Source organism: Rana temporaria, chromosome 8 (genome assembly GCF_905171775.1).
Source record: "Rana temporaria chromosome 8, aRanTem1.1, whole genome shotgun sequence".
NCBI lineage: Eukaryota > Metazoa > Chordata > Amphibia > Anura > Ranidae > Rana > Rana temporaria.
The window spans coordinates 14,006,449-14,078,537 of NC_053496.1; the positions used below are offsets into that span (position 1 = coordinate 14,006,449).

Below are 72,089 nucleotides of genomic sequence, written 5' to 3' on the forward strand. Positions count from 1 at the left end.
CTAAAATAGATTAGCAGGGAGCTGGCCCTATTACAAAACACCTCTGAGGCCGCGTACACACGGTCAGTCCAAACCGATGAAAATTACCTTAAGTCCAGTTTCATCGGTCAAAACCGACCGCGTGTAAAGCCCATCCGTCCGTTGTCCTTCGGTCCAAAATTTTAAAACATGCTTTAAAATCGAACCGCTGGACCGCTGCCCGATCGGTCCAAACCGATGGTTAGTACAGAAAAGCATCGGTTCAAAACCTGCGCATGCTCAGAATCAAGTCGACGCATGCTTGGAAGCATTGAACTTCATTTTTTTCAGCACGTTGTGTGTTTTACGTCACCGCGTTCTGACCTGATCGTTTTTTGGAACGATGGTGTGTACGCACATCAAACCATCAGGCCACTTCAGCGGTGAACCGATGGAAATGGCCTGTCGGACCAGAATGGTTTGGAACGACCGTGTGTACGCGGCCTAAAAGTCTCTGCCTATGATAAGAGGGGGTGTGTGCCTTTCCTCCGATCAGCAATGTTGGCTAACTTGGCTGTATGCCCAGACATTAAACAGGAAGAGAAAATCTAACACGATCTCAACTTTCTAAACAGTATATAAATGTGAAGACAGCAGATATACATGTAAAACTTATGTAGGAAGATTTCGTTCATCTCTGTGTATCATCTGAGGCTGTTCACTTCACTGGATGTATAGAGGGTTTACATCCACTTTAAGTCTGTATTTTCTGCCAAAAATCTTCATTTCCATACATCTGTATTTGTCCTCTTTGATGGCTTATCCAGACAGATACATTTGCTTATATTCTCCTGACTAAATATGCTCCATAATATTTAAATAGACGTGGATGCATGTTAGAAAGTATATGAAACGTATAAAACAGTACATATATATAGATGTGTCAGTGCAGTCATATAAAGCAAAGGGTCAATATTTGTAGCTTATACACTGAAATTTGTACTTAAAACTGTAATTATTTTGGAAATGCCAGTAAAAACTTGGCTGTGCCATTACATTTTGGGTGTCATATCAGTAAATTTCAATATGGTAGGTTGGCAATACCAGTCAACGTGCCCCTGGCCACTCATGTCTCAGGCTGCAAACCCAGAAGGAAGACCGAGGGAAGATGTCAGCTGTCTCAGCAGTGGCATTGTGGCACTGCAGGGCTTGGTTCTAAGGTAAGTTTTTCATAATGTGCGTGTCAGAGAATGAACATGACCAGCCGCCGAATGGCGCACATGCGCGGTGGAAAGGCACTTCGGCGCATGCCCGTGCGCGAACGGTGCGCACGCATGCGTGGTCCGGCGGAATCAGAATCTTGACCAGCCTATTCAAACCAGCCCTAGTCCCATGACGGGTTGCTGGTTTGTTGTCAGCTCCTGCCTACCAGACTTTCTGTACCTGTGCCTGAACTAGTTTTGACCCGGATTGACTTGACGACTCTGCTCTCTCTCCTGAACCTGACCCTTGGCTCGCTTCTTTGGATTTGCTGCTGTCTCCAGTCCCTGACCTCTGGCTTGCACCTAGGACCTGCTACCTTCTCCAGCCCTTGACCTTCTGCTTGTATCCCGGATCCGTCTCCAGTCTTAGTCCCTGAACCTGCTCTCTGATTTACTGAACTGTCTCTGGTACCTGACCCACGGCCTGTCTTCAGCCACCTCCCACCAACTTGGTCCTCTGTCCAGTATCACCTGATTTGCTAGCAAGCTTCAGCTTTCCTGCTGGTAACCGGTACCTCTTTGCACCATCCTCCCTCTGTCTCACCTCCAGGGGGCGGAGTGCGAGAGTCGAAAAGGTGAGCCGCTCTCGGCATATCGGCCTTGGTGAATACATACCAGACAGTGCGTGTATGCAATGCATACCAGCAAATTATGTCATTGCCTTGCAGGATTTTTATTTATTTTTCTTAAGCACCAGTGGTTTACTACCTCTTTAATATTTAGACATTACTGTATACCTAAAACCATGATGGATTTAACCACTTAAGCCCCGGAGAGATTTGCCTCCATTTTTTGTGAAACGGCGCAGAGTCGCTTTAACTGACAATTGCGTGGTCGTGGGACGCTGTGCCCAAACAAAATCGACAACCTTTTTTCTCACATATAGAGCTTTCTTTTAGATGTATTTGATCACCTCTGCAACTTTTAGTTTTTGCACTATAAACAAAAATTTTTTTTTTCTATAATACATATCCCAAAAAAATGTAAATAAAAAAATGTCTTACTGAGTTTAGGCGGATATGTATTCTTCTACATGGTTTTGATTAAAAAAAATCACAATAAGCGTATATTGATTGGTTTGCGCAAATGTTATAGCGTCTACAAAATAGGCGATAGTTTTATGGCAATTTTATTATTATTATTTTTTTTTACTAGTAATTGCAGTGATCTGCAATTTTTATCAGGACTGCAACATTGCGGCGGTCAGTTCAGACACTTTTGACACTTTTTTGGGACCATTGACATTTATATAAGGATCGGTTCTAAAGAAACACTGATTACTGTATAAATGTCATTGGCAGGGAAGGATTTAACACTAGGGGGCGATCAAGGGGTTAAATGTGTTACCTAGGGAGTGTTTCTAACTGTGGGGGTATGGGACTGCCTGGGTGGGGAGACTGATTGTTGTTCCTAAGCATTAGGAACAACTGATCAGTCTCCTCACCCCTGACATAACAGGGATCTGTCGATTTACTTTGATAGACCTCTGTTCTGTCTCTCTCAGGAGCGATCGCGGGTGCCCAGCAGACATCGCGACCGCTGGGCACACGCATCGGCTCTGTCATCACGCACCTTAGTGCTCTTAAAGCGGCCGACGTACAGCTATGACGGCTTGCCCAGGGGAGCCAACATGCCGCAGTATAACTGCGGCGGCTGGTCGGGAACCAGTTAAAGGATAACTAAACCTAACAACAGCTTACCAGTCCTAATGCCGCATACACACAAACTGTTTTTCAGTCGGAATAAACTCTGACCGGTTTCTCCGACGGAATTCCGCTCAAGCTTGGCTTGTACACATGCACACACCAAATTCTGACAAAAATGCGGTGACGTTCAACACTACGACGAGCCTAGAAAAATGATGTTCAATGCTTCCGAGCATGCATCAAATTTTTTCGGAGCATGCGTTGTTTTTGGGAATTTCTCTTTCTAAGTTCGTCGGAATTTCCGACGAAAAAAGTCATACACACGGTCGGAATATTTGATGAAAAAATTACGTCTCACTTTTTCCATCGGAAATTCCGAACGTGTGTACGCGGCATTAGATGTGGTGGCTGCATTTGTTTTCATTTTCAGGCATCAGAACTGTAACGGAATGTCCCACACTCCGCTTGAGTGCTTCCGTTATATACCGCTTCCTATCAGTCTGAGTATAGATATCAGATATTCCAGCTGCTCTCAAGCACACAATGAGACGATACTAGTTTGTCTGCTGAACATATAGTGTTTAATATAACCAAGAATACAACCTTATATACAGTTAGAGGAGGTAACCAAAACATAAATTAACATGAGCTAATTAACTAATCATTTTCCCAGACTAGGCGACTCATAGATATGACCTTTCAGGGTAGACGTCAGGTCTCCTGCTATGCAACTCATAGATATGACCTTTCAGGGTAGAGGTCACGTCTCCTGCTATACAATACACATCATCATAAGTGTAAACACAGGACATCTTCACACAATAGAAGGGTCAATCAGCACAGAGGACAGACAGATGGCTGGAGGTGAGGACATTAGCATCTAACAGTATGTGTCCCAACATTATGAATGAGTCACTCTTACAATTAACCCGTTGAGTTCAGAATCAACAAACAGTAAATACTAGTTCTTTACAGATATCCTGGAATATATTGTGGATAATAATTACATAATAATCCCATCTCAGGTAGTCCAAGATATCATTTCTCAGTCATCCACGGAAATGATGTCATGTGTTTTAATGTATTTATATTGTATTTATATTGTATCTATATTGTATTTTCGGACGACAACTATACAGACTAAACGAAAATCGTACATTTTTGTGCTTGGGATGTGTGAGACATCTCCTCCTTTTTAGTTCTGTCCTCTTATCTACCCCCCTACCTCTACACAACCCTTCACTATACTCTAACTACAGGGACGTATCATGAAATCAGAGGGCCCGTGTGCAAGATAAAAAGTGGGCCCTAGGCGTTGATAAAAAGTGATATGCATAGCGCGGCGTGGCAAAATATGGGCGTGGCTTAAATGTTGCTAAATATTGGCATGAATTAAATGGGGTGTGGTTTAATAGAGTCTGAGATGACTTACATAGTGCAGAATGCAGTAATGTTAAATATGGAATGTACAGTGCTTTTAAAATTTACAAATGCATCAATTTAGAAATCAGATAAAAGGTTTAGCACTGGGAAACACTTTTTGAAAGATAAAAAGTGAATTTTATATACAACTATATAGATCAGACCAAAATGAGGGACAAATGAGGAGGGAAGAGGGACAGAGGGACATTGCTCCAAATCAGGGACAGTCCCTCGAAATCAGGAACAGTTGGGAGCTGTGCCTACAGTCATATACAAGGAGACTCTGGGTTCACACACCAAGTTAAAGTGTGCCATGTTGACATGCATCCATGTTTGTTTGTTATAATAACTATTTAGGGGTCAATTTATCAAAGAGTTGAGGGGAAATTTGTCCAACATTCGTCCAGAAGTCTTTAATCAACATCTACAATGTGTAAGAATTGCCCATTTACAATTATATTTAATCAATTATCTCTTGATGCATGTGTGGCAGGCTAGGCAATTTCTGTTGAATGTCACTTGGGTGAATAGCTTAACTACTTGCCGACCTGCCGCAGTCATTCTACGGCGGCAGATTGGCCCCCCATGCGCGAGAGCCCGTAGCTCTACGTCGGTTCTCTCGCAGGGAACTAGGGGCGCGCCCCCCGCTCGCCCCCGGCCTCCCGTGCGCGTGCCCTGCGGGCGCGATCGCCGCTGGGCACACGCGATCGATCGTTACAGACGAGCTCCCGGTCCTGTCAGGGGGGGGGGAAATGCTAATCCTCTGTTCATACAATGTATGAAAAGAAGATCAGTCATTTCCCCTAGTGAGGCCACCCCCCCTACAGTTAGAACACACCCAGGGACATACTTAACCCCTTCCCCGCCCCCTAGTGTTAACCCCTTCACTGCCAGTGGCATTTTTATAGTAATCCAATGCATTTTTATAGCACTGATCGCTATAAAAATGCCAATGGTCCCAAAAATGTGTCAAAAGTGTCCGCCATAATGTCGCAGTACCGATAAAAATCGCTGATCGCCGCCATTACTAGTAAAAAAAAAATATTAATAAAAATGCCATAAAAATACCCCCTACTTTGTAAACGCTATAACTTTTGCGCAAACCAATCAATAAATGCTTACTGCGATTTTTTTTACGAAAAATAGATAGAAGAATACGTATCGGCCTAAACTGAGGAAAAAAATGTTTTTTTAGATATTTTTGGGGGATATATATTATAGCAAAAAGTAAAAAATATTCATTTTTTTCAAATTGTCGCTCTATTTTTGTTTATAGCGCAAAAACTAAAAACTGCAGAGGTGATCAAAAAACACCAAAAGAAAGCTCTATTTGTGGGAAAAAAAAGGACGCCAATTTTGTTTGGGAGCCACGTCGCACGACCGCGCAATTGTCAGTTAAAGCGACGCAGTGCCGAATCGCAAAAAGTACTCTGGTCTTTGACCAGCAATATGGTCTGGGGGTTAAGTGGTTAAAGCAGAACTCCAGGTAGAAAAAAAATTATGCTAAAACATTCCAAGTTCATCAAAATAGGAGCCGTCCTTTAGCCTGTTTTACTTAACTGCTTCATTCCCGGAAGATTTTACCCCCTTTCCTGACCAGAGCAATTTTACAATTCGGCACTGCATCGCTTTAACTGACAATTGCGCTGTCCTGCCAGATTCACAGAGAATTGCCCAAGCGCAGCGTATCAGAGATACGCTACGCCGCCGTATCTTACCTGGCGGAATTTCGAATCCAGGAAGATTTTGCGCCGTAAGTTACGGCGGCGTAGTGTATTTCTCGGCGCGTATTTCAAATTGGGCTGGTAGGGGGCGTGATTCATTTAAATGAAGCGCGTCCCCGCTCCGATTGAACTGCGCATGCTCCGTTTTGAAATTTCCCGCCGTGCTTTGCGCGAAATGACGTCGCACCGACGTAATTTTTTTAACTTCGACGTGAGTTACGTCCTTTCCTATTCACGGACGACTTATGTAAAAAAAATAAAAATTTAAAATTCGACGCGGGAACGACGGCCATACTTTAACATGGCAAGTCTATCTATACGCCACAAAACAGCAGCTTTAACTATATGCCGGGAAAAGCCGACTAGCGACGACGTAAGAGAATGCGATGGCCGCGCGTACCTTCGTGGATCCACGGAAAAAGCTCATTAGCATACCCGACGCAGAAAACGACGCGAACTCCACCCAGCGTGCGCCGAAGTATTGCACCTACGATCCGAACGCGTACGAAGCCGTACACCTGTCGGATCGAAGCCAGAAGCCGTCGTATCTTGGTTTGAGGATTCAAACTAAAGATACGACGCGGCAAATTTGAAAGTACGCTGGTGTTTCAGTAGATACGCCGCCTTACTTCTTCTGTGAATCTGGCCCAAAGTGCTTCTGTCACATAATAAAAATCTGAAGAGAATGAATACTTACCTTTATTGCCACCCATACCCTTCAATGCTGCTCTGTTGCAGGAGCAAGACATCTTCCATTGTAAGTCCTGGGCCTTGCGCCCATCTCTGGTCCTAGTGTGCTGGCACCCCCATAGCTGGTGACTATTGCGGATTGCAGGCTGTGACACTTTAAAAGTGATGGAACTAACGAAATTGACACGTTTTTGGGGCCCATCCTTCCGCAAGTCTGTCGCAGGAGCTACTATTGCATCTGCGTAGCCTTGATATTCCTGGCCCTCCCTGGTGTGGTGGATTTCCAACCAGGCATAGGAAATGCTTCCCCCTAAAGGCATGGAAAGTTCTGAAAATGGATGCCCTCTTAGATGCCTTTACGAGACTTGCTCATAGGAGGGAACTCAACTTTCCATCAAGGTCCTTGAACACGGGGGGATTTGGTTGTCCCAGGTGTGCTACTCAAACACACTCAAATTCATTGCACACTCTCCATGGACTAGTCTGGATTTTTTAGGATTTTTAAGGAAAACCATCACTTAAGCCCTGTACACACGATCGGATATCTGATGGAATCTAATCTGACTTTCATCAGTCTTGCCTACACACCATCGGTCTAAAATCCAACCGTGTCCAAACGCAGTGACGTAAAACACTACAACGTGCTGAGAAAAATGAAGTTCAATGCTTCCGAGCATGCGTCGACTTGATTCTGAGCATGCGTGGATTTTTAACCGATGGACTTCCACACAGACGATAGTTTTTTTCTATCATTTTTTTATCTATAGGAAAATTTTAAAACATGTTCTATTTTTTTTCACCGATGGAAAACAAACCGATGGGGCCCACACACGATCGGTCTGTCCGATGAAAACGGTCCATCGGTCCGTTTTCATCAGACAAACCGATCGTGTGTACAGGGCTTTAGAGTTTATAGGGTGATAATCAAAAACTGGATGTGGTATGGCTTAAGACACAATAAAACAAGAACTTACTAATGAGTACGGTGGCAGAACGGCAGGGCCCAGTCGCAAGTGTGACTGCAGCGACCCCTATAGTTTCACCACTGTGTACAGTACAAAAAAAGCTGAACAGACATAGAAAGTTGTGCAGTGCAAACAAGAACAGATATAGGTAGATTCAGAGAGATTGCCGCAACTTTGCTGCGTCGTAGCTTAGCGTGTTTAGGCTACGCCGCCGTAAGTTAGCGAGGCAAGTACTTGATTCTCAAAGTACTTGCCTGCTAAGTTACGGCTGCGTAGCCTAAAGCAGGCGTGCGTAAGGGTGCCTAATTCAAATTTGTCTGAGGGGGCGTGTTTTATGGTAATGAGGCTTGATCCGACGTGATTGACGTTTTCTTTTAACCTCCCTGGCGGTATGATTCTGTCTGGAATTACGTACCAAAAGCGGTACAATTATTTTGCAAGGAAATTTGGCGTTTTATACTGTAGGCCTGTAATTTTTAGAAATAACTCACTTAAATCTGACCAAACAAGAGTCTTGTAGGCATCCCGGGTATGATTTTTTTTAAAAAACAAAATTATAAATTATAATATAATAAATAATTATAAATAATTATAACAAATAATAATATAATTATAATAAAAATTATTCAATAATGTAATCAACTCAAAATCACTGAAATTTGCTCAGTTGCAGAATTGTCGCTGTCATTATTTTTTTTTTTTATGACGAATTTCCCCACAAATCGCTATCGCACATTTCTGCAAGTGGTTATAATTTATTATCGCTGTTTTCTAGCTGATCTAAAACCATTTTTGACATAAAGGGACACTTTTGGACAATCTACAGTTTTTAGGCAGAAATTACATTTTTTATTTTTATAAAAGTACATGCAGGACACTGGACAGACCACTAGGGACAAGGGGTGTGTGTATTTTTTACATACAGTACTGTAATCTATAAGATTACAGTATACTGTATGTAAAGTGTTTGTTTACTTTTTTGAATTTGGCGCCGTTCTCCGCTCCCGTGCGTCGTAACGTCGCAGGGAACGGAGATCGGCGGCACACGGGGACTGTGAATCGAGCGAGGAGGTCCCGCTCACTCACACAGCGGGGTGGCATCGCTGGATCCAGGGACAAGGTGAGTAATTTGCCTGTGGATCCAGCGAAAGGTAAGCCGCGCCGCTGCACGTCCACCCCGAGCGTGACTCGGGGATACCGATTTTAGCATTGAAAACCAACCCCGAGTCACGCTCGGGTTTACCGCCAGGGAGGTTAACTGCGCATGCGCCTACATTTCCCAGTGTGCATTGCGGCTAAGTCCGCCGCACGGGCCTATCGATCTCGACGTGGACGTAAACTACGTAAATCCCTATTCACGGACCACTTACGCAAACAACGTAAAATTTTCGAATTTCGAAGCGGGAACGGCGGCCATACTTTAACATTGTCTACGCCACCTAGGGGGCAGCTTTAACTTTAGGCGGCCTATCTCTTACGTAAACGGCGTAAATGTACTGCGGCGGCCGGGCGTGCGTTCGTGAATAGGCGTATCTACTGATTTACATATTCTACGCCGACCGCAATGGAAGCGCCACCTAGCGGCCAGCCGAAATATTGCAACATAAGATAGGACGGCGCAAACCTTCGTATCTTAGATATGTTTAAGCGTATCTCTGTTTGAGAATACACTTAAACCTAGGTCGGCGCAGATTCTGAGTTAGGTCTGCGTATCTACTAATACACCGGCCTAACTCTACCTGAATCTACCTAATAGAAATCAGTTACAGGACTTAAAAGTAGTACCATGCAGTGTCCATGTAGACATAATACACCCAATATAAGTATTGTGCAGAGTCCATACATTGAGAATAAAAACAGATATTGACAATTACACCCAGACATAAGATATAAAGCAGTACTCACTTACAATGACATACAAAGATTAAATACAGAATTATATCCAGTATGTGGTAATATACAGGGAAGTTCTCTGGATTTTAGGTTGACACACAGGCTGGTTCATATCAGTTCCTGCACCCCATAGGAGCTAACAATATAATATACTGTACATGCACAGTCATAAAAACACATACATACTCTGAAAAAGAGGATGTTACGATCTTCACATTGTTCTTCATGGTTAGGCTGGACTGGGAAGATCTCAGCTTGGGTGACCACACAGGAACAGGGGGTGGCAGTGTAGTCACACCATGTATAGTGTATTACATGATATGTCATACATATATAGTCTTCTAGATTCGACATCACTGTACAGCAGCTCAAGACTTTCCTTGTATTTTCAGACATGGAGATAACAGGTAAGAGGTTATTCTGTCTTAGAATAATGTAGAAATGATTGATGGGATTTGGGCATCATTGCAGAACAGTGATCACCGATATTGGTAATCATCACTAAGAATCGCCAGTGTCACATAATTCAGGGAATTCAGACTCCAAGCTTCATTTTCCTGATTAAGGAAAATATGATGATATGTGGTTATTATGAGGAACCTACCTGTCTGTCCTTTGGTCCTGCTTCATAAATTAGACATTGAAAATGTTTTCTGATGGGGGGGTACCCATGTCGTTTTTCTCAATGATTTTCATCCATATTGCCGGGACCAGACATTACATTAAAGCCGCAAATAAATGACTTTTATTCCTTTAGTCATTTTGTGCAGGGACAGTTCTAAGCACTATAGACAACCCTCAGGTACGACATTTAAAGGAATATTTCACCTTTATTGTTTCCCTTTAACCGCTTCCATACCGGGCACTTACGCACCTTCCTGCCCAAGCCAATTTTCAGCTTTCAGCACTGTCGCACTTTGAATGACAATTGCGCGGTCGTGCTACACTGTACCCAAACAATTTTTTTATCATTTTGTTCCCACAAATAGAGCTTTCTTTTGGTGGTATTTGATCATCTCTGCGGTTTTTATTTTTTGCGCTATAAACAAAAGAAGAGCGACAATTTAAAAAAAACACACAATATTTTTTACTTTTAATTTAATAAATATCACAATTTTTAAAAAAAAATAAAAAATTTCCTCAGTTTAGGCCGATACGTATTCTTCTACATATTTTTGGTAAAAAAAATCGCAATAATCATATATTGATTGGTTTGCGCAAAAGTTATAGCGTCTACAAAATAGGTGATAGATTTATGTCATTTTTATTTTATTAATTTTTTTACTAGTATTGGCGGCGATTTGTGATTTTTTTACTGTCACCGTGACATTGCGGCGAACACATCGGACACTTTTGACACGTTTTTGGGACCATTCACATTTATACAGCGATTAGTGCTATAAATATGCATTGATTACTGTGTAAATGTGACTGGCAGGGAAGGGGTTAACCACTAGGGGGCAAGGAAGGGGTTAATATGTGTCCTAAGATGTGTTATAACTGTAGGGGGAGGGGACTCTCAAGGGGAGGAGACCGATGTGTGTTCCTCTGTACTGGGAACACACATTGGTCTCCTCACCGCTGACAGGAGGTGGATCCGTGTGTTTACACACACACGTCCACACTCCTGCCGTGATTACCGACAATCGCGGGCACCCGGCGGCAATCGCGCGCGCCCTAGATCGCCGGGAACGCAGGACGTCATATGACGTCCACCCGGATCGAGAAGGGGTCCCTGCCGCCGCCATTTCACAATGAGGCGGTAGGGAAGTGGTTAAAGTGGAGTTCCACCCATTTTTTTTTATCCCAAAAATCTAAAAAAAAAATATTTTTATACTCACCAGAAAGGGCGGTTGCTTTGCGAAACTAGCTCTTCTGCCTCTTCCTCCACCGCAGTTGTCTTCTTCCTCGTCCTCCATCGCAGTGTCTTCTGGTGAATGTAGAGCGCTGCCTTCTGGGAACTGTGTGTATCCCAGGAGGCAGCCGCTCATTTACAAAGTGCCGTGCGAGTCGAACATGCACAGTAAGGCTTCACTGCCTGTTTCCCTTAGTGAGGATGGAGGCGCCAGGGCCAAGAGATGGCCGTCGGGGGACCAACATCGCGGGCGCCTAGGACAGGTAAGTGTCCTTATTAACTGGTTGCCGACCAGCCGCCGTCGTTTTACAGCGGCAGGTCGGCTCCCCCTGAGCGAGAGCCCGTAGCTATACGTCGGCTCTCGCGCAGGCCACTAGAGGCGCGTGCGCGCCCCCCGCTCGCCCCCGACTCCCGTGCGTGTGCCAGGCGGGCGGGATCGCTGCCGGGCACACGCGATCGCTCGTTACAGAGCGAGGACCGGGAGCTGTGTGTGTAAACACACAGCTCCCGGTCCTGTCAGGGAGAGAAATGCTGATCTTCTGTTCATACAATGTATGAACAGAAGATCAGTAATTTCCCCATGTCAGTCCACCCCCCCTACAGTTAGAACACACACAGGGAACATACTTAACCCCTTCCCCACCCCCTAGTGTTAACCCCTTCACTGCCAGTGGCATTTTTATAGTAATCCAATGCATTTTTATAGCACTGATTGCTATAAAAATGCCAATGGTCCCAAAAATGTGTCAAAAGTGTCCGAAGTGTCCGCCATAATGTCGCAGTGTCGAAAAAAAATCTCTGATCGCCGCCATTACTAGTAAAAAAATAAATATTAATAAAAATGCCATAAAAATACCCCCTATTTTGTAAACGCTATAACATTTGCGCAAACCAATCAATAAACGCATATTGCGATTTTTTTTTACGAAAAATATGTAGAAGAATATGTATCGGCCTAAACTGAGGAAAATTGTATTTTTTTATATATATAGTTTTGGGAGATATTTATTATAGCAAAATGTAAAAAATATTATTTTTTTTCAAAATTGTTGTTATTTTTGTTTATAGCGCAAAAAATAAAAACCGCAGAGGTGATCAAATACCACCAAAAGAAAGCTCTATTTGTGGGGAAAAAAAGACGCCAATTTTGTTTGGGAGCCACGACGCACGACCGCGCAATTGTCAGTTAAAGTGACGCAGTGCCGGATCGCAAAAAGTGCTCTGGTCTTTGACCAGCAATATGGTCCGGGGGTTAAGTGGTTAAAAGTCAGCAGCTACAGTGTTAGTAGCTGCTGACTTTTTTTTTAAAAAAAATCGCAGGTGGAATCCCGCTTTAAGCATTAATACCATTTTTTTTTTTGCATTGATACATGTCCCCTGGGGCAGGACCCAGGTCCCCTGAGGCCGAGTACTCACGGCAGGACATGTCCGATGAAAACGGTCTGCAGACCGTTTCCATCGGACATGTCTGGCCGGGGACTGCCCGGGGACTTCTGTTCGATGGCTATACACACCATCGAACAGAAGACCGCGCGTAAACAATACGCGGGGCGTGTCCGCGGTGTCGACGCGTCGATGACGCGGTGTCGCCGCGACAATGACGCGCCGGCGTGGGCGGCCTGCCTTGAAAATGCTTCCACGCATGCGTCGAAGTCATTCGACGCATGCGAGGGATGGCGGGCGGCAGGACATGTACGGTAGGTCTGTACAGACGACCGTACATGTCCGGGCGGACAGGTTTCCAGCGGACTGTTTTAAAGCAAGTCCGGGAAACAGTTGTCTGCTCAGAAACGGTCTGTCAGACAATTGTTTGCTGGAATCCTGTCCGCTCGGATGTACACACGAGGGAACATGTCTGCTGAAATTGGTCTGCCGACCAGTTTCAGCAGACATGTTTGGTCGTGAGTACGGGGCCTAACACTTTTTATGACAATAACTAGATTTTCTCTGAATTCATTTTCGTCCAAATTTCGGGTATTTTCGTTATCATTTTAACAAACGAAAACGAACGCGCAGAATCCGAAATCTGAAAGATTCAACATAAAAAATGCTTTATTTTCATTTTCGTTGCTTCAACAGTTGGATATAGATAGGAGATTAGACATGACACTGACAATAGCGATCTGTGTCTATCGGGCCAGATTCACAGAAGAGATACGGCGGCGTATCTCCTGATACGCCGTCGTATCTCTGTGTTCCGGCCGTCCTAACTATGCGACTGATTCATAGAATCAGTTACGTATAGATAGCCCTAAGATCCGACAGGTGTAATTGAATTACACTGTCGGATCTTAAGGATGCAATTCTAGGCCGGCCGCTAGGTGGCGAGGCCATTGCGGTCGGCGTAGAACATGCAAATGACTAGTTACGGCGATCCACGAAGATCCGCGCGTTCTTCGCAACCCCGTACGTCGTCGCTAGTCATTTTTACCCGTCGCAAAGTTACACCTGCTTTAACATGGCTTATCTTTAGATTAGCCATGTTAAAGTATGGCCGTCGTTCCCGCGTCGAATTTCGTTTTTTTTTTTTGCGCAAGACGTCCGGGAATACGGAACGCCGTAACGCCGTAACGCACGTTGCATTTAAAAAAAAACTTCGGGGCGCCGTAATTTCGCGCAATGCTAGTCGGGAAATTCCCTAACGGAGCATGCGCAGAACGTTCGGGGCGGGAACGCGCCTAATTTAAATGGTGCCCGCCCCATTTAAATAAAATGGGGCGGGCTTGCACTGAGCGCATTTACGTTACACCGCCGCAAGTTTACAGGTAAGAGTTTTGAGAATCAGGCACTTACGCTGTAAACCTGCGTCGGTGTAACGTAAATCAGATACGTTATGCTGCCGTGGAGCAACGTAATTGTATCTGAATCTGGCCCATCGAACCTGCAGTCAAATGTGAAAAACCTTAACTTTATTAGTCCAAGATTATTTTACATAGAAGATTCCACGAAGCAGCGAAAAACATACAAACGTTGAATCTGTCATTGAAGGCTTATGGTTTCTGTCGAAAGTTCTAAGAAATTTCGACAAGCAGCTAAACTGTACGACGGTGCGATCCTACATTTCCGGTCAAATGCTCGGCCCATAGGCTATAGAAGAATTCTAATGTTGGTTGACTAGTAATAATAATTAATAAATATAATTATTACTAGTGTCATACAACATTAGAATTCCTCTATAGCTTGTGGGCGGAGCATTCGACCGGAAATGTACGATTGCGGCGTGGTACAGTTTAGCTGCTCCGTCTAATCTTCTTAGAACATTCGACAGACACCATAATCCTTTAGATGACAGATTCGACCTTAATTAATTCGGATTTTTGGACGAATGCATTTTATAACGAAACAAGATAAATAAAAACGAATTTATTTTTCGGGCGAAAACGAAATTCTAAAATGAAATATTTCAGTGCGCACATGTCTAACAATAACTTGCATATTAACCTTTAACCACTTGACCACTGGGCACGAAAACCCCCTTAATCACCAGACCAATTTTCAGCTTTCGGTGCTCTCACAATTTGAATGACAATTACTCAGTCATACAACATTGTACCCATCTGAAATTTTTGTCCTTTTTTTCCCACAAATAGAGCTTTCTTTTGGTGGTATTTGATCACCTCTGCGGTTTTTATTTTTTGCGCTATAAAAGAAAAAAGACTGAAAATTCTGTAAAAAAAAAAAAAAAAATCTAGTTTCTGTCATATTAGCAGGTTATTTCTCACACACAGCATATGCATACTACAAATTACACCCCAAAACACATTCTGCTATTCCTCCCGAGTATAGCGATACCACATGTGTGCGACTTTTACACAGCGTGGCCACATAGAGAGGCCCAACATGCAGGGAGCACCATCAGGCGTTCTGGAGCACCCAGGCCAATTCTGACATTTCTCTCCTACATGTAAAAATCATCATTTATTTGCTAAAAAAATTACATAGAAACCCAAAACATTATATATGCTTTTTTTTCAAAGACCCTAGAGAATACAATGGCGGTTGTTGCAACTTTTTATCTTGCACGGTATTTTCGCAGCAATTTTTTGAACGCGTGTTTTTAAAAAAAAAACAGTTTTGTGCTTAAAAAAAAAAAAAACAGTAAAGTTAGCCCAATGTTTTTGCATAATATGAAAGATGAAGTTACGCCGAGTAAATAGATACCCAACATGTCACCCTTCAAAATTGCACACGCTCGTGAAATTGCGCCAAACGTTGCTACTTAAAAATCCCCATAGGCGACGTATTGCAAGGTATTGGAGTATTGAGGGTATTGCGGAGTATTGGGGGGGTATTGCAGAGTATGGGGGGGTATTGCAGAGTATGGGGGGGGTATTGCAGAGTATGGGGGGGGGTATTGCAGAGGATGGGGGGGGTATTGCAGAGTATGGGGGGGGTATTGCAGAGTATGGGGGGGGGTATTGCAGAGTATGGGGGGGGGTATTGCAGAGTATGGGGGGGGGTATTGCAGAGTATGGGGGGGGTATTGCAGAGTATGGGGGGTGGGTATTGCAGAGTATGGGGGGATGGGTATTGCAGAGTATGGGTGGGTATTGCAGAGTATGGGTGGGTGGGTATTGCAGAGTATGGGGGGGTGGGTATTGCAGAGTAAAATAAAAAAAATGATGAGTGCAATACTCTGCAATACCCCACCCCATACTCTGCAATACCCCACCCCATACTCTGCAATACCCACCCCCCCAGGGTGGGTATTGCAGAGTATGGGGTGGGGTATTGCAGAGTATGGGGTGGGGTATTGCAGAGTATGGGGTGGGGTATTGCAGAGTATTGCACTCATCATTATTTTTATTTTGCAGAGTATTGCGCAGGGATGGCTGGATCTATGACTGCAATTGTCACAGATCCAGCCCACAGTGCGGCGGCTGCTGCTGCCGCCTGATCCCCCCCCCCCTCCCTCTCCTCTCACACTGTACCGAACGGTACAGAGAGGAGAGGGAGGAACCGGCGTCATTACATGACGCCGGTTTGTTTACAAGTGATCGCGCCGTCATTGGACGGCGCGATCACGTGGTAAGGAGCCGCTTCCATTGGCTCCTTACCGCGAGTGCTGTTGCTGCGGGTCCCGTAGACCCGGCGAGCACCGGCGATCGCGTGTGCGCGCCCGCTCGGGCGCGCACAACGCAGTCTCTGGGAGGACGTACATTGACGCCCTCCTAGAGTACAGGAACCGCTCTGTAGCCGTATTTTGGCTATAGGGCGGTTACCAACTGGTTAAAATCAACACTTTTGATTTTTCATTTTTGTGTCCCATATACTTTAACGGTGTTCGTGTGTTCAAACACATTTTTTGCCTGTTCGCATTTTCTGCTGCGAACCGAACCTGGGGATGTTCGACTCATCCCTAGTCATAACTGTAAATGAGCATTTTCAAGCACCAAATGGGACAGAACATAGGATTGTAGGAATATCAACTGTAGAGATTCCCACATTGACCTCCTGATATAGAAATGTCCAAACCACAAGATTCATCACAAATCAAGAGTTTATTAAAGATCCAGCAATAACAATGACGATGATTTCAGACATCCATTTCCTTTATCAGGCTGTATTCTCTATTATCCTGCCATATTACACATGGTGGTCACACTCCAAACCCAACCTTCACCCTCCTACATTTCTCTCCGATACCCTCTGGTAACTTTTCTCACGATCTTGCCAAAACTGCTGCATAAAGAATATGATAACCCGACTTTTAATATTCTTGATGTCTGCTGTAGCATTGACTTGTATGAAAAAAGTCTCCTGTTCTCTTTGTGTGAAATCTCTGGCGTTCCTGCCAGTTCCTACAACGCATGAATCAATCTATGGTGATATAGGGGTGGCAGGAGAGAGGGGGTGGCGCCCATGCGGCCCTTATGGACGCACCACCACTGTATGCAACATCCTTTTTTGTGTTCTGTTAAACCGCTCCATCAACCCATCAGTTTGTAGGTGATTCTCGGAGGTTCTTAAAGCGGAGTTCCACCCAAAAGTGGAACTTCTGCTTAATCCTCTCCTCGCACCCTTACATGCCACATTTGGCATGTAATTTTTTTGGGGGGGGGAGTGGGGGCTTCAGGAGGAGTGGGACTTCTTGTCCCACTTCCTCCTTCCGCCAAGGGGCTGCTAAGGCGAATAGTCTAATCGCCTTTCTGCAGCCCCTCCCTGTAGGCGATCGCCTGGGACACGTGACAGGTCCCAGGCGATCGCCTGTCCAATTAGATGGCGCAGCACCGCTCGCGCATGCGCAGTGACGCTCACGCATGCGCAGTGGGTGCCCCGGCCGTGAAGCCGAAAGCTGTCACGACCGGGAGCCCACACTTGGAATGAAGACCCCGGCCGGAGAGGGGGGGAGAGGAGCGGAGCCCCGGCCGGCGCCGCTGGAACATGGAGCAGGTGAGTGTATGTTTATTAAAAGCCAGCAGCTACACTTTTTGTAGCTGCTGACTTTTAATAAACATAAAAAATGACTGGAACACCCCTTTAACGATTTGATCTTTAGCAGTGTACATAAAACCAGGGCTTTTTTTCTCAGAAAATAGGTGCAGGAACTCAACCACGACCCCGTTCAGATTTCACAAACGGTAGAAGGGTCTTAAAGGGGCATTAAATACCAGGATTGCATTACATACAGAGTGCAGAGTTCAGGGGGTTACACACAGAGTGCAGAGCTGTCACTTGTAAACACAGAAACCAGACTTCTGTGTTTACAAGTGATTGTGGTGAGCAGGCACCAAAGGGTCTGAGCCAGACGTGGTGGAACTGAGTTCCCCCAAGTTCCCCCTGAAAAAAAGCCCTGCATAAAACCTTCATCATGTTTTATATAAAGGAAGTCCCTTGATCCATAAAGATCTCTTTTACTATTCCAGTGCGGGTTGTAACAGTTCTTTGGTGATGGTCTTTGCCAAGACATTCTCAAGGAATCATTTCTAGATAGCGGGTGGCATAATCTAAAACAAGAATATGCTGGTGGCCCCTAGTGGAATTCACAGATGGTCCGACCAAATATATTACAATCCTCTCAAATAGGTACTTCAATACTGGATGGGACTTATCCCTTCACCACCCATATAAAATGATGGGGCACCATAAATTGTTAAAATATTTCCCCATTTATTTTATCTAAGTGGTACAAAAGGTCTTTGATTACCACTATCCATGGAAACATGTCCACCGCCCCGGGACTTGGGGAACCCCATTTATCTCCTTAACACCCATGGTATTATTAGCCCTGCTATTAGTTCCACCCACCAAAACCTGCCCCTACTCTGCCCCCATTCTCAGGACTTTTTTTAACAAGTTCCCAGGTATGACCTTGGTTGTCACACAGGCTGGACTTCAGACTTGTCTGCCTTTGTTCATCTCAGTGACATGGTGGATTGATGGGACTATTGGTTTACAAAAGAGGCATACCATTGTTTGTGCTTTCTTATCAGCTCACAGGAAGTGGAAAGAATATTATATTTCTGGCAAGATCAACAGGAATTTTCTGTAGAGAGAGAAAATAACCGCTCAGTAGTCTTCAAAGAACCTCCTCACTGGAACCAAACCATGGGTTCCCGGCAATGCAATAGTGATGCAAAAAGACGGAGGAAACTTGGACAGCCGCACTCCAAAAATGTTCTTTTAATTAAAATCGATCACAAAATAAACATGCCACAGCAAAAAAATTGGAACAAAAGCTAACATGTTTATTTTGTGATCGATTTTACTTAAAAGAACATTTTTGGAGTGCGGCTGTCCAAGTTTCCTTCGTATTTTTGCAGGTATTTTCTGTACTTGCTGAAAATGTTCTTAGCTTGAAAAATGAAAGCTAATGCAGTCACCACGTCTAAGGACTGGTAAGCTGCAATATATTACATGTTTGTTTTTACAGTATATTTAGATACACTCTAATGGAGAAGAAGGACTTGTTACTATGAACATGTGATTGGCTTGAAGCTGGGAAGTTCCACAGCTCCAGTCTTCTTCCCGGAAGTGTAGCTCTGTAGAGGAGGAAGTTGCATCACAGTGACATCACTTCCTCCTCTATACAGTAAGATAGGATTGGCTCCTGTCCCTTCACCTGATGAGAAAACCGCCTTTGCACTTTATTCCTGTACTGAGTTCTAGAAATATAAAGTAGGGAGGATTCTATCTATCTATCTATCTATCTATCTATCTATCTATCTATCTATCTATCTATCTATCTATCTATCTATCTATCTATCTATCTATCTATCTATCTATCTATCTATCTATCTATCTCCATCTATCTATCTCTCTATCTATCTATCTATCTATCTATAAATATTATTATTATTATTATTATTATTATTATTATCAAATAATTTATTGATAATCTCTACAGATAACAAGGGGAAGAAACTCTGGCGACCTTCCTGGAAAGGGGTCCTTATAACCCTCCTTGTGGGATCCAATATCATCCTCATCCGTATGATTGAAGCTCTGGGTAAGTTATACAGTATGGTGAACACAACCCATAAGAAGGGAGAGTCTCTGGGTCTGATTTATCAAACTGTCTCATGAAATGTAGAATCTGATTGGTTGTTGAAGGGACACAAAGACCATCGGAAATAATTCTTCTCTCTGATTTGCACTGTGATAAATGATGACCTTCTAACAGGTAAGGCCTCGTACACACGACAGAGTTTCTCGGCAGAATTCAGCGAGAAACTCGGTCAAACCCGGATTCTGCCGAGAAACTCTGTTGTCTGTACACTTTTGGCCCGATGGAGCCGCCGAAGGAACTCGTCGAGAAAATAGAGAACATGTTCTCTATTTTCTCGTTGTTCTATGGGAGAAGGCGGCCCGCCGAGCTCCTCGGCGGCTTCATCCCTGAACTCGACGAGGAACTCGACGTGTTTGGCACGTCAAGTTCCTCGGCCGTGTGTACGGGGCCTCAGAGCTTCATTCCACCTATTATGTCTTCTGTCTTTGTATCTTCCAGTTCATAAAGGTCAGTCTCTGAACAATGAGATCATCCAGTGTAATGAGCTAAGGATGAACCTCACCCAGTCATCTACAGGTATTTATTTATTTTTTATTTGTTTAGGAAAAAAAAATCCCTATTTGTGTGATAAAAAAAATGGTGCTTTTCGATGTGCCTCCTGTTTTCCTTCATCCAGAGTGAGGGGGGGTGTGATCTAATAATGGAGGTGTGTTACTGGCCAGATCACAAGGTAAAAACAGATAGAAAAACGCCCCCAAAAAAAAAGAAAACAAATGCAACCTCCACATCTAATAATTGATTAGATGCAATATACGTATTCAATTTTTGGCTTGGGGTTTAACCCCCCTGGCGGTATTCCCGAGTCTGACTCGGGGTGAGATTTTTGGGCTTCGATCGTTAACCCTGAGTCAGACTCGGGCTCGCCTCGCTGAATCCACAGGCAGTGTTTACTTACCTTGTTCCTGGATCCAGCGATGCCACCGAGCTGTGTGAGCGAGCGGGACCTCGCTCGATTCACACAATGCCTCTTAGTGCCGCCGATCTCCGTTCCCTGCGACGTTACGACACACGGGAGCGGAGAACGGCGCCAAATTCAAAAAGGTAAACAAACACCTTACATACAGTGTACTGTAATCTTATAGATTACAGTATACTGTATGTAAAAAATACACACCCCCCTTGTCCCTAGTGGTCTGCCCAGTGTCCTGCATGTACTTTTATATAATAAAAACTGTTCTTTCTCCCTGCAAACTGTAGATTGTCCATAGCAACCAAAAGTGTCCCTTTATGTCAAAAGTGGTTTTAGAGCAGCTAGAAAACAGCTGCTCTAAAACCAATAAATTATAATCACTTGCAGAATTGTGCGATAGCGATTTGTGGGGAAATTCGTCATAAAAAAATAAAAGTAATGACAGCGACAATTCTGCAACTGAGCACATTTCAGTGATTTTGAGTTGATTACATTATTGAATTATTTTTATTATAATTATATTATTATTTGTTATAATTATTTATTATATTATAATTTATCATTTTGTTTTTAAAAAAAATGTCATACTCGGGATGCCTACTAGACTCTTGTTTGGTCAGATTTAAGTGAGTTATTCCTAAGAATTACAGGCCTACAATATAAAACGCCAAATTTCCATGCAAATAATGGTACCGCTTTCAGCACCTTTTTTCTGAAATAATCATACCGCCAGGGAGGTTAATACTGTTTTAAAGAATTAAAGACTCACATATTTTACTTTCTTGTAGATCTAGTAAATCTTGTTATACATTCATTAAAGATCCTACAATATTCTGTGTGTGTAAATAACAGAGGTGCGCATCTTCTCTGGTCTCACGATTCGATTGCGATTATCTTGTCAACAATTCGATTCTATTCCCGCGATGCATCACAATTAGTGACGAGCTCCCACTCCCGCTCCTAGGCGGCCCTTTCTCCCTGCAGTCTTCTGGGACACATCACAGGTCCCAGAAGATTGCCCGGCTATGCAGGACAGCGCAGTGAGAGATGCACAACCGGCTATGATGCTGCAAGTTGTCACAGCCAGATGCCTATACAGTAGTATTGCCAGCGCCGTGGACAGGAGAGAATGGAGGGTTCGGGTGGCCACGTCGCTGGATTGTGGGACAGATGAGTGTCTTTTTGCGCACACTCGTGGAATGGTGGCAAACTACGGTACCTATAAATCTCCATAGGCGACGCTTTAAAAAAAAATAACGGTTATCAGGTTAGAGTTACAGAGGAGGTCTAGTGCTAGAATTATTTCTCTCGCTCTGACAATCGCGGTGATACCTGATTTGACCACCGTTTATGTATGCGAGCGTGACTTACGTATGCGTTTTCTTTGCTGCGCGAGCTCGCAGGGACGGGGGCGCTTTACAAAATTATATATATATATATATATATATATTTTTTTTTTTTTATTATTATTATTATTTTTTTACATTGTGTTTAAAAAAAAAAATTTTGTACTTTTATTGTTGTCACAAGGAATGTAAATGTCCCTTGTGACAGTAATAGGTGGTGACAGGTACTCTTTATGGAGAGATAGGGGGTCAAAAAGACCCCAAATCCCTCCTTTGCACTTCAAAGTATTCAGATCGCTAAAAACGGCGATTCTGAATACTGTATTTTTTTTTAAACGGGCGCCATTGGCAGCCGAGTAAACCGGAAGTGACGTTGTGACGTTGCATCCGTGTTTACATACAGGAGACTGGAACAAAGCCGTTTCCGGCTTCCTGACAGTCTGTCTCCAGCCCTGGGAAGTGGCGGACCGAGGATCGGGTCTTCCGGTGGGACGGGAGGTCCGTTAAGAGCGGCGGAAGGTGGCGGGAGGGGGCATGTCCCCTCATACTCCTCTGATATAACAACCAATCGGCTTTTAGCCACATCGGTTGTTATCCTGGGAAAGCTGACCACCCGCTCTAAAAACGGTACCGGGATGATGCCTGCAGCTGCGGGCATCATCCCGGTATAACCCCCTAAAGCCGAGGCCGCATACGCTCGGCGCCAAGGGGTTAACAGTTATACGATTGGAGTTCTCGGGAAGACGTCACCCGGAAATCGTTTTTTCTGGTCACATGCATCGATGCCGCATCAGGCACACCCGAATCGCGATGCAGCGATTAATTTCAGCACCCCTAGGAAATAGTACCAAAATCTATGTTTATATTAGCTGTCTGTAACCCCCCCATCGAGCAGAACTATGAGGCCATCAGGCTCATGTACAGTGGTGTCAATCTAATATAGAAAGAGAGGAAGGGAGAGCAGAGAGTGGGCTGTGTCTTCTTCATTGTCCAATCACATGCTAAGGAGGCCCTAGACCGAGTCATATAGCTTTAACTGCTTTTGGGAAAAGTTAGGTCAGAGACTTCTTTGGCCGCGTGCACACGGTCGGACAAAACAGGTCAGAATGGACCAAGGTTCAGTTTCATCGGTCCAAACCGACCGTGTGTATAGCCCATCGGTCTGTTGTCCTTCAGTCCAAAATTGTAAAACATGCTTCAAAATCGAACCGATGGACCGCTGCCCGATAGGTCCAAACCGATGGTTAGTACAGAAAGCATCGGTTCAAAACCCGAGCATGCTCAGAACGATGGTGTGTACGCACATCAGACCATCAGGCCACTTCAGCGGTGAACCCATGGAAATGGCCCTTCGGACCATTCTCATCGGTTTGGAACGACCGTGTGTACGCGGCCTTTGTGTTGTCAGGGATTCCCAGGTTTCAAGACACACCCATTTCACACAATTAAAATAAATATGAATATTGAACACCTGAAAAAGTCTTGTGTTATTTTTCCATTGCTTTCCATGTTTATAGATCAGCTCCGTGATCGGGAGAACGGGATGATGGAAATAAGGAAGAAGCTCTGTGGAGACACCAGCGAGGAACTTGGCGGTACGTTCTGTTAGCTACTAGACATGTGCGATTCATTTTGTTACGAATCGAAATTCGGACAACATTTTCATTATTCATAGGTATCTGAATCTCAGAATTCAAAGATTAAAATTCTCATATTCAAAGAATCCAAAATAAGTTATAATAATAATAAAAAAAGGAATTGATATGTTTCATTCGGACCTTTTGTTAATGTTTGAAGCATCTTAACCACTTCTGGACCGCCCACTGTATATAACCCTGGTATCCATCTCTTCAGTGAGCGGTCCAGTTTACGATAATGGCGGTCTCTGCAGCGGATTCGCCGCAAGATCACCGTTAAAGGCGGCGGGAGAGGGCACCCCTCCCGCCGCTCTCCCGCGCCCTTTGTCGCTTACCGGAGCCATCGGCAGAGGTGATCGAGACCTTGCTGTGGCTGGTTATGGAGACGAGTGAGGGGAAGATGGCCCCCACCCGTCTCCATACCATAGCAGGGCGGAAGCGACGTCAAAACATCACTTCCGCCCATACCTCTTAAAGGGCCATTTTTTTTGTAATTTTTTCAAATGACTATTTATTAATTTTTTATTGCAGTTAAGTGTAAAGATGACATGTGAGGTCTTTTTGACTCCAGATCTCAAATTTAAGAGGACATGTCATGCTTTAGGAATAAAAGTGACCCAAAAAATAAAATAAAAACTGTGTAAAAATAAATAAAATAAGTAAAATAAATACGATTTTTTTTTTTAAAGCGCCCAAAGTGAACGCATATGTGAGCAGCGCCCGCACATGAAAACAGTGGCCCAGATTCAGGTAGAATTGTGCGATATTTGCAGGGGAGCAGGGCAACGATTTTGCCCTGCGCCCCCGCAAATATTTTGCGCTGCCCTCGATTCACGGAGCAGTAGCTCCGTGAATTGCGAGGGCGTGCCGGCAAATTTGCCCGGCGTAAGCGCGCGCAAGTTAAATGATTCCGCCGGGGGCGGGAATCATTTAAATTAGGCGCGCTCCCGCGCCGAGCGTACAGCGCATGCTCCGTCGGGAAACTTTCCCGACGTGCATTGCGGCAAATGACGTCGCAAGGACGTCATTTGCTTCTAAGTGAACGTGAATGGCGTCCAGCGCCATTCACGTTTCACTTACGCAAACGCTGTGAAATTCAAATTTCACGGCGCGGGAAGGCCGGCTATACTTTAGCATTGGCTTCCCCTACTATTAGAAGGGGCAGCCTTGCGCTAAAAGTAGCCGTACGGAAACTCCGTACCTGGCTTGCGCGGTGCCCGCGCAAGCTTGTGAATCAGTGGTAGTATGCAATTTGCATACTACACGCTGATACACAATGGGAGCGCCCCCTAGCGGCCCCCGCAAGAATGCAGCCTAAAATCTGCGAGGCATAAGAGCCTTATGCCGCACAGATTTTAGCCTGCAGTCGGTGTAACGAGGTTCCTGAATCAGGAGCACTCGTTACACCGGAGAAAGTAAGCACTTGCGCTGCGTAACCTATGGTTGCGCGGGCGCAAGTGCTTCTTGAATCTGGGCCAGTGTTAAAACCACACAAGTGAGGTATCACTGTGATCGTTAGAGAGAGGGCAATAATTGTAGCCCTCTATAGCTGGATTCAGAGACGCCGCCGCAACTTTAAGGCGGCGTAGCTTAACGTATTTACGCTACGCCGCCTTAAGTCAGAGAGGCAAGTACTGTATTCAGAAAGTACTTGCCTCCTAACGTACGGCGGCGTAGCGTAAATGGGGCCGGCGTAAGCGCGCCTAATTCAAATTAGGATGAGGGGCGTGTTTTATGCTAATGGAGGGTGACCTGACGTGATTGACGTTTTTTACGAACGGCGCATTCGCCGTCCGTGTACATATCCCAGTGTGCATTGCTCCAAAGTACGCCGCAAGGACGTATTGGTTTCGACGTGAACGTAAATGACGTCCAGCCCTATTCACGGACGACTTACGCAAACGACGTAAAATTTTCAAATTTCGACGCGGGAACGACGGCCATACTTAACATTGACTAGTCCAGCTATTTGATGAAATAACTTTACGCCTGGAAATGCCTTACGTAAATGGCGTATCTTTACTGCGACGGGCGCACGTACGTTCGTGAAGAGTCATTTACATATTCTACGCCGAACTCAATGGAAGCGCCACCTAGCGGCCAGCCTAAATATTGCACCCTAAAATACGACGGTGCAGGCTGCCGTATCTTAGCTAGGTTTAAGTGTATCTCAGTTTGAGAATACACTTAAACTTAGGACGGCGCAGATTCCGAGTTAGGTCGGCGTATCTACTGATACGCCAGCCTAACTCTCTCTGAATCTAGCTACTAGACCCCTCTGTAACTCAAAACATGCAACCTGTAGAATATTTTAAACGTCGCCTATGGAGATTTTTAAGTGTAAAAGTTTAATGGCGCAATTTTGAAGCATGACATGTTGGGTATCAATTTACTCAGCATACCATTATCTTTCACAATATCAAAAAAATTGTGCTAACTTTACTGTTGTCTTATTTTTTAATTCATAAAAGTATATTTTTTCCCAAAAAAGTGCGCTTGTAAGACCGCTGCGCAAATACGGCGTGACAAAAGGTATTGCAATGACCGCCATTTTATTCTCTATGGTGTTAGAATTTTTTTTTATAATGTTTGGGGATTCTGAGTAATTTTCTAGCAAAATAAATGTTTTTAACTTGTAAACAACAAATCTGAAAAAGAGGCTCAGTCCTTAAGTGGTTACCGTAAATAACGTTACAACATAACGATTGATCTAAATTGATTTGGATCTGTTTCATTTTTATGTTGCATTAACATTTTCATTATTATATAAAAAACGCACTATATATGAAATGGAAATTTCATATGCAATAAATATAGTAAGGTATAAAAGTGTAAAAAAAAAACTCACTAAAACGCACCTCTCCAGCCTCCACTCAACCACATGGAAATTGTGGCAAAAAGCATAAGAAACACAAAGCATGTGTGGGAAGTGCTTTGTCCAGTCACATGTCCAGGGGAAAAATGCAACGCAAATGTATAAAAAATCCCAATACACAGCAATAATGCTGCAATAGCGCAACAAAAATGCATATGTGATTTTTTTTCCCAACTGACCAATGGGAAAACAGGCTAAAAACTCAACTGAAACACAAAGGACCATAGGATTTAAAGGGATGCATTTTTCATGCATTTTTCTTCTATTTTTTTAATCTGAAAATCTAATCTGAGTGAAAGGGCCCTTATTGTGTTTGGGTTGGATGGAGCTGGATCCATCAGAATCATAACATAACGAAAATGAATGAATGAATCCAAAATTAGTTTTGTTTCATTCGTTATGCTATGATTCGGAGATTCTGAAGCATCCACCTCCATCCAATGCAAACACTGTGTATATTTAATCTCCCGAATAACGAATTCCCATGTTAAGATGAATACAGCCAATCTTCCGAAATACAAATCGATTCAGAACAACGAATATGTGAAATTAATCTGAATACTGTATTTTCCGGCGTATAAGACGACTTTTTGCATATAAAATCATGCCCCAAAAGTTGGGGGTCATCTTATACGCCGGGAACCTGTGTCAGACGTCGGCCATCCATTATTAAAAAAGCGCGCCTCCTCCTCTGACTGTAACGTGATAGGCAGAAAACGAATTTTCCCAGCAGAGCCTCTGTTTAGTGTAGTGGTAGGTAAGAGGGCTCCGTGTCTAGATTGGGCATAGCGAATAACAAAGACAGGTGCTAAACACCTGGGCCCCCGGGTGGTCTGTGACAAGTGTTACAGGGGTTGGTTATACCACCACCCCTTATACCCCTCGCATTCCACCCAACAATACTCCCCAGTATATCCATTGGGGAGTATCCTCTGATCATATCTTGTATTACCTCAACTATATCTAGCTTATGTTATTTTAGGTATGACTTTAGCACCTGTCTTTGTTATTCGCTATGCCCAATCTAGACACGAGAGGTGGTCTTTTCTCTCCGGTTCTTAGCTTGAGTTACCATCAGACTGGACCGGATAATCTCCATTTGTCCAGACTTCATACCTAGCTTGCCCAACGCAACTACCATTGCGAGGACAGTCTTAGTATTATCCATCTCCCTCAGTGTATGTCACCTGTTCCATCTGGGTGCTGTGATCCCCCGGCCCATTGTATCCGCAGTGGGATCCATGACTATGCCATTCTAGGTTATTTGTCCCTATTCTACACATGCCTCTAGCGTTGCCTAGCTGCTGTTTCAAAGTCTACCTTGATGCCCATTACCCATGGGGCACCTTATTACATGATTTAATGAGCTTTATTGTATTTACTCTATATGTATTCTATCTCTATTTACAATACCAGTTTATACATGATTTGTCATATATTTTATATTTTACTTTTGTAGACTCAGCTGCTCACCACTCCCACTCCCTGCGGGTTGGCTTGGCTAGCCCTGGGCGCTCCCCCCTGGTTATCCAGTGACCATCTCCATGGGGAAATCAGCCCCGCCCTTGGGTGGGTGCCCTCCAGGGAGATGTGTCTCTTTGGACTTCCGCCCCTACATCGCGGGACACCATTGCATGGCGCATGCGCAGACCACCACGCTGACGTCACGTACGCGCTCAGACCCGGTGACGCTTTCCATCAGCGTCTGCTGACGTTGTCAGCTGTTCAGCCAGGGGGTTTAAAAGCAGGCATCTGCCTGCTTTCTCTGCAATGGATGATGGACCCCGGGATTCCTGTGGCCCTACCCGGCTCACAGTAGGACATTAAACCTTTCACCTTAGCGAGCTTTGCAACCTGCTCTCAGCCCTCTTACCTACCACTCTACTTCCTCCACCCCAACACCATCTCCCTCTCCCCCCCTCCCTTTCCCTCCCATTTTCCACTCTCCCCCAAACCCCCCCCCCCGTCCTTATTCACCACCATCTTTAATTATTAATTTTTGTTTTCTCTATCTAGGTGTCACTGGTAGGCGTCACTACCCTGACGCAACCACAGGACCCTATGTGGTCCCCCTCCTTCTGGGGTCCATTACTATGGACTCACCCTCGTGGAGGTTACATGTGGCTCGAGAAATCTTAATCTGGGGCTCCCTACTTGTACACTTCCTTGTATTCAAGGTAACCTTTTCACTCTCTTTTTCTTCTCCATTTTCTGTCCTCCTCGTCCACCTCTCTATTTCACCTCAGCCCTGTCCACCTCACCCCTTTTTCCCTTTTCCTTACCTTTTTCTCTTTCCCCCACCTATCCCCCTTCCTCCCCTTTCTTCTCATCTGCCTTCCTATCACCACCCCATATCACCATTGAAACCTTCACACCACCGTTCATTTTGAATTTTTATCACTGGTTGACACCACGTGTGTTGCATCTACCTCCCCTATCCACAGCCTGGGCCTAATATACTAATTACTTTTCTTACCTTATATATCCGAGAAGTAGGTCCATTCGCCCATACACGTGCCCCCTGGTCGCTTTACAGGACCCTCTGTGGTGGTGGCCGCCCTCCCCGCTGGTTGTGTGTTTTTTTTTTAGGTGAGCAGCTGAGTCTTTTGTTCCCCAACTTATCCCTTGTAATTGTTGTTCATGTATTATTGTCTGACCCCTGTCATTTTAACTTTAGACACTCTTCTGATGAAGCGGCTGAAGCCGCGAAACTAGTAAAGATGTCCGATATGACTTTCAACCCACTATGGGGACTACTATACTGGTGCTATGTTGGTCATATATTGTTTAGTTTTTAATTTTGTACCCCCCTTGTGTCTTCACTGATACTGTATTCAATAAAAATGTTTTGTATTATTTACCTGTTTCTTTGAAAACTGTATACCTATGTTACTAATACCGTGATAGTCCAACAATGGCCAAAAACCCCCCCATATTTGGCTCTTTGGTTTGGGGACCTCAGAACCAATTTTTATACATCTTATAGACCTGAACACAAACTTGGTTGATGGCTCCCAGGGTGGTCACTTTTCTATTTAAAAGAAACAAAGCTTGGCTTATTAAGTTGTAGGCAAACATTCTCCTTTACAAGGATACACAGGAGGACGGGGGAAAAGGAAGGTGGTCCTGAAGCCGAAATGCTGAAAGGGCTCTCCTTGCCGCTGAGTGCTTGGTGTCCCTGGGTGTGGAAACAGGAAACACAAAGCCCAAAGAAGCCAGGATTGCCAGCTGTGCCGCAGATGAGCGATGTAGGTGTGGAGATTTCTATGAAGTTGAATACCAGATGAGGTGAGCACTGCAGTAGGACCCAGGAGAGCTGATGGTTGTGTGGGCTGCACACAGCAAGAAGCAGGCTGGATATATCAGGTAAGTACTGCAAGCTGGAGCAACAGGTGAGTACTGCAGGTATGTACAGCAGTTAGGCACCAAGACTAATCGCAACAGACAGGGTTAAGCATAAGGTATAGTCAGGGATGGTTGCAGAGATCAGGGAGCCAGTGGTCAGCAGACAGCAGATCAGCGACGTGGTCAGGCAAGCCAAGGTTATACACAGGCCAGGAGTCAAGAGCAGATCTATTGATAATCCGAGGTCAGAACCGGCAGAAAAACAAGAAGTATCCAAGGGCAAGCTGGTTCGGCAACGGGTAATCAAAAGCATAAGCAAAACAAGGGAATGGGAAGCAGGAAGCTGAAGACCAGTAAGCAATGTCCATGTGCAATAGTCGCTCTTTTAAAGGCCAGAGGGCACCGGGATCTGTCGTGCATTGTGTGCGCCATGGTGCATATGCATTCGCAAGTTCGATGTGCGTTTGCACATTCACCTCCACTCGGTGTGCGTGAATTTCTGCGCAAACGGGCACGGCCATTTCAGAAATTGCCCCCTGTGCCAGGCCCACACGGAAATTCTCCTCCGGCTAGTCGCCTGGAATCAACAAACATATGATTGCATATTTAATTCTCGTATCTGTGCTTCATATACAGTTCCAACCCCTCCTTTTTTTTTTTTTTTGCCATTATTTAAATTTAAGGCGGCCTAATGCCCCGTACACACGGTCGGAGTATTCTCCGGCCAAAAGCACATCGGAATTCCATCGGAGAAAAATAGAACATGTTCTATATTTAAACTCTGATGGAATTGATCGGAATTACTCCAATGGGGCAGTACACATGGTAGGAATTTCCAATGGAAAAAGTCCGTCTGACTTTTTCCATCAGAAATTCCTATCGTGCGTACAAGGCATTGGAAGTGAGAATGAGGAGAGGTTAAATGATGAAATCATCAAATTCATCTGTATGTGTCCAGAATACGTTTTATTTATCATTGTGCTCAACAAAATCAGTCAACACGTTTCAAGGTTTTAAAGGCTTTCATCAGGGCTGGAAAATTATAAATATGAAATTTAGACTGCAGTCATTTATAAATACAGAGGAGAACTCTGGTCAGGGCTGCCTTAATAGCATCATGGGCCCCTGGGCAAAGTAATGCACTGGGACCCCTACCAGCTTGCCCCAATTTACACACCTACTTTCAAGAAATAAAGTATAAATAGTTGATAGAATTAAACATATATTCATTAGTACTTTCAATAAAATCGATTTTACAAAAGGAAAACATTCCATAGATCAAAGACTAGTTCAACACAAAGTGCACAGTACAGGGGGAATGCAGAAGGGGACAGTACGGGGGGGGGGGGGGTCAGGAGGGCACAATACTGGGATCAGGAGGGCACAGTATAGGTTACAGGACACGACCATATCAGAACAGTTTAGTTAAAAGCATGACTGTCCCAGCAAATCCAGTACAGTTGGCAAGTATGATGTAATGCAAGATTATTGTGGGGCCCCCATGTACCTGAGGCCCCTGGGCAGTGCCTAGGAGTGCCCTTGCATTAAGATGGCCCTGGTAGTGATGAAAGGCACTTATATCAGTAAGTGGTTTGGTAAGAGCGCATTTTAATCCTACCCCAATTCACTGCTGTATATATCCATTGCTTCATCAATTATCCATATTTATTACAATTAAAATTTCAGCTTTATCATTTTTTAACCCGGAAAAGGGGGAACCTCAAACCCCTGAAATGAGTTGGAGGATTTGGTAGAGAGAAGATGAATAAAAGTTTTCTGGACCCATATCAGTGGTCTGACACCTCCATCATCTACTCTCTCCTCGTGCTTCTATAAGGAGTCCAGATCCTCCTCTCTGTCCCAATATTATGAATATATGTGGATTTTAAGAGCAATTACAACTTTTTCTTCTAGGGTGCACAGTGTGTCCCGATGGTTGGTTGCGGCACAGAGAGAACTGTTTTTACTTTTCATCTGGCAAAGAATACAGAACATGGAATGAGAGTCGGGAAGTGTGTGAAGAGATGGGAGCCCATCTACTGGTCATAGAGGACCGGGAACAGCAGGTATGATATAACATGGCAATAGATGTGAGATGGATGGACAAATAAAGAATAATAAAGCCCTGTACACACGACCGGGATTTCCGGCAGTATAAAGTCCACCGGGAATCCAGACAGGAGAACCGAGAACCTGCTCGGTAACTTTCCCTGTGTACACACGAGATGTTTTCCCGTTAGGAAAACTGAGGGCAGAGCTCTGGCCGAGAAGCCTGGCCGTGTGTCTGCTCCATCGGCACTGCCTCGGAGTGTTTTCCATTGTAAAGTATTAGTGAATCTTGCGGGGAAAAAAAACGCCGGGAATCCCGGCGGGAAAATAGAGAGCAGGTTCTCTTTTTTTGCCCCTAGGAATCCCAGCAGTTTTCCCGGCAAGTGAGCATACACATGCCCGGTTTAATTCGCAAAAAGCTCTCCCCGCAGTTTTCTTGCTGGGAAAACCGGCCGTGTGTACAATGCTTTAGACTCCATTGTTCCAGAATCTGGATTTATGTTTATTATTAGACATGTGCACAGCAAAAAATTTCGTTTATTTCTGTTTCGTTTCTGTTCGTTTATCGTCATTCGTAACGAGTCGTAATTTCGTAAGACGTTAGTTATCTAATTCGTACTCTTTAGTATTTTCGTAACACTCTTTTTTCCGTTTCCGATTTTTTCTGTTAGTTTATTTTTCGTTGAATCGAGATTCGTATTTTCGTTATATTTTGTATTCTGCCGCGTTCGTATTTTTAAAATGATTTTATTCGTTCCTTCGTTTTTACGTTAGTTTAATTTTCGTTGTTTTGCTATTCGGATTTACATTATATTTTCCATCATGCCGCATTAGTATTTTCGTAAGAAATATATTTTCGTTGCTTTATGATCATTCGTATTTTCGTGTCTAATTTCCTTTGATTGTAAAAACGTACTTTTGTAGATTTTATTGCATTCGTAATTCTGTTAGAATACATTTTACGTTTATTCGACACACTACTCGTCGTCGTTTTGTAATTTGTACTTTACTGTGATTGACTTGACTGTCTTAGTTAGCACACACACCCTGTCTAGAATGAAGTCTGACGTAGAAGAAAACTGAGGCCTCGTACACACAGCCGAGGAACTCGACGTGCCAAACACATCGAGTTCCTCGGCCAGTTCAGCCCTGAAGCCGCCGAGAAGCTCGGCAGGCCGAGAGTTCCCATAGAACAACGAGAAAATAGAGAACATTTTCTCTATTTTCTCGACGAGTTCCTCGGCGGCTCCATCGGGCCGAAAGTGTACACACGACAAAGTTTCTCGGCAGAATCCGGCTCTGACCGAGTTTCTCGCCGAATTCTGCCGAGAAACTCTGTCGTGTGTACGAGGCCTAAAATATGTCAGATATTACAAATACAAATCTAGAAATGAGATGCACTGCAGTCTAACACAGAAAAAGACACAAGGAGCCAGGAGGTAATGAGAAAGAAGCTCATTGGGGGAAGGAACAAACCTCTTCAGAGGAAAGGGACAGCGCTCAGTGCCTATTGGTCAATGTCCAGAAATATTTCAGTACTAACGAAAGCTAATTTACATTATTTTGTATTTTCGTTGTTTTCATTTCAGTTTTCCGAAGAGTCGTAATTTATTTTTCGTTAGTTTTGATTTTCGTTTTTTAGTCTTTTTCGGTTGTTTTCTTTTCGGTCTTTGAATATTAGTAAGTTTGCATTTTCGTTCAGTTTGTTTTTCGTAATTATTTTTTTTTTTTGGGTTCGGTATTTTCGTTGTTTCTATGTTTTCGTTTCTTTCTTCTTTCGTATCTTCGTTGTTTTCCATATTCGTTATTTTGAAAATATCGTTATTCGTTATTAATTGCGCTAAACCATTCGTTCATTCGTATGTTAACGAATCAACTAAAATAACGAAAATTGACGGAAAATGTATTCGTAACTTAAAAAATTGCACATGCCTATTTATTATACAGGAATGACCAGAACAGATGAGATCTCAGTATAAAATGTCACCTAAAAGGTGGCCACATTGTATTGATTTTTGTATACAGTCAATCCTCAAAAAATCGGACAATAAAGACCCTCCATTTAATATATTTAGGGAGCTCTTGATTGATTTCAACTAAGCCAAAGTGGAATTATATTGAGTGCTTCTTTGTTTCTTAAAACAAACGGTAATACAAATTTAGCCAGATTCATAAAGAGTTATGCCGGCGTATCAGTAGATACGCCGTCGTAACTCTGAATCTGCGCCGTCGTAAATTTAAGCATATTCTGGAAACCAGATACGCTTAAATTAGGCTAAGATACGAGCGGCGTAAGTCTCCTACGCCGTCGTATCTTAGGGTGCATATTTACGCTGGCCGCTAGGTGGCGCTTCCGTTGAGTTCGGCGTAGAATATGCAAATGACTAGATACGCCGATTCACAAACGTACGTGCGCCCGTCGCAGTAAAGATACGCCGTTTACGTAAGGCGTTTTCCGGCGTAAAGGTATTCCAACAAATAGCTGGCCTAGCCAATGTTAAGTATGGCCGTCGTTCCTGCGTCGAAATTTGAAAATTTTACGTCGTTTGCGTAAGTCGTCCGTGAATGGGGCTGGACGTCATTTACGTTCACGTCGAAACCAATACTTGCGGCGTACTTTGGAGCAATGCACACTGGGAAATGTACACGGACGGCGCGCATGCACCGTTCGTAAAAAACGTCAATCACGTCGGGTCACCAATCATTTACATAAAACACGCCCCCTCATCCTCATTTGAATTAGGCGCGCTTACGCCGGCCCCATTTACGCTAAGCCGCCGTAACTTAGGAGGCAAGTGCTTTGTGAATACAGCACTTGCCTCACTTACTTACGGTGGCGTAGCGTAAATACGCTACGCCGCCTCACAGATACACACAGCTACCTGAATCTAGCTAATTGACTAAATTATATTTTTAATAGTGTTAATATGTCAAAAAATTGAGAAATAGAAATCTCCTACAAATACAAACCTCAAATAAAACAATGTTGCAAAAACATCTAATAAAATTGCAAAATAAAATGCTACAAAATAAACCGCACTGTCACTTGTTGACACCCAAAAGTTCCATCCATTTATTTATATATTTTTAATAGATTGATTAAAATTATGACTGAGGGTTTGTAGGGACTGTAAGAATGGGATGTAGCTCACCACACAAATCTCTTATATAGGAGTTATCAAGACATCTATATAATAATGTAATGAAAGTGATGTGTCCCCTTTTTGGAGACATCGGGGGTCTATTAGAGCTCTAAAGCCTCATACACACGATCCGATGAGAACGGTCTGAAGGACCGTTGTCGTCGGTTAACCAATGAAGCTGACTGATGGTCCGTCGCGCCCACACACCATCGGTTAAATAACCGATCACGTCAGTTCAGTTCAATGCTTCCAAGCATGCGTCGACTTGATTCTGAGCATGCCTGGATTTTTAACCGATGGTCGTGCTTACTAATGATCGGTTTTGACCTATCGGTTAGGAATCCATCGGTTACATTTAAAACAAGTTGGCTTTTTTTTAACCTATGGTTAAATAACCTATGGGACCCACACACGATTGGTGTTGACCGATGAAAACGGTCCATCAGACCGTTGTCCTCTGGTTAACCGATCGTGTGTACGAGGTCTGATGTCCCCTCTGGACCTCATTGAAGCTGATGAAGCTCAGATCATTCTTCACCAACTTCTTTACCTCCCACAGCAGCCGGAGAAAGGACAGCCGGATACTGGAAGAGGTGACATCCTTGTGAGGGGAGATCAGATGGTGTATGTGAGCCGATCTCCCTCCCGTCCACCACTAGACACCCGTCATGCTGGTTCTGGGCCCACAGGAGGGACAGCAAAGCCCGGGGTATATGGAGGTGGTGGGTCAGGAGGAAGCTGAGCTGCACCTTCCCAGGCCCATATAAGGGGAAATTAGCAAAAAATTCCAATTTATGGATTATGAACTTTTGTAGAAATAATAAAATAGACATATTTTCAGACTTCTATCCAATGTGTGTGTCCGATGTCTGTGGCTGGATTGTGACTGATGATGTTCTCTTCTCCCAGGAGTTTATAAAAAGATTCAGCAGACTGCAAACAGGACAAACGAAAGACAAGTTCTGGATTGGTCTGTACAGAGATGGAGATGGATGGAGATGGGTGGACGGTGGGCTCTATAATACCAGCCTGTAAGTGACTCTTCATCTACACTGAGAATATTTATATGAAGACCTCTCAGTAGAAGAAAATAACAATCTTAAAGTACCATCATCCTAACATAATTTTGAATAAGGAAAGGGTTTGTTGGGACCCCAGAGACCCAAAGAAGCCAAGGGAAATGGGTAAGGGCTGGTGGAATGTATCGGAACTAGATAAATCAGTTATACAAAAGAGTATAATAAAGGTAAAAAAGTTCAATTTATTAAAAAATAAACATATCATAAGGGGATTAAGGAGTACACAATGTTTTTAAAATTACAACAGATTATACGACCAGCCAACACATCATCAAGGTGGTATATAGGCCCTGATCTGCGGGCAGCGATGAGGCGGAGGGGGTCATATAGATCAGAATCTCTACTAGTTTCGCTACTCGTGGTAGCTTCGTCAGGAGATATTGGTCTGTGCACACAAATTCACTCCTTGGGGGAGCCTGAGCCCAACGTGGAGAAAGGGATCTCACACGGGGTATAAGATGGTAGAGGTGCCCCCAGCAAGGTGAGGATCTGTGGTGACTATATGAAATATTCAAAACTTTAAGGCCCTAGGACCTGACTGATAATAGGCAGGAGCCAGGAAGGAACCACCAAAAAACAGTGCTGGAAGAAGCCAGTTTAAGGGGGACCAGCGGTGAAGGTAAATAAATTTAAGGCCACTTAAATTTCAAAGCCATCAAAGCGTGTCCCAGGGCCGGGTGTGTATCGGCCCTGGGACATTGTGTACTCCTTAATCCCCTTATGCTATGTTTATTTTTTAAGAAATTTAACTTTTTTACCTTTATTATACTCTTTTGTATAACTGATTTATCTAATACCGATACAGTCCACCAGCCCTTACCCATTTCCCTTGGCTTCTTTGGGTCTCTGGGGTCCCAACGAACCCTACACTGAGAATATGAATGTTGTTCATCCAGAAAACAAAAGATCCTCATACTGTAACTCCTCATTGTTATTTATTACACAGATTACACCTATCAGGGTCTTCAGGAGACTGTGTACAAATTCATGCAACTGCTGGATATTATAAAGGTGGCTGTCAATCATCCAAACAAAACTGGATTTGTCAGAAGAGATCCCTGAAGATCTGACAGATTCCTCCCAACATACAGACACTCTGCTTGATCCATAATACAAAGTGATACAAGAAGATGACTTCCAATGTCTTATATCCTCACATTCTAGATACTAGGGCCCAGATTCTCAAAAGAGATACGACGGCGCATCTCCAGATACGCCGTCGTATCTCTGCCTAGCGCCGTCGTATCTATGCGACTGATTCTTAGAATCAGTTACGCATAGATATTCATTAGATCCGACAGGCGTAAGTCTCTTACGCCGTCGGATCTTAAATGCAATTTTTTTTTTGCCCGCTAGGTGGCGCTTCCGTCGATTTCCCAGTCGAGTATGCAAATTAGCTAGATACGCAAATTCCCGAACGTACACGCGGCCAAAGCAGGAAAGTTACGACGTTTACGTTCGGCTTTTCCCGGCGTAAAGTTGCCCCTGGGTCTATGAGGCGCAGCCAATGTTAAGTATGGCCGTTATAAATTGACATCGTTTGCGTAAATCGTCCGTGAATGGGGCTGGACGTCATTTACGTTCACGTCGAAACCAATGACGTCCTTGCGACGTCATTTGGAGCAATGCACACTGGGATATTTGATGGACGGCGCATGCGCAGTTCGTTCGGCGCGGGGACGCGCTTCATTTAAATGATACACGCCCCCTACCCGCTGAATTTGAATTACACCGCGTGATTTACGCTACGCCGCCGCAACTTTACAGCAAGTGCTTTGTGAATAATGCACTTGCCTGAAAAACTTGTGGCGGCGTAACGTAAATGAGATATGTTACGCCCGCACATTTTTGCGCCCATCTACGTGAATCTGGGCCTAGGAATCCACTTCTTTATTGTGAAATTCAGGACTTGGGAACAATTGTTGTATTTTTAATACAGTGAACAACGGCTCCTTGAGTATTAATGAAAGGAAGGGAAGCCTTGACTGCTGGGATCATGGAACTATAAAGCAGAACTAAACCCTCCAATCCTTTACAGCCAAGAAAGCTGCCATCTTGGCCTCTGTTTGGTCTTGCTGTGATCAGTTATGACCCCAGTCATTTGATGGCTTGAGGGGTTGGTTAACAGCGTAAGCAACTAAACTAGGTATAAGTCCTCACTGCTCTGTTAAAAAAATGCACTAAAAAAGCATGTGGTTTTCATGCATTTTTGGTGTGTTTCCTCTGTGTTTTGTAGGTGCCTGTTACCCAGCATGCACCTGTGAAACTTGGACATGTGACCTGCGTTTTTCTGCATGCAGGACTTTTGAATACACACCTCACCTACAGTGCACTGGCATACATCCCAACTTTCTGAAATGGGAATGAGGGACACCTATAAGAAAAAGTATGCAGACATAGGACACAACCCTTGCCACACACCCCCCCCCCCCTTAAGGAGAACTGTACAAAAAAAATGATTGGTCAAACCCACAAGTGCTTTTTTTTACCACTACTATTCTGTTATATTTGCCTTTGGAATTTACAAATGCAGCAATTTAGAAATTGGATAAAAGGTTTAGCGCTGGAAAACTATTTTTGATAGATAAATAGTGCATTTTATATACAACTATATAGATCAGACCAAAATGAGGGACAGATGAGGAGGAATGAGGGACTGAGGGACTTGGATCCAAATCAGGGACAGTCGCTCGAAATCAGGGACAGTTGGGAGCTATGCACTGGTGCGAAGAGTCCTATAGGATTTAAAGGGATTGCATTTTTGTCACCTAAGTTCCACTTTAGGTGATTCTGCAGATTTAGCATGTTAAGTATGTTTTTTTACCCACTGACTTAATTTGATTAAGATGTGCGGGAGTGAGCTTTAACCACTTGCTTACTGCGGTCGTGCGACGTGGCTCCCAAACAAAATTGGCGTGCTTTTTTCCCACAAATAGAGCTTTCTTTTGGTGGTATTTTGATTACCTCTGCAGTTTTAATTTTTTGCGCTATAAACAAAAATAGAGCGACAATTTTGAAAAAAAAAAACAATATTTTTAACTTTTTGCTATAATAAATATCCCCCCAAAAAATGTATAAAAAAAACATATTTTCCGTCATTTTAGGCCTTTACGTATTCTTCTACATATTTTTGATTAAAAAAATTGCGTACCTGCGTGGTTTGAATTGGGCAGATCAATTTTAATGTAATGCTACCTATGGAATAAAAGTAATTTTTATATACTACACTGTGAGAAGCTCCTTCTTCTTTTTTGATACGTGACAAATCGTTGGAGTTAATCGTGCTGGGGGGCCAGTCTCTCGCCGGAGGACACATTGCCCTCGACATTCAGGCTTGTTTTGACTACCTGCAATGGGTGTCAAATCGGTCTGGTGAGTAGGATGTTTGCTTGTTGTTGGTGGAAGACGACACTTCTGACGACCTCACCCAGCCAGGGATGGACTGGCCATAGGGACTACAGGGAGTTTCCCGGTGGGCCGAACAGAGATGCTGCTTGGAGGACTTTTTTAAATGCCCTGGCAGCGCCCCAGTGTGAAAACACTCAGGCTTTCACACTGGGACTGCAGCGGAAGCATTTTTCAGTCGCTTTACAGGCGCCCAAAAGCACCTAAAAAACGCCTCAGTGTAAAAAGGGGTCCTACACTCACCCCCTCTCTTTTACACTCACTCTCTTTTTCTTATACTCACCCCCTCTCACCCCCTTTCCCTCAACCCTCCCTCTCTCTCTCTCATTCCCCCCTCTCTCACCCTCTCATTATATACAATAATGGATGTAGGGGCCTTTTGGTGGGCGATTTTTCGGGGGGGTGGGGGGCAGCATTTTATTGAATTAAAGTGGGCCGGTCTGGATGAAGTCCAGGGCCAAATTTTTGTCCCAGTCCAGCCCTGCGCCCAGCCCATAAGGATTTCCATTACTCACTTGAATTGAAGATTTTTGGTGGTGGTCCACGGACATTTAATTCAATTGATTACATTTATCGAATATATATGGACATTTAATATAGTATTTATCAAATTTTTAGAACGTTTAATATAATTTGATTATCTTATATATTTACATACTTGTGGTTATATATTTGTTTTTTGGTGCGTGGAATGAAATGTATCTACCGTATATACTCGAGTATAAGCTGACCCGAATATAAGCCAAAGCACCTAATTTTACCACAAAAAAATGGGAAAACGTATTGACTCGAGTATAAGCCTAGGGTGTCCATCTGCATGCCTCACTGTGCCTCACTGTGTTCATCTGCATGCCTCACTGTGCCCATGCCCCACTATGCCCATGCCTCACTGTGTCCATGACTAGACTGACGTTTAACATGGGAGTCTATGGAAATGGGGCTACATGTGTGTCAAGGTCCGGGTCCAGGGGACCTAAGACTGGCCGGTACCAGGTCTCCAAATTCACCAAAGAAATTTACGGTTTAACATTGGAGTCTATGGAAGGGGTGCCCGGCTTTGAAAAATCGGTGCTCCCCGGCCGTAGGTCCCCAGGACAACAATCTTTGCACACTTGTAGAGGAAGAGTGAGGCTACATGTGTGGCTACATGAGTTTGGGGTCCAGGGGACCTATGGCCGGCCGGTACCGGGTCCCCAAAGTCCGGGAGATCAGGCACAAAAAGGTGACTTGAGTATAAGCCGAGGGGAGCATTTTCATCACAAAAAAATTTGCTGAAAAACTTGGCTTATACTCGAGTATATACAATATTTGTTTTCTTTAAACACTCTATTTAACAAAGGTTGGGGTACAGGCACTGAGTTTCAAGATTTCTGCCATCTGACAAGTTTGCTACCCTCCCACCCTGATTTCTATTTGATGGTCACAGTTTTTTTGGCGGGTGGTATCTGCCATGGTTTAGATGGCTGTTCGTGGTTTATGCCTTTAAGTGGGTTGTTGGGTTAGTTGAACGGCAGTCCAGCACTCAAGATGAGAACACACATTCAGACTATTGTGAATTTTGTTTAAGTGCTTATGTTTAATTAACCATTTCCATACCGGGGCACTTACGCACCTTCCCGCCCAAGCCAATTTTCAGCTTTCAGCACTGTCGCACTTTGAATGGCAATTGCGCGGTCATGCTACACTGGACCCAAACAAAATTGGCGTCCTTTTTTCCCCACAAATAGAGCCTTTTTTTGGTGGTATTTGATCACCTCTGCGATTTTTTTTTTGCGCAACAACTAAAAAAAGACTGAAAATTTTGAAAAAAAAATATGTTTTTATTTTTTTCTGTAATTATTTTGTAAATAAGTACGTTTTCTCTTTCAATTACGGGCACTGATATGGCCGCACTGATGGGCACCGATGAGATGGCACTGATGGACATCGATGAGGTAGTACTGACGGGCACAGATGAGGTGGCACTGATTGGCTGCGCTTGTATGCGGCACTGATGGGAACACATAGGCGGCACTGATGGGCACACATAGGCGGCACTGATGGGCACACATAGGCGGCACTGATGGGCACACATAGGCGGCACTGATGGGCACACATAGGCGGCACTGATGGGCACTCATGGGCGGCACTGATGGGCACTCATGGGCGGCACTGGGCACTCATAGGCGGCACAGATGGGCACTCATGGGCGGCACTTATGGGTGGCACTGATGGCTACTTATGGGTGGCACAGATGGGCACTGATAGGTGGGCACTGGGCATGGATGGGCACTGTGGGGTGGCACTGATTGACACTGTAGGGTGGCACTGATGGACACTGTGGGGTGGCACTGATGGACAATGTGGGGTGGCACTGATGGACACTGTGGGGCGGCACTGATTTACCTATGTCGCCAGTCAGTGCCCATTTGTGGGCACTGATTGGCATCTTTTTTTTTTTAATGCTTTTTTTTTTTACAGACTTTTTTTTTTTTACAGGCTTTTTTTTTTATCTGCCCTTCCCTGGTGGTCCAGGGTGGGCTTCCCTGGTGGGCCATGTGGCGATCCGAGGGGGGGCTGCGCTGATAAACAATCAGCGTGAACCCCCCCTAACAGGAGAGCCGCCGATCGGCTCTCCTCTACTCGCGTCTGTCAGACGCGAGTGAGGAAGAGCCATCAACGGCTCTTCCTGTTTACATCGTGATCAGCCGTGGTTGGACACGGCTGATCACGTGGTAAAGAGTCTCCGTGAGAGACACTTTACCGAGATCGGTGTTGCGGGGTGTCAGACTGACACCCCGCAACAACGATCGCCGCGATGCGCGCCCCCGGGGCCGCGCAGCGGCTCAGAATCCTGAGGACGTCCTATGACGTCCAGTCAGGATTCTACAACCACTTTGCCGCCGTCAATTTGTCATTGGCGGGCGGCAAGTGGTTAATGAATAAAGCTATGGGCTTGTCCTTCTGAAGTTCAAACATTTTTTTGCATCATCTAAGGCAGGGGTCTCCAAACTTTTCAAACAAAGGGCCAGTTTATTTTCTTTTAGACTTTAGGGGGGCCGTATTGTGGCCAGCAGCGGGCAGAAAATGTCCCAGGCCCGACATCAGTGAGAATAAATATGGCCTCAGGATTGGTGGTCAATAGGAGGAGAAGTAGTGCCTCTATTACTAGGAGAAATAGTAGGCCATCATTGGTATTGGTGGAAGAAATAGTGCCCCATTGTTGGTGTCAGTGGTAGAAATAGTGCTTCATATCAGTGGGAGGAGTAGTGCCCCAAGGGCCAGATAAAGGCTAGCAAAGGGCCACATCTGGCCCTCGGGCCGCAGTTTGGAGACCCCTGATCTAAGGGTACAGGTGATGGACTGGCCAAGCATGTCTTCAGGGTGAGCGAGCAGCGCGATCACGGGAGGCCATCCATGTACGCCCCTTCTGGCAAATTAAGCCTGCGATGTAGCCATCTTTCTGTTATAGCATGGGCAAGTGGTCAAGAGTGTAAGCACTCTTTGGGGTTGATCTACTAAAGACAAACAGTGTAAAAGGTAACCCTGCGCTGCCTCTATGTAACTAGTAGCTGACACAGCAACAGATAATAGCTATAGACAGAAAAAATATATATAGTGTAGCGCTAAATGTCCAAGTCAAATATTAAAAATGACAGTCAGACTGTGTAAATAAATGTTAGGATGTGAAGGCCTAAACATGGATCTTCAGTATAAATGTGAAAACAATATGTATAGTGCAATTGCTAAATAAAACAAATTTGTGTTATTTAAAGTCCATGCAGGGAACAATTAAGAGTCCACTGTATAACTAGATCAAAAAATGGTGAGAAGGATGAATGAATGGAATCTTCAAACCATCATGCTGGCATCCAAACGGTGGGTGCAAACAAATATTGAAAGTGAAATGAACCATCACCAAGTGCAATGAAGGCTTACCAACAGGGCCGCCATCAGGAATTATGGGGCCCCTTACACAGCTGAAGCGGGGGATGCCACAAATTGGGCGGGGGGGGGGGTGTTGGGTTGCCCTGGGGACCTCTGGGCCCCTTACAAAAAAAGAAATGAAAAAAAAATATTTAAAAAATTATAAAAAAAGGGGGGTAGCCATCCAGGGCCCTGGGGACCTCTGGGTCCTTTAATAAAAACAAAAAAATAAGAATAAAAAAAAATATATAAAAGAAATTACATTTTTTTTATTTAAAAAAAATAAAAAAAGGGGGGTTGCCATCCGGGGCCCTGGGGACCTCCGGGCCCCTGAGGACCTCTGGGCCCTTTAATAAAGATAAAAATAAAAAAATAAAATATATATATAAAAAAGGGGGGGGGGGTTGCCATCCGGGGCCCTGGGGACCTATGGGCCCTTTAATAAAAACAAAAAAATAGAATACAAAAACAATATATAAAAACATTTAAAACGTTTTTTATATAAAAAAAGGGGGGGCTTTCCATCCAGGGCCCTGGGGACCTCCGGGCCCCTTACATAAAAAAAATAACAATAAAGGGGGTTGTCATCCGGGCCCCTTGCAGGTGTACTACCTGTACCCCCCTGATGGTGGCCTTGCTTGAACTTAGGGGAACATATGTTCCATGAGTCAAACAAGCTTGTGTTGTCAGGCAACAGAGACTGGTAGAATTCTCAGTAGCTGAACCACAAAGACATCCTGATGTTCATAAAATCATAATCTCCATGAAGGGGTATTTCAGTAAGGGATGAAATCAGATTCTCAACAATGTGGCATGGTTATTCAAAGAGAGGAGAACAAAAAGTAAGACCACATAGCGTAATTAAAAAAAAATAAACAATGGTTTAATGAAGCTAGAAAATGTATTTAGAAGGATGATAAGCTCTTTAATTAATAAGTTGTGGCGGCAGTGGAGTCCTGCCTGATGCGTTTCGTCTCATTAGACGTCTGGGGTGTCTAATGGGACGAAACGCATCGGGAAGGACTCCACTGCTGCCACAACTTATTAATTAAAGAGCTTATCATCCTTCTAAATGTACGTTTTCTAGCTTCATTAAACCATTGTTCATTTTTAACGGAATTACGCTATGTGGTCTTCCTTTTTATTCTCCTTCTGTACATTTAATAAAAGAAAATACTCTTTTTATTATCATATAGTTTATATTATTGTATTGGTATTTTTATATTATTTTATATAATGTTTTATATTGTTTTATATTATTTTGTATAAACGTGGGCCTTACGGTTAGGGGGCCCAGGGCAGTTTCCCCTTTTGCCCTCTTAAAAATCCAGCACTGCATGGTGCCACACAGGCTGAGTCATATCAGTTTCTGCACCTGGAGGGAGCTAACAATCTAATATCCTTACAAGATCATACAAAGACACATACATACTCTGAAATACAGGATGTCATGACACTGTTTTTCATGGTTAGACTGGACTGGACAGATCTCAGCCTGGGTGACCACACAGGAACAGGGGTGGCAGTGCAGTCACACCTTGTATAGTGTATAATATATCACACATATAATCTATTAGACCGAACATTACAGAACAGCAGCTCAGGACTCTTCTTGTGTTATCAGACATGGAGACAGCAGGTAAGAGGATCTTCTGTCTTATAATAATGTAGAAATGATTGTTGGGATTTGGGGTTCATTCCAGAACAGTGATCACCGATATTAGTAGTCATCACTTAGACTAGCGGAATCGCCAGTGTCACATGACTCTGGGAATTCAGACTAGGGTGACCACATTTCCAAACTACCATTTAGGGACGCCCCCCTTCCCAAAAATCGGCATGTGCTGTAACGAATCACATCACAGTGATTGGACACAAGAGGCGGGATTTATGATTTCTCCAATCACAAGCAGGGGGCGGGATTGTGCTCCTCCAGGCATTCCCAGCCAGGACAAGTACTGTCAGTGAGTAAAGCAGTGATGTGGCGGCCTTTTTTGGGGGCATCAAATTGGTCCGGGGGGGGGACACTGTATTGTCCTGGAATGAATGTGCCCGGGACAGACCTGCAAAATGCGGGACATGTGGTCACCCTAGGCTGAGTACAAAGATTCAGTGTCTTTCTCTGCAGCCAAGCAGCAGGGGGAATCTGAGCAGCACAGGGTGATTAGAGTGTGCCCAGGCACACCTGGCACACCCTGTGCGCACGCCTATGTCCATGATCATGCTCCAAACTCAACCTTCACCCACTCTAAACAGCACTGTCCCTCCTAACTTTCTCTCTGATACCCTCTGGCCCTTTACACAGTCTTGCCAGCACTCCTGTCATTAACAGGTGTGACCAGACTGTGTGGACTGCATAGAGAGAACCAAAACACATGTAAAGTGAATAATAATTTATTAAAGGGTCACTAAAGGAAAACATTTTTTTAGCTGAAATGACTGTTTACAGGGCATATAGACATAATAGTTAACTGATTCCTTTTAAAAATGATTAAAAATAGATAAAAAAAACAATCATATAATGTGCCTGCAGTGTAGTTTCGTTTTTGCTGTTGTTTGCTGGTTCTCTGATGTACAGAGAGCCAATAGAGGGCAGTCAGCCAATAGAGAGCAGTGATACTTTGTCTAAAACTCCTCAGCACCAATCCAGTTTCGTTTTACACACAGTAATCACACCTCCTTGATTAGTGACCACCGTGAGAAATCTCCCAGTACTGTGGTTATCAGGAAACAGGCAACCAGGGAGTGTCCAGAACAGAGAGGATTTACAGTAAAATGAAAGCAAAAACGAACAATGAGGACATGAAACCAGGACTGCAGTAAGGTAAAGGAAGCTATTTAGCTAAAAAAAAAAATTCCTTTAGTGACCCTTTAAGGAAAGTGAATATGAATAAATACACCACCAATAACAAATTGAATACAATCAACCAGGGCTTTTTTTCAGGGGGAACTCAGTTCCACCACCTTTGGCTCAGACCCTTTGGTGCCAGCTCACCACAATCACTTGTAAATACAGAAGTCTGGTTTCTGTGTTCACAAGTGACAGCTCTGCACTCTGTGTGTAACCCCCCTGAACTCTAAACTCTGTATGTAATGTAATTCTGGTATTTAATGCCCCTTTAAGACCCTTCTACTGTTTGTGAAATCTGAATGGGGTCGTGGTTGAGTTCCTGCACCTATTTTCTGAGAAAAAAAGCTCTGCAATCAACCCACAACAAGACAGTGACTCAAAAACAGCAACAGACAAACAAGCGAGAATAATAGATTGGGTATACCAGAATCATAAACCTTAGCCAGGCCAGGGTCATACACAGGGGATCAGCAGATGGGGGAAGGGACAGGACAGGACAGGAGAAGGAGAAGGTAGACGGGATCAGAATATAGAGCAGGCTTGCAGGGTAACAGGAACACAGGAAGGACAGGATAGGCTCGGGATCGGGTACAGGCTCAGGATCAGAATCAGGAGCAGGCACGGGTTCAGAATAACAGGCTTGCAGGTCAGGGCACGAGGACGATACCAAGGCAACTTGTGTGTTTTGTCGGGAATTTATACACATCTCCTGCAATCAGGCTCAGGTGACGCCTGATCGCAGGAGATAATGTCTGCTCCACACTGCCGGAAAGCAACCACTGGTGGACACCGGTACTACGACCCACGGATCCAACCGTGCCACCAGCAGGTGAAACCCTTTACTAGAGGTCCTGGCTGTTAGAAGACACCCACTGGTGGACACGGTTCTAGAACTAACAGCGCCACCAACAGACGAACCCTTTCCTGACAACTCCTACTTAAACCAATAAAAATTAATAGTAAACTGAAGTGGTGCTTAATATAAGACACAAATAAGAATTAAATTCAAACTACTAACTACTACCTACAAAGCCATCCACAACTCTGCCCCCAGCTACATCACTGACCTAGTCTCTAAATACCAACCTAATCGTTCTCTTCGCTCTTCTCAAGACCTCCTACTCTCTAGCTCTCTCATCACCTGCTCCCATGCTCGTCTCCAGGACTTCTCCAGAGCCTCTCCAAGCCTATGGAACTCCTTACCCCAATCTATCCGCCTATCTCCTTCTCTACTAGCTTTTAGAGGATCCCTGAAAACCCTCCTCTTCAGAGAAGCCTATCCTACCCACACCTAACAACTGTATTTGCATTTGAGTCCATCTGATCATCCCCCACAGCTAACTACCCTTTGTTCCACTTGACCCTCCCTTCTAGATTGTAAGCTCTAACGATCAGGGCCCTCTGATCCCTCCTGTATTGAATTGTATTGTGACTGTACTGTCTTCCCTGATGTAAAGCGCTGCGCAAACTGTTGGCGCTATATAAATCCTGTATAATAATAATAATAATAATAATAATAATAATAATAATAATAATAATATTATGCAATTATATGCTAGTATATAGAAACAGTCCTTATGTGCATAATAATAAAAAATGATATATAAATATATAAAATCTAATGTATTGCAATATATCCGTGAAAGTGTTTCCAATCTTAAATAAAGTCCATAAAGAACCAGCTGCTGACAGACACTGTTCTTCTGCACCAAACCAGGTGAGGTAAAACATTTTCCTCCTCATTCTGCCTACAAACCAAATCAATAGTCCTCTATCATACCTCCCAACTTTCTGAGATGAGAATGAGGGACACCTATCAGCAAAAGTATGTAGGCATAGGACACACCCCTTGTCATGCCCCCTTAAAGGAGAATTGTACAAAAAAAAAACAAGATTGGTTAAACCCACAAGTGCTTTATTTTACCACTAATATTTCTTTATATTGGCTTTTGGAATTTACAAATGCAGCAATTTAGTGATCAGATGAAAGGTTTAGCGCTGGAAAACACTTTTTGATAGATAAAAAGTGCATTTTATATACAACTATATATAGATCAGACCAAAATGAGGGACAAATGAGGAGGAATGAGGGACAGAGGGACATTGCTCCAAACCAGGGACAGTCCCTCAAAATCAGGGACAGTTGGGAGGTATGCTCTATGTATTGCTTTATCCTTCCCATGTCACATACAGAAATAGCATATACTGCATTTAGCCAACCACCGTTTTCAATCCCATTGTAAATTCTGGTTTATTCCCATTCTTCTCCCCAATTATTGTCTTCTGCAGCACTTATAGCCATAGCACACTGTTTTTTTAGCATTCATTATATAATGTAGTCCTACATTGGAGAGACATGTTAAATCAAACTCCTCTGGGGTATGGCTTCTTCTTCCCAAATCCTTTGCGATATCCACTTGGCTGTAGGACCATCTACCAAATACAGTGCCTTGCAAAAGTATTCACCCCACTTGGCATTTTTCGTGTTTTGTTGCCTCACAACCTGTAATTAACATGGATTGTTTGAGGATTTGCATCATTTAATTTACAGAACATGTCCACAACTTTGAAGATGTTTTTTTTTTTAATGTGAAGCAAACAACAAATAATACAAAATAACAGAAAAAGTCAATGTGCATAACTATTCTCCCCCCTAAAGTCAATACTTTGTAGAGCCACCTTTTGCAGCTATCGCAGCTCCAAGCCGCTTTGGATAAGTCTCTATGAGCTTGCCACATCTTACTACTGGGAGTTGGTCCTCCTCCTCCTTGCAAAACTGCTCCAGCTCCTTTAAGTTGGATGGTTTGCACTTGTGAACAGCAATCTTTAAGTCTGACCACAGATTTTCTATTGGATTGAGGTCTGGGCTTTGACTAGGCCATTCCAACACATTTACATGTTTCCCCTTAAACCACTCAAGTGTTGCTTTAGCAGTGTGTTTGGGGTAATTGTCCTGCTGGAAGGTGAACCTCCATCCTACCCTCAAATCACACACAGAGTGCTACAGGTTTTGCTCAAGAATATCCCTGTATTTAGAACCATCCATCTTTCCCTCAACTCTACACAGGTTCCCAGCCCCGACTGCTGAAAAACATCCCCACAGCATGATGCTGCCACCACCATGTTTCACGGTGGGGATGGTGTTCTTTGGGTGATGTGATGTGTTGGGTTTGTGCCAGACATGGCGTTTTCTTTGATGACCAAAAAGTTAAATTTTAGTCTCATCAGACCAGAGCACCTTCCTCCATACATTTTAGGAGTCTCCCACATGCCTTTTCGCAAACTCAAAATGCGCCATTTTGTCTTTTGCTGAAAGTAATGTCTTTCTTCTGGCCACTCTGCCATAAAGCCCAACTCTATGGAGCGTACGGCTTATTGCCGTCCTATGTACAGATACTCCAGTCTTTGCTGTGGAACTCTGCAGCTCCTCCAGGGTTACCTTAGGTCTCTGTGCTCCTCTCTGATTAATGCCCTCCTTGCCCGGTCCGTGAGTTTTGGTGTGCGGCCGTCTCTTGGCAGGTTTGCTGTTGTGCCATGTTCTTTCCATTTGGTTATGATAGATTTGATGGGGCTCCTAGGGATCATCAAAGATTTGGATATTTTTTTATAACCTAACCCTGACTTGTACTTCTCAACAACATTGTCCCTTCCTTGTTTGGAGAGTTCCTTGGTCTTCATGGCAGTGTTTGGTTAGTGGTGCCTCTTGCTTAGGTGTTGCCGCCTCTGGGGCCTTTCAGAAAGGTGTGTCTATGTAATGACAGATCATGTGACACTTAGATTGCACACAGGGGGACATCATTTCACTAATTATGGGACTTCTGAAGGTAATTGGTTGCACCAGAGCTTTTTATGGGCTTAATAACAAAGGGGGTGAATACATACGCACATGACAATTATCAGTTTTTTATTTCTGAAAAATAGTTTTATGTAAATATTTTTCTAATTTTACTTCACCAACTTAGACTATTGTGTTCTGATCCATCACATATAATTCAGATAAAAAAAAACATTGAACTTAAGGCTGTAATGTAACAAAATAGGTAAACAGCCAAGGGGGGTGAATACTTTTGCAAGGCACTGTAGCTGCTCAATAGGAATAAACCCCTCTGGTAGACTGTGGGACATTGTGGATGTTGCAGAGCGCAAACAGAAGATAGGAAAGAAGACAACTCCAGTCCCACCCATCCTTGTCAATTACCCAACACAATATACTTTATAGTGCTTTTTTTAACCACTTAAGGACCGCCTAACGCCGATTTACGTCAGCAGAATGGCACGGCTGGGCACATGGACCTATATATACGTCCCCTTTAGGAGTCCAGCCATGGGTCGTGCGCACGCGCCACCAGTGCACGCATGCAACCCAGTCCGAAGCTCCGTGACCACGCCCGCGGGACCCGGGGACCCGATCGCCGCCGGTGTCCTGCGATCGGTCACAGGAGCTGAAGAACGGGGAGAGGTGAGTGTAAACACACCTTCCCCGTTCTTCATTGTGGTAGTGTCAGTGATCGTCTGTTCCCTGATATAGAGAACGACGATCACTGACGTCACATGTCCAGCCCACCCCCCTACAGTTACAAATACACACAAGGTCACACTTAACGCCTACAGCGCCCCCCTAGTGGTTAACTCCTAAACTGCAATTGTCATTTTCACAGTAATCAGTGCATTTTTATAGCACTTTTCGCTGTGAAAATGACAATGGTCCCAAAAATGTGTCAAAATTGTCCGATGTGTCCGCCATAATGTCGCAGTTACAAAAAAAAATCGCTGATCGCTGCCATTAGTAGTAAAAAAAAAAATATTATTAAAAATGCAATAAAACTATCCCATATTTTGTAAACGCTATAAATTTTGCGCAAACCAATCGATAAACGCTTATTGCGTTTTTTTCCAAAAATAGGTAGAAGAATACGTATCGGCCTAAACTGAGGAAAAAATATGTTTTCTTATATATTTTTGGGGGGATATTTATTATAGCAAAAAGTATTGAATTTTTTTCAAAATTGTTGCTCTATTTTTGTTTATAGCGCAAAAAATTAAAACCTCAGAGGTGAACAAATACCACCAAAAGAAAGCTCTATTTGTGGGGAAAAAAGCACGCCAATTTTGTTAGGGAGCCACGTCGCACGACCGCGCAATTGTCAGTTAAATCGCAAAAAACTGGCCAGGTCCTTTACCTGCATAATGGTCCGGGTTTTAAGTGGTTAACCACTCCACCAACCCATCAGCTCTGTTTGAATTGGAGGGAATATTTTTTCAACCAGCATAACTATGTAACTATAATGATATACAGAGATTCTTAAAAGTTTGTTCTTCAGAAGTGTACATATTGTAACATCTTCATCATTTCTGACATAAAGGAAGTCTCTTGATTCATAAGGCTCTCTTTTGCTATTCTAGCACAGGTGAACATATGGAATAGTTCTTTGGTGATGGTTTTTGCCTAGATGTTTCTCAAAGGAATCGATTCTGGATAGGGAGTTGCGTATTCAAAAACAAGAATATACTGGTGGTCCCTAGCAATCTTCACCAATGGTCCAATCAAATCCACTACAATCCTTTGAAAAAATCACCCAAATAATGGGCAGGGCTTATCCATGCCCCACCCATGTAAAAGGGCATGATGCCCCAAGTTGTTCAAGTGTTTCTGCATTTAGCTTTGGCTAAGTGGTAAAAAAGGTTGTTGGTGGTGATTACCACTATCTATGGAAACCATGTCCACCATACCTGGGACCTGTGGAACCCCATATATCGCCTTAACATTCATGACGCTATTAGCCCCACCCACTATTTCACCCGACTCTCAGGAATTCTTTCCAAAATGTCTCAGGTATGACCATGGCTGTCACATAGGGCCAGATTCAGGTACAATTGCAGCGGCGCAACGTAACCCGTTTACGTTACACCGCCGCAAGTTTTCAGTGTAAGTGCCTGATCCACAAAGCACTTACCTGGAAACTTGCGGCGGTGTATCCTAAATACGTCCGGCGCAAGGCGGGCCAATTCAAATGGGCGTGTGCCATTTAAATTAGGCGCGCTCCCGCGCCGGACCTACTGCGCATGCTCCGTTTCGCAATTCCCGTCGTGCTTTGCGCGCTGTGACGTCATTTTTTCGAACGGCAACGCGCGTAGCGTAATTCCGTATCCCCGGATGGCTTACGCAAACGACGTTCATTTTTAAATTTCTACGCGGGAACGACGGCCATACTTTATACAGCAATACCATTGCTGTGTAAAGTTAAGGCAGGTCAAATAACGACTAATTTTGCGATGGGAAACTAGACTAGCGGCGACATAGCGAACGCGAAAATCCGTCGTGAATCGCCGTAACTCCTAATTTGCATACCCGACGCTGGTTTACGACGCAAACTCCCCCTTGCGGCGGCCGCGGTACTGCATCCTAAGATCCGACAGTGTAAAACAATTACACCTGTCGGATCTTATGGATATCTATGCGTAACTTATTCTATGAATCAGTCGCATAGATAGAAACAGAGATACGACGGCGTATCTCCACTGTGAATCTGGCCCATAGTTCTGAAATATAAAGTAAGGAAGGATTTTGTCCTAGTATGATTAATTCATGACTTATTGAAAATCTCTACAGATAACGGTGGGAAGAAACTCTGGCGTGCTTCCTGGAAAGGGGTCCTTTTAACCCTCCTTGTGGGATCCAATATCATCCTCATCCGTATCATTGAAGCTCTGGGTAAGTTATACAGTATGGTGGACACAACCCATAAGAAGGGAGAGTCTTTGGACCTGATTTATCAAACTATCTAAAGAAATGTAGAACCTGATTGGTTGTTGGAGGGACACAAAGACCATCGGGAATATTTATTCTCGCTGATTTGCACCATAATAAGCGATGACCCTTCTAAAATGTAAGAGTTTTATTCTACCTATTATTTCTCCTGTCTTTGTGTCTTCCAGTTTATAAAAGTCAGTCTTTGGAAAATGAGAACAACCAGCTAAGGATGAACCTCACCCAGTCATCTGCAGGTAAGTTTGTAGTTTGTAGTGTCCCTTACATTGGTGGTCGGTGGAAAAGGGCCGCTTATATTGGTAGTCGGTATAGTAAACTAGGGGCACCCGGCCACTGGTGTTCCTACTCTCTTCTCTGCAGCAAGCAACTAAGTCTCAGCATCAGAATAAACAGGCAGCCATAGCTCCGTTCGCACATAGTGTCAGAGCGCAGCGCCTGGCGGAGGACTGTGTCTGTGTCCCAACTCCCGAATGAATGGAAGCAAGCAAACATTCATTGATCGGCACTGGTAGGCTGCATTGATGGGTGCTGGTAGGCTGCATTGATGGGTGCTGGTAGGCTGCATTGATGGGCACTGGTGAGGCTGCATTTTATGGGTGCTGGTGTGGCTGCATTTTATGGGTGCTGGTGAGGCTGCATTAATGGGTGCTGGTGAGGCTGCAATTGATGGGTGCTGGTGGGGCTGCATTTAATGAATGCTGGTGAGGCTGCATTTGATTGGCGCTGGTGATGCTGCATTTGATGGGTGCTGGTGAGGCTGCATTGATGGGCGCTGGTAGGCTGCATTTGATGGACGCTGGTGAGGCTGCATTTAATGAATGCTGGTGAGGCTGCATTTGATTGGCGCTGGTGAGGCTGCATTTGATGGGTGCTGGCGAGACTGCATTGATGGGCGCTGGTAGGCTGCATTTGATGGGCGCTGGCGAGACTGCATTGCTGGGCGCTGGTGGGCTGCATTTGATGGGCGCTGGTGAGGCTGCATTTAATGAATGCTGGTGAGGCTGCATTTGATTGGCGCTGGTGAGGCTGCATTTGATGGGTGCTGGCGAGACTGCATTGATGGGCGCTGGTAGGCTGCATTTGATGGGCGCTGGCGAGACTGCATTTCTAGGCGCTGGTGGGCTGCATTTGATGGGTGCTTCATTAGAAAGGTGGGGTATACATGAGCTGGGCAAATGGTGTGGAGTTCAGGGTGGGAGCTAAGGGGGGTGGCAGAATGAGGTTTCGTCTAGGGCAGTGATGGCGAACCTTGGCACCCCAGATGTTTTTGAACTACATTTCCCAAGATGCTTATGTACTCTGCATTATAACTGAGCATCATGGGAAATGTAGTTCCAAAACATCTGGGGTGCCAAGGTTTGCCATCACTGGTCTAGGGTGTCAGAAATCCTTGCACCAGCCCTGCCCATACATTGATAGCCAGTGAGGGATGGACCCCTTTTATTAGAGGTCAGTGGGAGAAGGACACTCTTTGTTTAGATTCAGAATTCAGAAAACTTTATTGATCCAGAAGAGAAATTATTATTGTTGACCAGTGGGAAAGCTGCCCCCTTACACACAGCTAAAAAGATCATTGATATTGGTGCTTACTGATAGATAGCAGCCTCTGGAGGAACCCTTGTTCTGAAACCCTGGCCTAGGTGTTATCAGACCTTCCACTGACACCATATGGAGGATTCTTTCCCAGAATGCAGATCAACTCAGGCCAATCAGAACAAGGACTTAGGAAGGACTCTGAGATGTACATTGCACTTCACATTTATGCATTTATATAACAGACTCTATCATTGTACAACATATCTATGATGAAATAACATGATTTTCTACCAAGCAGATACTTATCATTTAAATGTATAGCAGTTGTGTACAGATTAGTTTTTCTTTATTATGGACAGAATTAAAATATTACAATTTTTTCTTTGTTTAATCAGGAAAATATGAAATATTGATTATGAAAATAATGTCATATTTTATCCAGTGGATGTAAACCCAATTTTTGTAATTTTTTTTTTTAATTAAGGCTTGCATCTTGTACAGTATAGGACAGTGATGGCAAACATGGCACCTCAGATGTTTTGGAACTACTTTTCCCATGATGCTCATGTACTTTGTAGTTGAGCATCATGGGAAATGTAGTTTCAAAACATCTGGGGTGTGTCAAGGTTCGCCATCACTGGTATAGGATTTCATGTCATCTGTGGCCAGTCTTGTCACGAAGAGTTATTCCAGCTCTGAGCCGTCCTCTTATCTTTTTTTCAGTGAGATAAAAATGGACACACAGAGAAATAGATGTGTGTTTCTCCCCCTTGATGTGAGTGACAGGTGATTTATATCTCTCATGCACGAGCCTTAGGCCCCGTACATACGTCCGAGAAACTCGACGAGCAAAACACATTGTTTTGCTCGTCTAGTTCCATGTGAAGCCGCCGAGGATCTCGGCGAGCCAAGTTTCCTCATTGACTAACGAGGAAATAGAGAACATGTTCTCAATTTGGCCCGATGAGATCCTCGTCGGCTTCCTCGGCCAAAAGTGTACAGACGACCGGGTTTCTCGGCAGAATACGACTCTGATCGAGTTCCTGGCTGAATTCTGCCGAGAAACTCGGTCGTGTGTACGGGGCCTCAGAGAGACAGTCTGTGTACTTCAGATCCCCTCCTCCTTTTTTCTCCAGCTCTCCCAGGATTGGCTGCTCCACACCTCTGCATGATTGGGCATGCTGAAGTCATGTGGGGACTTTTCTGGGTTTTGACTGGATTTTAGTGATCATAGCAGAAGTTCAGTGTAATGCCGCGTACACACGATCGGATTTTCAGATGGAAAAAGTCAGACGCAATTTTTCCATTGGATGTTCCGATCGTGTGTAGCCCCATCTGAGTTTTTTCATTGGAAATTCCGATGAATTCCATCGGAGTTTAGATCTAGAACATGTTCTATTTTTCTCCGGTGGAATTCCGATGTGATTTGGCCTGGCAAAATCCCAATCGTGTGTACGCGGATTAAGAAATACACAGGTGAAAATGCATGTTGACAAGGGGAGTGTAGAGATGGGCGGGGAGTCTATTGACATCACGGCTCCACCCACCGAGCTCTGGACAACAGACCCACCCACAGAATCTGCAGTTTTTCGGGTCTCATAACAGACAGAGGGGAGACATTCGACAGGTGAGGATACATGCAGGAGGCATCTATATCCTTATAGATCAGCACTATGGTAGTAGTGGATGTAAACCCACTATGAGAGTGGGTTTACATCCACTTTAAGTTTTAGGCTCCTTTTCACATTCCCCTGTCATTTCCCCTGTCTCTGTACCATGTGCTGAAATATTTTTTTGTTTACAGAGCTCAAGAGCTTAAGTTGAAATGTACAAACACAAGTGAACGAATTAGAGCAGTAACTCCTCCTCATTATAAGGCCTGAAATCAGGCTTATTCTGCAATGCTGTCTCTAGCTAAGCCATAGTGCCCTGGAAATCCCTTCTCATGTATTTGATGTTTATTAATAAAAAATAAAAAAATACTATGTATATATAAAACATTATATTAAAATTGACCCCAAACCATTACGGCTTCCTCTTTATGCCAATTATCTTTATTTGCAGGTACATTTTTAGGTGTGTCATATTTGATAAATTATAAAAGCTATTTCACACCAGTAAACTGAATATAAATTGTAAATAATTTTTTACATACAGACGTATTGATTTTTCATTGCTTTCCTTGTTTATAGATCAGCTTTGTGTAAAAATAAAGAAGCAGCTCTGTATGGACATCAATGAGAGACCTGCCGGTATGTCCTGTTGGATGCTCTTCATGTGATCTTATCTAGTAGCGAATGACTGGAATGGTGCACAAATGCACACCTTGGAGGGGTGGAGAGTTCAGGATGGCTTGGTGATATACTGTATAGAGTTAGAAGCCTTGACCTGTAAGATATTTTTGGAGTCTTGTAGCGCCCTTTATCCATTTGAAAAACAGGTACATTTAAAAAACAATTAGAATCCCAAATGTTAGGTCTGATTCACAATTGTATGCTTTCCCTTATATCTACAGACTTGGACACAGACTTGGTAGGTGTCTCCCAGGGTGGTCACTAAGGATGAGCTTTGTATTAGAGTCAAACTCATGTTCGACTCGAACATTGTATGTTCGATCGTTCGGCGAAATACGAACGAAACGGGTCGTTCGCGCCAAATTCGATTTACGTTTCACAGACCATAATTCACTGCGGCATCGCTGGCTGATGATTGGCCAAGCATGCACTATGACCCACATGCTTGGCCAATCACAGCTTGCAAAAAGCGGAGAGCCATAATTGGCCAAAGCCAGGGTGGCTTTGGCCAATTATGGCTCAGGGGGTTTAGTACACGCCCCACACTATAAAAGGCCGCCTGCAGGTCGGCCTTGTGTAGTGTGTTGCGGTGGTTAAGTTAGGACAGAGAGAGAGTCATTCTTTGCAGGTAGATAGAGCAGGCAGGCTAGTCAGTTAATGTTACAGTGTGTAGAGGATATATATACATCCCAGATGTTGTACATATATTTATACACTGTATAGTTTAGCTAGATCAGTTCTTCCTAATTTACTGGCAGGCAGGTGATTGTGCTAGCTGCAGTATTCTTACATGGTTTATTGCCTGTGTGCTCTGTAGTTTGCACCTAAAGCTACTTGGTGTGTACTGGTCATGTGCTCTGTAGTTTGCACCTAAAGATTCAGGAGCAGTGATTTTAATGATGCTTAAATAAAAATTCCTTTATATATTGTACCTGCTGGGTGTCTATAGTATGCCTGTGAAAACGTCTTTGAGAACCGGGTCTTGCCCGAAGGAAAATGTATCAATGGAAAAAAAGTTTTAAAAACGGTTGTTTTTTCAGGAGTCCTGAAAAAAACTACCGTTTTTAAAACTTTTTTTTCATTTGATACATGTTCCCTGGGGCAAGACCCGGGTTCTCAAAGACGTTTTCACAGACATACTATAGACACCCAGCAGGTACAATATATAAAGGAATTTTTCATATTTTTTTATTTTTTATTTAAGCATCATTAAAATCACTGCTCCTGAAAAAACTACAGTTTTTAAAACTTTTTTTCCATTGATACATGTTCCCTGGGGCAAGACCCGGGTTCTCAAAGATGTTTTATAACAATAACTTACATATTAGGCTTTAAAATTAACACTTTTGAATTCGAACGTTCGAGTCCCATAGACGTCAATGGGGTTCTAAATCTTCGTGCAAACGTTCGGTCCGTTCGAAGGTTCTGGTGCGAACCGAACGGGGGGTTTCGGCTCATCCCTAGTGGTCACTTTTTACTCTTTTGAATAGAAACAAAGCTCTGCTCAAAAAGTTGTAGGCAAACGTTCTCCTTTATATGCGTACGCAGAGGATGGGACTTATAGGTAGGAGAATATAGGGTGTTATTTTTGGATTCTGAATTGGAGACTGTAACGAAACATCCCACATTCCGCTTGAGTGCGTTTGTCATATACCGCTTCCTCCCAGTCTGAATATAGATATCAGATATTCCAACCGCTGACAAGCACAAAACAAGACAATACTTGTTTGATTGCTGAACATAAACTGTTTATTAGAACCAGAATACAAGTCTTATGTACAGTTGAAGAGGAGGTTCCCCCCTTCTGCTCATATTTCTCTAACAATACACCTGTAACCAGAAACATAAATTAACATGAGCTAATTAACTAATCCCTTTAAGCAGCTGATGTGACTCCCTAACTACAATACGCATTATCATACATATCAACACATAACTCCTTCATAAAATTGCAGGGTCAATTAGCACAAACAACAATGGGTGAAAGACTTAGAAGATGTGGCAAGTCATACTAGACTCATTTACATGATAGCAGACAACAGACAGACAGGTGGCTGGAGTTGACATCAGCATCTCCTAACAGTATGTGTCCCAACATTATAAATCAGTCACTGTTTCTAATATGGCATATACAGGGTTCCCAGAGTCTGTGTGTCTTGGGGGGACATGGACCTTAATCCAAAGTAACACCACCTCAAGGGTTGAAGAAATTGATACCATTGAATGGCCCCCACACTCACCTGACCTAAATCCAAAAGAACACCTCTGGGACATTATGTTTCAGTCAATCTGGTGGCGCCAGGTTGCACCTCAGTCTGTTCAGGAGCTCAGTGATGCTCTGGTCCAGATCTGGGGGGAAATACCCCAGGACACCATCCGTCGTCTCATTAGGGGCATGCCCTGATGTTGTCAGGCATGCATACAAGCACTTGGGGACCATACAAACTACTGAGGACCATTTTGAGTTGTTGCAATGAAATTTCAGCAAAATGGACTAGCTTGCTGCAAAAAAATGTCACTTTAATTTTCGTGGTGTCTTTGAATTCAGCCCTCTGTAGGTGGATAATTTTCATTTCCATCAAATAATGTGCCATCCTTTCATTCCTAACACATTACCCCGTCCATATCAGTATAGATATCCAGCATGAGATTTTTGCCCGTTGAGATCTGATATGTTTTCAAAGTGTTCCTTTAATTTTTTTATAGGGTCCACAGTTTGTCCCAATGGCTGGTTGTGGCACAATGAGAACTGTTATTATATTTCATCTGCCAGAGAATACAGAACATGGAATGAGAGTCAGGAAGTGTGTGAAGGGATGGGAGCCCATCTACTGGTCATAGAGGACCAGGAACAGCAGGTATGGTATAACATAGAAATAGATGTGAGACGGATGGACAGATACAGAGAATTTAGACTCCTTTGTTCCAACATCTGCATGTTTATTATACAGGAATGACCAGAACAGATGAGATTGCGCATGTGTACATTTTAGGGTTGCATTGATACGGGTATTGGTTCCGATGCTAAGTATTTGCACGAGTATCGGTACTTGTGCAAATGCTCTGATACCTGAAACCGAACCTTTTAGGCTCGGTTCTTTCAGCTGTCAGCAAAATTCCTCTACTGACAGCAGAAATGTAAAAAAAAGCCAGCAATTATCGGCTGCTAAGGAGCTGGGCTATCATGTCCTTAACAACCGATGACTCATTCAGCTGTCAGTGGGATTCCCCTGTTGACAGTTGAAGTGTAGCAAAGCAACAACATTGCTTTGCCACTGAAACAAAAACATAAAAATAAAAATTGTTTCTTTTTGTATCCTTCTGCTTATTCATCTAAAGATCAACGGCATGATCTGCAGATGAAGTCATCTCTCTCACCCTTTCTTCATCTCCCTTCTTCCCCTTTGTTCTTATTTCTACCTCACTATAATAGGATTTTTAAATACAGCTTACCTGTAAAAACCTTTTCTTGGAATACATCACAGGACACAGAGCCATTGATAATTACTTATGGGTTAGATAGTCACCACAGGTGATTGGACACTGGCAACCCTAATTACAAGGCAAGTTCCTCCCCTATATAACCCCTCCCAGGGGGAGATAAAAGACCACTGGGGGCTTAGTGGGACCCCTCTTATGCATATGTGGCAGAGCCTGCAGCGGAGGAGGTGAGTGGTGTTTTAAACAAACCCACTTCACTGAGCGTGTCCCTGGATGGCATGTAAGAGAACACCAGGTATGTAACTTACTCCCTCTGCTGGCGGAAACCAGGTAAGACATGCCTACTCACAGAAAATAACATTTAAACAAATTATCTTCACTTACTTTATCCCCGCCGCAGGAAAGCTACTAAAAATAGCAGATCCAGCCTTCACCCATCACGACGGGTAGTGTTGTGCCAACTTTCAGGTTCAGGGTTCCTTCTTACAGGATCCTCTTACCCAGACCTGTAGAAGACTCTGACAGAACTTTTCGTGCCACTGTTGTCTTGGTACACCAAAGCCTGTATCCCAGAGTCCAGACCTCCGCAGAGAGACATTACAGGCAAACCTCGTTTCTTCTTTACACAAGGACCGGGTACCATCCATCTTAGGCGTTTAGTATTGGCCCAAGGTATGGATCCGGTTGTATAGATCCTAGGTCTCCACAGAAACCATCAACAGAGCCCTCTTCTTAGCACATGTTCAAAGTGACCAACCACCTTTGACACTGGCGAAAAAACTGAGATGCTCTCCATACGGGGGGGGGGGGGGGTTATATAGGGGAGAAACTTGCCTTGTAATTAGGATTGCCAGTGTCCAATCACCTGTGGTGACTATCTAACCCACTAAGTAATTATCAATGGCTCTGTGTCCCATGATGTATGAACAAGAAATATATATTGTCTTCAACATCTTTTTTTTTTTGGAGAGAGATGTTTATTCTTTATTATGACTATATATTATATTGTCACGGCGAGGCGGAGCTCACTTGTTTACGTTGATTTTGCTACTCTGCCAAGTTAGTCTCACTGCTCAGACCATAAATTATCTGTATGTTTCTACACTACTCAAAAAATGGTGATAAAAAAAAAGAATATAAGTCCTGTATAATAAAATTACCTATTGCGCCTGGAAAACTTTTTTCCCTTTCACATTGCCATCTATTCTGATACTTCTATATAATAGTTGGCCAGCATTATGGCGTTGGTCCAGCCATATCTCTTGTAATGTCTGGTTTGACAGGTCTGAGTCTCCTCCTCAAGGCCGGATTTACATCTCATACCTCGTACACACGACCGGTTTTCCCGATTGGGAAAACTGCCATGCTTGCTTTTGGTCGGGAGGATCCTGTAAGAAGGAACCCATGAACCTGAAGGTTGGCACCACAATATCCGTTTTTTTCTTTTTTCCTGACGCGATTCTCATCGTTTTTTTGCTCGCCAGTTTTCCTATGGGAAACACTGCAGTGGAGCATACACGTGGCCGGTTTTCCCGACCAAAGCTGTCATGGCGGTTTTCCTGTCGGGAAAACCGTCCGTGTGTACACGGGGAAAAGCAACCAAGCAGGTTCTCGGTTTTCCCCTCGGTTTTCCTGGTGAACTTTTGACCGCTGGGAAAATGATTGTGTGTACGAGGCATTAGGAGCCTATAGGCAGAGAATTCTGAAGTCCCCCCCCCCCCCCCCCCAAAAAAAAACAGCACTAATCATTGCCCAGACAGCCTGCTTGCCCATCTATGACAATGGGGATATCTAATCTCACCAACTCCACTAAACTGGTTTAGTTAATCCCATCTATGATCTGTTAGCTGTCTGTGATCCTGGCAGAGGGGAGGCAGCAGTTGTTTCTTAAGCCCCCCTGCGTGTAATTGTTGCCCTCACCTGGCAGTCATATAGTAGGATGCACTGCTCCAGGATCCACTCCTCCAGCTGCAGACTCTTCTACAGCTCCTTGCTGTCATACTCGATGGTGACTTTGCCCAGATGTCTTCTCTTCGGATCCTTCGTCTCGAATTGGAAGTAGACTCAGAGAGAGGTGGGGTGGTGGCTGGAGCCAGGGCTGCTGAACACGGCCATGGGGGGAATTGACCAATCGCCCGCAGGTCAAGTGACAGCTGGGCAGACAAAGGTAGGTGGCAGTTGAAGACGGAAGTGTCAAGATCGGAGAGAGTTCAGCAGAGAAAGGCACGTGTGTGCTGGAGTTCCCACATTCCACTGATCATTCCACGAGTGGTCAGCTGTCTCCGATCACCCCTTCCATCCCCTTGCTTGGCTGCCCTTTCTCCTCCCATGTTGACTTTTGCCACTTCTCAATCTCCTCTTCCTGTTCTCAGGGTTAGTGCAAGGAGTTTTGTCTACACAGTGCGCCAAGAGAGGTGGGCAGTGCATTTTACCTAAAGCAGTTGCCTAATGCCCTGTACACACGAGTGGAATTTCCATCAGAAAAAAGTTGGATGGTTTTTCCGACGGAATTCTGCTCAAGCTTGGCTTGCATACAAACGGTCACACAAAAGTTCTCTGAATTTTCAAACGTTAAGAACGCGGTGACGTACAACACTACGATGAGGCAAGAAAAATAAGTTCAATGCTTCCGAGCATGCATGTTATTTTTCGCGTTGGAATTGCATACAGACAAACAGATTTTCCAATAGGAATTTTTTTCCATCTGAAAAATTGAGAACCTGCTCTCAAACTTTTGCTGGCAGAAATTCCGCCAGCAAAAGTCTGATGGAGCTTACACACGGTCGGAATTTCAGATGAAAAGCTCACATCAGACTTTTGCTGGTGGAAATTCTGCTCGTGTGTATGGGGCACAAGGCTGGCACAGGCCCTGCATGTGTAGACTAGAACCCCTCTATGAAGGTTGCCTGTAGGCACATGTCTACAGTGTCTAATAGGAAGTCTCACCCTGCTCCTCCTGTACCATTACATTTAATTTGAATGACAGATTGTTCTCTTATGTAAAAGGATTCTCTGCTACATTTAGGTTACGCATAGACAGTAGTCATTAGATCATACTGAAGGTCTTTCCATAAACAGTGACAAGGATCATTCACTCTACACATGATAGTGCCGGGTATTATTGAGTGATGCTTTTTTTGTGCTGGAAGTGGGCGTGAATATTATGCGTAATCTTTAATTATCTAGTATAGAAGATTAGACATGTAAAACGAATGAGTTTCCAGTGGAACATCGGGAAATTTACTAATAATTCCAGATCACAGAACATTATTTTTTTCTGGTGACATTTCTCCACAGTCGAGCTTTTGTAGAAATGATGGAATAGACCAGTGGTTCTCAACCTGGGGGTCAGGACCCCCTCGGAGGTCGAATGATGATTTGCCAGGGGTTACCAGATCATAGGCTGTTCTTGAAGCCCGCTCCCTGGAGCAGGGCTGTTCCTGGAGCCTGCGTCCGCTAACTCATCCTCTTAGCAGCTGCCCATTCAGTTCATGGCATGGCTGGGGGGCAGAGATTAGAGGTCAACTGACTAGTTGGAGGGGCTGGAGGAGACCCTATCTCCTGATTTCGTCATAGGTGTCACTGCTACAAGACACCACAAAGTCAGAGACACAGTGAAGCCGGAGACACAGTGAGTAACGCTACCTGTGATTATAGTTGCCATTAAAAGTCCCCACTACAGTTCTCAGATCAGCAGATGACCTGAATCAAAAGCACCTAATCCACTCATCCCATCCCCCCCACCAAGAAGTAAGAGAAGGAATAAAAATAGAGAATACATGGCAGGGAGAGAAAAAGAGGGGGAGGAACAAAGAAAAAGGGAGAGAAAGAATAAGAGAGAGAACAAGAAAGACAGCTAGAGAGAGGGATGGGGGGAAAAAAACAAGAAATTAGGATAAAGAGAGATAAAAGGGAAAGAAAGGATAACAAAGCCAAAGAGTGGTATATCCTAAAATGTACAATAAGGGGTTTTAATGTTGTACAAGTGGAAGGGACTCGGGGAGTGCTAAATGTCCGTGGTTGAGGGGCGCAAATTACTTGGGTGACAACCCACGCTATGAAAATAATTTTACTGTTAGGGGTCCCTACAACTTGGGAAATTATATGAAGGGGTCACGGCACTAGAAAGGTTGAGAACCACTGGAATAGACAGATCTTCAGACTTCTATCCAATGTGTGTGTCCAATGTCTGTGGCTGGATTGTGACGGATGATTTTCTCTCCTCTCAGGAGTTTATAAACCGATCCAGCAAAGGACAAGAATATGACGTGTTCTGGATCGGTCTCTATAGAGATGGAGATGGATGGAGATGGGTGGACGGTCGGCTCTATGATACCAGCCTGTAAGTGACTCTTCATCTACAGTGAGAATATGAATGTTAATCATCCAGAAAACAAAAGATCCTCATAACTCCTCATTGTTATTTATTACATAGATTCCAGATATCAAGAAAATCCTCAGGAGACTGTGTATGGTGGCAAGCAGATTCTGGATATAATAATGATCGCTGTCAATTTAAATACAACTGGATTTGTCAGAAGAGAGCCCTGAAGATCTGACGGTTACATCACAATATACCGACACACTGTTCAGACAACAGATCACGCACAATGTAAAGTAATACAGGAAGATTAGATCCAATATCCTATATCATCACCATTCTAGATGTTAAAAAAGTAAAACTAAAAGGCAAAAACACTTTTTTTTCCCCATTGTGTCCCATTGGGAAGAAATTGCCTTCACTTCCTGTCCCATAGCCAAACAGGAAGTGAGAGGAAACCCCAGAACAATAAGTGAATCCATTGGGGCCTCCCAGGCCACCAAAACTAGTGTCCTCATTGGAAGAATTCCCCTCTTTTCTGGGGACAACCCACATTTGGGATTTTCTTTTACTTTCACTTTTATTTATAACAGTAAACAGGACAAATTGAGAGGGGGGATCTCTCTAACAGGGGCACAGACAGACATCAATATAGGTGTTTTAATCCATCTCCACTCTATCCAAAACTGGCCAGGTTAACGTGCTCGGATAAGGGGTCTGGTGTGGATTTTTGGGGAAACTCCACGCCATTTTTAAAAAAAATATGGGGTGGAGCTCCCCTTAAAATCCACACCAGACCTGAAGGGTCTGGAATGGATATTTGGGGGGAACCCCACGTCATTTTTTTTTTAATTGACGGCGGGGGTTCCCCTTAATATCCATACCAGACCTGAAAGGCCTAGTAATTGAATTTGGGGGGACCCCCAGGTTTTTTTTTTTTTTTACAAATTAATCCTCTCTGAATTGCCGGGAGCCGACAATTCACTATAGCCGTGAGTCCGGTTTTAAATTTTTTTCTTTCAGAAATGACACTTTGTGCAGGGACAGTTCTAAGTACGGGAAACATGCGCTATTTCACATGCAAACTTTACACCCCCCCCTAGGTACGAAATTTAAAGGAATATTTCACTTTTATTGTTTGACTCTAAGCATTATTAACCACTTGATCACCGGGCCTATTTTGGCACTTCTCTCTTTCATGTAAAAATTTCAATTTTTTTGCTAGAAAATTTATCAGAACCCCAAAACATTATATATTTTTTTAGCAGACACCCTAGGGAATAAAATGCCGGTCATTGCAACTTTTTTTCTTGCACAGTATTTGCGCAATCATTTTTCAAACGCCTTTTTTTAGGGAAAAAAACAGTTTCATGAATTAAAACATAACAAAACAGTAAAGTTAGCCCAATTTTTTTTGTATAATGTGAAAGACGATGTTATGCCGAGTAAATAAGTAAATAGGTACCTAACATGTCACGCTTTAAAATTGCGCACACTCATGGAATGGCGCCAAACTTCGGTACTTAAAAATCTCCACAGGCGGCTCTTTTAATTTTTTTAGGTTACTATTTTTGAGTTACAGAGGAGGTCTAGTGCTAGAATTGTTACACACGCTCTAACGCACGCAACGATACCTCACATGTGGGGTTTGAACGGTGTTTACATATGTGGACGGGACTTGCATGCATGTTTGCTTCTGCACGCAAGCTACCGGGACAGGGGCGTTTTATTTTATTTATTAATTTATTATTTTATACTTATTTTTTTTATTTTTACACTTTTTTTTTACATTTTTGTTATCACTTTTATTCCTATTACAAGGAATTTAAACATCCCTTGTAATAGGAATCAGTGTGACAGGTCCTCTTTATGGAGAGATGTGGGGTCAATAGGACCCCACATCTCTTCTCCAGACTTACAAGAATGAAATTGGTGAAAAAAAAATCACAGATCACATGCCGACAGCCGCGATTGCGGCTTTGTTTACTTCTGGGTACCGGGCGTGACGTCATAACGTCGCGCCCGGGCCTCTGACGGTCATAGAGATGACTGGTGACCATCTGGTCACCAGTCATCTCTATACTTCCCAGCAGCGCCGGTCGATTTGCTCTCCGGGCCCCCGATGGCACAGGAGAGCCCGGAGAAGCACCGGATGGCGGCGGGAGGGGGGGATGTCCCCTCCCGCTGCCTATAAGAACAATCAAGCGGAGGAACTGCCACTTTGATCATTCTTATCGTGCACAGAATCGGCGGCTGAAGACGGCGATATCTGAATGATGATTCAGATTTCACCGCACAAAGCCGAGGACGTCCATGGACGTCCTTGGTGGTTAAGTGGTTAAATTCACTGCTCCTGAAAAAACGTCAGTTTTTAAAACTTTTTTTTGCATTGATACATGTCCCCAGGGGCAGGACCCGGGTCCCCAAACACTTTTTAGGACAATAACTTGCATATTAGCCTTTAAAAATAGCACTTTAGATTTCTCCCATAGACTTTAACAGGGTGTTCCGCGGCTTTTTTTCAATTTGCCGCGAACACCCCAAATTGTTTTTTGTTCGCCGAACAGGCGAACAGACTCGAACTCTAAGCTCATGCCTAATAAGGACATTTAAAAGCAAAATGGAAGGATGGGGTAAGTGAAGGAGGACTGCACTAAGGGAAAGGAAGCTATATAGGGAAAAAAATGTTTTACCTTTACAACCCCTTTAACTGCTTTAATACCGGGCACTTTCACACCCTTCCTGTCCAGGCACATTTTCAGCTTTCAGCGCTGTCACACACTGATTGGCAATTGTGCAGTCGTGCAACACTGTATCCATATGACATTTTTATCTTTTTTTTTCACACTAATAAAGCTTTATTTTGGTTGTGTTTAACCACTTACCCCCCGGACCATATTGCTGCCCAAAGACCAGAGTACTTTTTGCGATTCGGGACTGCGTCGCTTTAACAGACAATTGCGCGGTCGTGCGACGTGGCTCCCAAACAAAATTGGCGTCCTTTTTTTCCCACAAATAGAGCTTTCTTTTGGTGGTATTTGATCACCTCTGCGTTTTTTATTTTTTGCGCTATAAACAAAAATAGAACGACAATTTTGAAAAAAATGAATATTTTTTACTTTTTGCTGTAATAAATATCCCCCAAAAATATATAGAAAAACATTTTTTTTCCTCAGTTTAGGCCGATACGTATTCTTCTACATATTTTTCGTTAAAAAAAATCGCAATAAGCGTTTATTGATTGGTTTGCGCAAAAGTTATAGCGTTTACAAAATAGGGGGTATTTTTATGGCATTTTTATTAATATTTTTTTTACTAGTAATGGCGGCGATCAGCGATTTTTTTTTCGGTATTGCGACATTATGGCGGACACTTCGGACATTTTTGACACATTTTTGGGACCATTGGCATTTTTATAGCGATCAGTGCTATAAAAATGCATTAGATTACTATAAAAATGCCACTGGCAGTGAAGGGGTTAACACTAGGGGGCGGGGAAGGGGTTAAGTATGCCTGGGTGTGTTCTTACTGTGGGGGGGGGGGGGGTGGCCTCACTAGGGGAAACACTGATTTTCTGTTCATACATTGTATGAACAGAAAATCAGCATTTCCCCTGCTGACAGGAACGAGAGCTGTGTGTTTACACACACAGCTCCCGTTCCCCGCTCTGTACCGAGCGATCGCGTGTGCCCGGCGGCGATCGCGCCCGCCGGGCACACGCACGGGAGTCGGGGGCGAGCGGGGGGCGCGCGCGCGCGCCTCCGGCGGCGCGCGTGCGCCCCTAGTGGCGGCTAATAGGCAGGACGTCCATTTACGTGGTCTCGCCTAGGAGAGCCACCTTGTGGACGTATTTCGGCGGTGCAGCGACGGCAAGTGGTTAATCACCACTGGGTTGTTGTTTATTGTTTTGTTTTTTTTTTGCTAAATAATCTAATAAAATAAAAAATATATTATTTGTTTCTGTTATGAAATTTTGCAAATAGATAATCTTTCTTCATAAATTTAGGCCAAAATTTATTCTGCTCCATTTCTTTGGTGAATATAGCCAAAATCAACGTAACTGATTTAGTCTAGAAGGAAAGTTAGTCCACAACTATGGGATATATCTGAAATTGATCAATCCTGATGTACTGACGGCCTATCTCATTTCTTGAGGACCTACAATTTTAGGACAGTCCAAATACCCCCCAAATTACCCCTTTTTGGAAACTAGACAGTCTGAGAGAGGTATTTAGTAGGCAGTGTAAGCTTTTTGAAGTTGTAATATTTTTGTCATAATTTTTTGGAAAATATATTTTTTTCAAATAGTTTTTACATACTGTTACCAGTGAAATTATATGACTGAATATAACCGTTCTTTAATACTGTTCAGAGAATGAATAATATCCTGACTGGTTGTGGATTGGGGTTGGACCATGATAATACCTATCTGATTTTTTAAGATTAAGTGCTATTGGCTTCAAACCATTTCGTTCTCCCAGATCTTCGTAGTCTATGGTGGTGATCAGGCACAGTGACTGGTGACAGTATGTAAAAATAATATTTTTTTTTAATTTTTTTATTTTTTATTACTTTTTTTTTTCTTTAACACACTGTGACTAGAGCAATACAGTGTTACCACAGTAACACTGTACTACTCTGGGGAAGTGATCATGATGTTTTTTTTTACATGTTATGATTGCCAGTGTTAATTTTGTCGACTAAAACATTTTAGTCGACTAAATGAATACTATTTTAGTCGACTAAAATACGACTAAAATGAAAACAATTGAAATGACTAAAATATGACTAAAACTAAAATGCCATTTTAGTCAAAAGATGAACACCTAAATTGAAATGTAACTTCAAAATTACCATTGGTCTGCAGTGCATGTTCATACCTCAATACCATAAATAATAACATATTCAATTTTTCACTCGAGCAGTATATAATGAGCTTGGAAATTGTAGAGAAATGTTAACTAATGCATTACAATTTATTTACACTCATTCGATTTCAGACGACTCAATTTAGTTTTAGTCGACTAAAATGTACTGGAGATTTTAGTCTACTAAAACGTAGGACATTTTATTCAACTAAAACGTACTCGACATTTAGTCGACTAAATACGACTATAACTAAAACAATTGCAGAAGACTAAAGTGGGACTAAAACTAAAATACCATTGTAGTCCTAAGACTAATGCTGCCTACACACGATAGATTAGTCTGATGAAAACGGTCTGATGGACCGTTTTCATCAGACCAAACCGATCGTGTGTGGGCCCCATAGGTTATTTATCCATAGGTTAAAAAAAATAGGAACTTATTTTTAAATTATCTGATAAAAAACCTATAGAAAAATCCGATCGTCTGTGGGTACGTCCATCGGTTAAAAATCCATGCATGCTCAGAATCAAGTCGACACATGCTTGGAAGCATTGAACTTCATTTTTTTTCAGCACGTCGTTGTGTTTTACATCACCGCGTTCTGACATGATCGTTTTTTAACTGATGGTGTGTGGGCACGACTGATCATCACTCAGCTTCATCGGATAACTGATGGAAAAATCCATAAGACCGTTTTCATCAGACTAACCTATCATGTGTACAGGGCATAAGACTAAAACTAAATTGAAATTTGCTGCCAAAATTAACACTGATGATTGCTTATACCAGTGAATATCATTGGTATAAGCAACCATTGTTACTGAATTAAACAAATTAATTCAGTGTGTATTATTGCGATTAGCTGTGATTGGCCACAGCTAATCACATGGTACAGATGAGCTGTAATTGCCCCTCCCCTGTACCATGTGATTGCTGTGATCAATCACAGCTAACAACATAATTGTTCACAATGAATGGCATAAAAAGAAGCCATCTATTGTTTACAACTGTCATGTGATCTGCGAAGTTTGGTCACAATGGTCACATGGTACTGGCAGCGGGCCGGTACACTGATCATTCATCATCAGATGACGGCGACAGGTCATGCTGCAGCGTGGCCTGTGGGGTGCACACAAGGCGTGTCCTGGAAGGGCATCATATGACATCCACCTGGAACGGCAATGGTCCTGTACAGCTGTCATTTGACAATAGGCTGGGCGGGAAGTGGTGAAAATTACTGTTCAGTTGGACCTTAAGGTGAAATTTCATACATAATTTTTTTTCTACTTTTAAGTAGCTTAGGACAGTGTTTCTCAACTCCAGTCCTCAAGGCGCTCCAACAGGTTATGTTTTCAGTCATTCCATTATTTTGTTTCATCTGAGGGAAATCCTGAAAACATGACCTGTTGGGGCACCTTGAGGACTGGAGTTGAGAAACATTGGCTTAGGGAATGGTTAGAAATTTCTTATTGCTATCTATAACCCCAATTGGAAGATTTTTTTCTCACTTCCTGTTTCGGAGACACAACAGAGGTGAGATCCCTGGCATAGCGTGGGGGGTGCAGGAGGGGCCGTGGTACCGGGCGCAACATTTAGGGGGCGCCCGCCCGTATGTGTCACAGTGGCTGCCTCCTCCTAAATGTACTTTCCCTGTGTCCCTGTGCTCTGCCTCCATGTTCAGTCTCAGGCGCCCTGTGATTGGGCTTATAGGGTCATGTGTGGCAGCGGGGCTGGCCTGTCCACAATCACGGTAGATCCTGGAGTCCCGCCTCCGCCCATGTTCAGTCTCCTGCACCCTGTGATTGGGCGAAGGCGAGACTTCAGGAGCAACCGCGATCATTGACAGGCCAGCCCCGGGCGCTGACAACCCACGCTATGCCACTGGGTGAGATAAACTTTAATGAAAGTGATGCAAAATACGCCTTCAGACAGCAATCACCAGAATAGGGGTCCTCATAGGAAGATTTCTCCTCACTTGCAGTTCCAGTGAAATCTGTAGAATTTTGGATTGCCTCTATTTTTGTTACAGAAAAAATGCTTACCAGAATAAAAACTATGAGAAAAAGCTTCCCACTGGGATCGGAAATATCAGAAATAAAACCAGAAGAAGTGGAGTGATTGAGCACTAGACCCCGGTGACGGTTACTTCAATCTGATGTACCAGCTGTGCATGAGAGCCCTAATAATGCTGCACTGGATAGAAAGTCTAGACCCTCCAAAAAAAAGAATACTTCCGAGTTTGAAATTTGATAATAGCACAAGATCTGCTTTGGATACCAATTTAGTAGCAAGGTCATAGTAAGTCTTGTCCTGTGCAGTCCAGCATTGTGGAGCCTTGATGAAGAGGGCCCCTTTGATCACCATAAATGTTTTGGCTGTTTCATGATTA

The 72,089-nt window shown here is 43.6% G+C and overlaps 1 protein-coding gene across 1 annotated transcript; it reads left to right on the top strand.

Moving 5' to 3' along the window:
* Positions 1 to 9,914: 9,914 nt before the first annotated feature.
* On the top strand, positions 9,915 to 37,421 carry LOC120910332 (killer cell lectin-like receptor subfamily G member 1). The gene is made up of 7 exons (XM_040322107.1): positions 9,915 to 9,967; positions 19,763 to 19,864; positions 20,363 to 20,440; positions 23,698 to 23,775; positions 31,952 to 32,103; positions 36,139 to 36,260; positions 37,255 to 37,421. Exons 1-7 carry the CDS (start codon positions 9,955 to 9,957, stop codon positions 37,376 to 37,378), a joined length of 669 nt encoding a protein of 222 aa, XP_040178041.1. The 5' UTR covers positions 9,915 to 9,954; the 3' UTR covers positions 37,379 to 37,421.
* The last annotated feature ends 34,668 nt before the right edge of the window (positions 37,422 to 72,089 follow it).

Coding starts and splice junctions, on each gene's coding strand:
- LOC120910332 (XM_040322107.1), top strand. Junction 20,441..23,697: donor CCTCACCCAGTCATCTACAG/GTATTTATTTAT, acceptor CCATGTTTATAG/ATCAGCTCCGTGATCGGGAG. Junction 23,776..31,951: donor CACCAGCGAGGAACTTGGCG/GTACGTTCTGTT, acceptor TTTTTCTTCTAG/GGTGCACAGTGTGTCCCGAT.